The 72,089-nt window shown below is 39.7% G+C and overlaps 1 protein-coding gene across 1 annotated transcript; it reads left to right on the top strand.

Annotated features, from left to right (window-relative positions):
* The first annotated feature begins 15,638 nt into the window (after nucleotides 1-15,638).
* On the top strand, nucleotides 15,639-56,610 carry LRRN1 (leucine rich repeat neuronal 1). Its single transcript, XM_070455635.1, is given in 3 exon segments — nucleotides 15,639-16,143; nucleotides 53,365-54,246; nucleotides 54,248-56,610. Coding segments are annotated over 2 exon segments (2,151 nt in total). The 5' UTR covers nucleotides 15,639-16,143; nucleotides 53,365-53,643; the 3' UTR covers nucleotides 55,796-56,610.
* Nucleotides 56,611-72,089: the final 15,479 nt, after the last annotated feature.

The raw sequence follows: 72,089 nt of genomic DNA, 5'->3' as shown, positions 1-72,089 counted from the left end.
TCTTCCTTTGGGGAAAGGCAGGGGTCTTTCAGGCAGACTACCTCAGTGATACTGACCAGGTAATTTCAGATTGACTGATTAAAGGTCACATTCCTGGGAGAGGTCAAAATTGCAATTAGGTTAAGTATGACGTATTGGTTTGCTGACATGTGGCTTAGCACAAGCAACTCCATTTTGGATCTGCTGTTTCTTTTCTTTCCTTTTTTTTTTTTTGACATTTTAACTGTGTTTTCTCAGGTTCATGGCACAGAAAGATTCCTGCCTAGTTTGCATGGCAAAATGTATATATCTATCCTGTTTTTGTCACCTTTCCTTTCCACTAAATTTGCGCATGGCATGGAAATGGGATTAATGTGCATGCAGATAATGGGATTAAGATGCAATAATTTAGGTAAGGGAGGAGGCTTCAAAAGCATATGATCCAAGTTACCTCCTATGATCTATATAAAAATAACATTCATCTATATTTTAAAAAGTAGATTATAAAAAATAAACAGAGTATTTGCTACATATTTTATCACTCAGTTCAGTTCAGTTCAGTCACTCAGTCGTGTCCGACTCTTTGCGACCCCATGAATCGCAGCACGCCAGGCCTCCCTGTCCATCACCAACTCCCGGAGTCTACACAAACCCATGCCTAGGGCATTACAAACTAACCTCAGTATTTTGCGTTCCCCAAATTTTACCATGTTAAGTTCTAGAAGCTTTCAGGAGATACCCAAGACATAAAAAGATCACACTTGCACTTGGGAAGGTTATAGTTCTGTTAGTAACTTGGAATTCAACTAGTGAAAACATTTAAAGAGAATTTCCAGAGCAATACACAAGCATGAAGGATTGAAGGCAAGTACATGTACATGAAACTTATTTTTAAGCCAGTATAGTATGTTTCCTTAATTGAATATAGAAAATTCCTAAAATATTTTATTTCCTTTCTGTGCAATACATGTGTACTATCTCATTTAACCTATTCAAACACATATAGGATAGATATCTAAATGACAATTGTTTCTATAGATAAGGGAGCTAAGGTTTGGAGAGAGAATTAATTTGTCAAGGGTCATCACAATACCAACAGCTAGGACCAGAATCTCAGCTATCCTTTTGAATCCTATTCCAGACCACTTTGGACCACATCACAGCTACATCCCAATGCAGTTTCTCATTTTAAATTCAGGGAGTTAAATTCCTCAAATGCAGAGAGGCTGTCTAATAGTGGATATAAAACCTGCTAGAATGACCAGCTTACTCTGATCTAGCCTGTCTTTACTAATTTTAGGCATCAAAATATTACATCCTGGGAAATCAGTCTCCCTTTAAAAAAGAAAAGTTTTCTGCACCAGTAAACCCCTTAGCTGCAGGCAAACTCAACAGTTGGCCACCTTACCCCTGGTTTTCCCACATATATAGGGGTAGAGTCAATCCTAACATCATTCTCCCAAGCCACCACCACAGCCTACATCCAATCCCCTAGGGCCTACCTAAAGCTCAGAGCCAAAAACAAGCCCTAAACATAGGAGAAAAGTGAAGTAGCTCAGTCGTGTCCGACTCTGCGACCCCATGGATTGTAGCCCACCAGGCCCCTCTGTTCATGGGATTTTCCAGGCAAGAATACTGGAGTGGGTTGCCATTTGCTTCTCCAGGAGATCTTCCCATCCCAGGGTTTGAACCCAGGTCTCCTGCATTGCAGGCAGACGCTTTACTGTCTGAGCCACCAGGGAAACCCTAACATAGGAGAAACTCAGCACATATTTGCTGAATTAGTGTCCACGTCTGTCAAGTTCCCCAGGTCATGGGCCGTAGTGTCTTGCCTCCAGTCATTGTTCATCAGTGTTTGCTGAATCATGTACAGATGAAATCAGCCTGAAAAAAAACATTAAGGGCAATCTTAAAGAGGTAAAGAAGGTTCTAAGGAAGGAAGAGATCTGTCTCTTCATCTTGATGATGGTGTAGGACTTGGGGCTTGATTGCACATTTATGAATATCACATCTCTCTCCTCGAGAAGATCAGTTGGTAGAGCTACATTTCCTCTCTTGACCAGCAACCTCCCCAAATTGCTGCTTGACTGCCAACACCAGCTGGGCTTCCAAAGGAGCAAAGGTCAAAGTAAGTGCCCCATTGACTGTCTAGACAACATTCCTCAAGACTCAGGCAATGTGCTCATAATTAGCCCATCTAATGCATGCAACAACATGACACCACTACTATTATTATTCCCATCTTATGGATAAATTGACTAAAGCTTCTTAAGGGGGCTGAATCAGAAACCAAGCCCTTAGACACAAAGACAAAGAACATTCCACGTTATCATACAGTTGATGGACATGTCATGCCTAATCATTTGGTACCTCACCAACATCTATTGTCTTTGAGTGTCTTGAAAATAATCAGAATAGTTATTTTCTGGTAATTGAAAGATATTAGGGAATAAAAGATTATGTAAACAGAACTCTGTATAATTTAAGGTGGCTTAACTTTGCTTGTTCTTTCTTCTGGTTTTCGGAACTTTGTACTTGGAAACTGTAGGTCTGAACCTGTGCCTAATACTATAAGCAGTTTTCCTATGACTGCATCTGCAAGTAATAGCAAAGTAAAAATTCTTCCCTTGAAAAGCCCAAAATATGTCCTTCTGAAAAACAAATAAACAAACTATACATCTTCATCAAATATTCACCTTTCTTTCCCTTGCACTCCTTTTCCTTTCCTTTTGTGTAAATTGGATGTTCTTGTACAGATATATCTAACTGAGGGAATCAACCAAATGTAAATGTAAATGAAACCATACTCCATGGCTTTAATATCCTTAACTACTGATAATTGTAGAGAATATATTGGAACTAGCTGAGTCCTCTAGGAAAATACTTTAAAATTTTCCACTTTAACCTTGGAAATGCATAGAATCAAGGAATTTTACAACTGGAGAGATCTTAGAAATAATCTAATTTGGTGGTTTTCTAGCTTTGGTTTACAGAGCCATGGGAGCCTGTTTGATGAGTGACTGTGCAACAGGGTCCCATCAACATCAAGGAACAGTGACAGGAAAAGGTTAAATAGGGGTCCTGCTCATCTTCAATGTGTACTGATGGCATGTATTATGAGTTGGCCCACCCAGCACCTACTCCAACCCCTTTCTAGCTGTCCTCCTGCCCTGTACAGGGCCTGGGTTCAGTCAACAACACACACACATAAAAGTGAGCTACATGAAAGGGCAGCACAGACGCTGGGGGCTCAGATCTTCTGGCAAGGACAGTGGCAATATCATTAGGCAGAGCTGTGTACAGTTTCTGGTTTCCAGTCTATAGTGTGGTAGGTATCAAATGACAGGCAAATGACAAAGTTGCTTCCACCAGAGGAGGGGCATTTTGGAATATTCTCTAGCTGCTTTGTTCCTTTGCTGACAAAGGTCCTTCTAGTCAAATTTATCATTTTTCCAGTAGCCATGTATGGATGTGAGAGTTGGATCATAAAAAAGGCTGACGCCAAAGAATTGATGCTTTCAAAATTTGGTGCTGGAGAAGACTCTTGACAGTCCCTTGGACAGCAAGGAGATCAAAGCAGTCAATTCTAAAGGAAATCAACCCTGAATATTCATTGGAAGGACTGATGCTGAAGCTCCAATACTTGGGCCACCTGATGCAAAGAGCCAACTCACCGAAAAAGAGTCTGATGCTGGGAAAGATTGAGAACATGAGGAAAAGGGGGCAACAGAGGATGAGATGGTTGGATGGCATCACTTACTCAATGGACACGAGTTTGAGCAAACTCCGGGAGATAGTGAAGGACAAGGAAACCTGGCACACTGCAGTTCATGGGGTCGCAAAGGGTTGGACGCAACTTAGCAGAGCAATGAACAAAACCTCATGCCTGTGCCTGAGGTCATGGTCTATGGGAACCTCATGCTAGAAGCCCATGTCTCAGAGAATCTTCCAATCTCCTAGCACCAAGAAAAAAATGGCTGACATATTCCACAGATTGCAAAGTGCTTCATTGAACAGTTTGACTTGATTCAAAAAAACAGCACTCAGGCTGGACTTTTCAGGGGGCACATTTAAACTAGTGGTTGGCCCACTGAAAGGGACGTGACTGGTCAATGGCACAGTCAGATCTTCCGACTGTAGTCCAGGATTCTAGAGATCTCTGTACAAGTAACATTTGACTAATATATTTGAATTAGTTCAGTTCAGTTCAGTCACTCAGTCATGTCTGACTCTTTGCAACCCCATGGACTGCAGCACACCAGGCCTCCCTGTCCCTCACCAACTCACAGAGTTTACCCAAACTCATGTCCATCGAGTCGGTGATGCTATCCAACCATCTCATCCTCTGTCATCCCCTTCTCCTCCGACCTTCAATCTTGCCCAGCATGACGGTCTTTTCAAATGAGTCAGCTCTTCACTTCAGGTGGCCAAAGTATTGAAATTTCAGCTTCAACATCAGTTCTTCCAATGAACACCCAGGACTGATCTCCTTTAGGACAGACTGGTTGAATCTTCTTGCAGTTCAAGGGACTCTCAAGAGTTCACAGTTCAAAAGCACCAATTCTTCAGTGCTCAGGTTTCTTTATAGTCCAACTCTCACATCCATACATGACTACTGGAAAAACTATAGCCTTGACTAGACGGACTTTGGTTGACAAAGTAATGTACCTGTTCATATATTTGAATAGCCAGTTCTAAACCAATTTATAAATCATAGATTTTACATTAATAGCAAGGACATGGAAGCAACCTAGATGCCCATCAGCAGACGAATGGATAAGGAAGCTGTGGTACATATACACCATGGAATATTACCCAGCCATTAAAAAGAATTCATTTGAATTAGTTCTAATGAGATGGATGAAACTGGAGCCCATTATACAGAGCGAAGTAAGCCAGAAAGATAAAGACCAATACAGTATACTAACACATATATATGGAATTTGGAAAGATGGTAATGATAACCCTATGTGCAAAACAGAAAAAGAGACACAGATGTACAGAACAGAATTTTGGACTCTATGGGAGAAGACGAGGGTGGGATGTTTCGAGAGAACAGCATCGAAACATGTATATTATCTAGGGTGAAACAGATCACCAGCCCAGGTTGAATGCATGAGACAAGTGCTTGGGCCTGGTGCACTGGGAAGACCCAGAGGAATCGGGTGGAGAGGGAGGTGGGAGCGGGGATCGGGATGGGGAATACATGTGGATCCATGGCTGATTCATGTCAATGTATGACAAAAACCACTACAATATTGTAAAGTAATTAGCCTCCAACTAATAAAAATAAATGGGGAAAAAAAAACCAAAAACAAATAGGTCTAAGTATGTGACTCAAGGCTGGTATAAGGTAATAGGCAGGGTGCTCCTTCTGAGATCATCTAAAAGTCCCTATTCCTTGAAAACAATCACCTTCAATATTTATTAACGTGTAGGCTTACTGCCACTCTTAGACACTGTTCTGGGAATAAAAAATGGTACCACCACTTTAGAAAACAGTTTAGCACTTTCTTAAAAAGTAAAAAAAAAAAAAAAAAAAAGCCCATGTACCATATAATGTAGTCATTTCATGCTTGGGTATTTACTCCGAGAAATAAAAGCATATATCCAGATAAAGACTTGAACACAAATACTCAGAGTAGTGTTATATGTAAGAGGCAAAAACTGAGAACAATTTAAATGTCCATCAACAGGTGAGTGAATAAACATATTGTGATATAAACACAATGGAGTTCTACTCAGCAATAAATAACAGACTATTAAAACACAAAACAACATGGATGAATCTCAAAATAATTATGCTGAGTGAAAGAAATTCTGGAAAGTATAAATGAACTTAGAGAAAGAAGGTGAGTTTACTGAATCTAGATTTGGGCAGCAAGAAGGGGCACAGAGGGTGGGAAGGAATAAAATATAGGAAGACACAAAGAACCCTTTGTGGGTGATGAATCTCTTCATTATCTCCATTGTGATGATGGTTTCATAGGTGTAAACAGAGGTCAAAATTCAACAAAATAAATAAGTGAATTTATCATATGGCAATTGTTTCAGTTTGCTAGGGTTGTTATAACTAAGTACCATAAACTGGTTTAAACAACAGAAATTTATTTTCTGATAGTTCTGAAAGCTAAAAGTTCATGATCATAGTGTCAGTAGGGCTAGTTTCTTCTGAGGTCTGTGAGGGAGAACCTGTTTTGTGACTCTCTACTACCTTCTGTGGCTCGCTGGCAAACACTGGTGTCTCTTGGCTTGCAGAAGCCTCACCCTAATCTCTGCCATTGTTTTCATTCAGTGCTCTCCTCATGGGCATGGATGTCCAAATTTCTCCATTTTATAGGATTATAAATTTTGGATTTTGGATTAGAGGTCTACCCTACTCCAGCATAATTAATCTTAGCTAATTACATCTGCAGTGATCTTATTTCCAAAGAAAGTCACTTTCTGACGTCCTGGATTAGAACTTCAACATACGAGGAGAGACACAATTCAACTCATACAAGCAATTACAACTGAATAAAGCTGTTTAGAAAAAAAAAAACAAAAAAAAACTTACCAAACCAGTTAAAATGGTTAAACTGGTCAAACCCAACCATCAATTTTATGTGAGAGTTGGACTTTTCCCATTTTTTTCCTAAAATTAAGTCACCTCTTAATGTGTGAATATGGTACTCATTCTGTCTCTCTCTCTCTCTCTAGTTTAGACTACTCCATGTTGTGGGGTGATTCAGTTCTCTTATCCCATTTTTTCCTCTCCCTTCACTTTTAACTCATGAAATTTCTCAGGAATCTTCTTTCTTGGAATGTTCTGAGACATCATGTGGCCTTTACCTAGTCAAAAGACATCATTTATACACCAAAACCACCCATTTTCTCTCATCAGTTCCAATAGAAAGTGGTACTGTAATCAACATGGTCATAAACACAAAAACAGATACTGGCACTTGATGGCATTTTTCTTCATTCAGTTATAAGGATGACATTCAATGATTCAGAATATGCTTATATTGACAGTAATTTTTCAGATTATTACTAGAATGCAAACAAATAAAAATTTCTTACAGCAACCTAGCGGACTACTGAGAGTATAACCACAAAATGCTGGGAAGCCTGAGGATCCCAGTTAAAGTTATATTACTATTAATACTAGAGAAAGATTCCTGATCTAAAATTCAAAGAGACAGATTTTAGGCTTAAGCATGCCTGTTAACCAGCAGTGTGACCTTGGACAAGGATTTAAATCTACCAAAACTTTCCAGATGCGCTGAAGTACATGGAAATGTTAGCATTCTTAAGACATGAGCTTGCTCATCTGTGAAATGAAAGGGTTAAGCCAGATTATCTCTAAGGTTCTTTTCAGCCTTCAATCCTATGGTACTTGCTGAACAGAACTTCAATAAGACTCAATTCAAGTGACCAGCCTAAGTCACCACTTATATATCACATGTCTCTCTGTGGCTTTTTCTTCTCCCAAACTCACAAAGCTTAAAAACTAAGCCCCTTTTCCAAAAGACAGTGTATGGTGCAAGGTTTGGGCTAGATACAGACTCAAGGGTACAATGTGAATCAAATTTCAGAGGATAATGATTTCAACAGATGATTAGTCTGGTAGGCAAGTACTCAGTTATCCATGAAAATGGAATATGGGCAATCCTTTACTCAGAAGAAACTGTTAACATGCTCAGAGATGTAAAATGTGAGCATCTTTATTATAAAATGAAGTGCAGTCATAAATGCAGACAAACTTGACAGAGGAAGGTACTGAATGAAGTGGAGGGAAATTCCAAGAGCTTCTGTATTTCTGCAGGATATGTATAAAACTTTTGGTCTCCTTTGCCTGATGATCTTTCTTCTATCGCCTGGTAGACCCCTAGGACTAAAAGTAAATGTAGATACTAAATTTATGGTAATGGGGCACTGAATTCCCATGCAGTTTTCCTATGAGGAAATATTCTGAACTTCTTTAAAGTCTTATGGTTACTGAGAGAAAAAGGGTATTAATGAAAGCAGGAGCGCAAGCTGCTGTGGGGGCAACTGACAGTCACCCCTCCCTGCTTTAAGTCTCTGGGAGCTTTCGGAAGGCAACAGAGTGACGGTAATCAGGTTAACCATCCCCCAAGAACCGTTTTAAGAGGAAGTGAGAGCAGCATACAGACAATGTTTTATAATAGCAGTCGTGTCCGACTCTTTGGGACCTTATGGACCGTAGCCTGCAAGGTTCCTCTGTCCACGGGATTTTCCGGGCAAGAGTAATGGACTGGGTTATCATTTCGTCCTCCAGGGGATCTTCCCAACTCAGGGATCAAACCTGCACCTCTTATGTCTCCTGTATTCTTTACCACTGAGTCACCTAGCAGGAAGCATAAGAAGAGAGGAGACTATGGACAATATTTTATACTAACCATAAATGGAATATAACCCTGAAAAATTGTGAATCACTATATTGTGTATCTGTAACATAGACTATTACACATCAACTATACTTCAATTAAAATAATTTATAATAGAAAAAGAGGAAGTGAGAATTGGAAAGCCCTGACAGCTGTATTATAGTGTATTTTGTTTTCTATAATGATGGCCTTGTCCTTGCTGCATGACCGAGTCAGTCATGTCCTGACTGACTGTCCATAGGAAGAAAGTCTATGACAAACCTAGACAATGTATTAAAAAGCAGAGACAGCACTTTGTTGACAAAGGTCTGTATTGCCAAAGCTATGTTTTTACCAGTAGTCATGTATGAATGTGAGAGTTGGACCATAAAGAAGGCTGAGCACTGAAGAATTGATGCTTTTGAACTGTGGTGCTGGAGAAGACTCTTGAGAGTCCCTTGGACAGCAAGGAGATCAAAGCAGTCAGTCCTAAATGAAATCAACCCTGAACATTCATTGGAAGTGTTGTTGCTGAAGCTCTAATATGCTGGCCACCTGATGCAAAGGATCAACTTGTTGGAAAAGACCCTGATGCTGGGAAAGAATGAAAGCAAGAGGAGAAGGAGCAACAGAGGATGAGATGGTTAGATGGCATCACTGACTCAATGGACATGAGTTTGAGCAAACTCAGGGAGATAGTGAAGGAGAGGGAAGCCTGGCATGCTGCAGTTCATGGTGTCGCAGAGTCGGACATGACATAGAGACTGAACAAGAGTAACAACGTATGTTAGGAACATAAACATTTTTTAATCTTCACAAACCCTACCATACAGATGCAAGGACAAACAAAGAGAACTTAAATAACTTGTTCAAATCCACACAGCTATGCTGTGCTGGAATATAAACCTTAGTAACATAAATAAAAGGCCCTAACTTGTAACTATTATAGTATATTGCCTCTTTAGTAGGTGTATTACCGGGCACAGAGTAAGTACTTAATTTACGTTACTTTATGTTATCTATTATCATACAGACAAAAGAGAAATCAGAATGGAGAGCAAATAATTAAAAACAAACATATAAACTAAAATCTTTATAATATAAGAGCCAAAAACCTAAATAAACCTTTATTTATTAGTAAGGTCTGGCTGTCTAAAAATAAATAGCTATGGAAATAGAAAAAAATTGAATATATTAAATTGATGCTTCAAACTATAGCTTATGCATCCATAGTTCAATAACCAAAATGGGCATTTCTAAAGAGTAAGTTTACTACAACATCTGCTGTAGCAAATAACTGATAAGGCCTTATTTCTCACCAGTAGAAGACTGGTAGAATTACACAGCCATAAAGCATTACAGTTTCAAAGACATTTTAATAATACAAAGAAAAAGTTCATGATCTAATGTGCTCTAATTATATAAAGACATTAATTTATTAATTGAGTCAATTCATCCATTCAAAAAATGTTTACTGAGTACCTATTACATGCTGAGTGCTGGGCTAGGAGATGGCCATCTGGTCTCTGCCTTCAAACAGTATATAGTCAAACTTTATAGTGTCAATAGCCTGGCACAATCCCTTTATAAGACTTAGTTTTCTTATGTGTAAAATAAGGAGATTGGGCTAGATGACTGACAAGGGCCATGCAGCAATTAAATTAAGTGGAAATGGGATTCTTGATCCATTTAGGCATAAAGACATTATTCGGTGTATGTGCAAGTTTATAGCAGGACTAAAATTGCAAAAGTACCATAAACTAAGGAATGTGAGCTGTTTAGAACTATGCACCATCTTGATTTGTTCCAGACTGAGGAATTTCTCAGATGTGAAACTTTAGGAATAAAACCTCCAATGACCTAGGCAAACCAAAATAGTTGAACACCTTAGTTTCATGTCAAATTATTAACATAACTGCAGAAATAATTTACATTAATAATTAGTAAAATTATTTTGCTAAAATAATTAATAAAAACTATTACAGAAACCTTAATGAATACCTTTTCTGTGTTGAAATGATTTTATATTCAGTACAAAACTGGAAGAACAGAGACCATGGACATGCAGTAAACTCATTCAATTGTCAAAAATTTTCAGAGAAATAATACGTTTGATGTGCAAGTTAACAATGATCACAACAATCACGTGAGTTTTACAGTCATCATCCTCGAAAAGCTTGGTAATGATTGTTTTAAAACTATAATCTTAATTCAGAAGCTGTAAAAAACACTGACCATCAGAGAGAGACCACACTGTCTCTAATTGAAATATACATTTACTCTTAAGATACATTAATATATATTAGTACATATTATATTAATATTGACTATACTAAATAAATAATAATATTTTATTCAGAGAGACATTTCTTTATTATTATTATTTTTTACTGAAGTTTTTGTTCAGTCACTATGGCATGTCCGATTCTTTATGACCTCATGGACTATAGCACTCCAGGCTCCTCTATCTTCCACTATTTCCCAGAGTTTGCTCAAATTCAGGACCACTTAGTCAGTGATGCTATCTAACCATATAGTTGACTTACAATGCTGTGTTAATTTTTGCTGTGCAGCAAACTGATTCAATTTTATGAAAATGAAAGTGAAAGTCGCTCAGTGGTGTCCGACTCCTTGCGACCCCATGGACTGTATAGTCCATGGAATTCTCCAGTCCAAAATACTGGAGTGGGTAGTCTTTCCCTTCTCCAGGGGATCTTCCCAACCCAGGAATCAAAATAGGATCTCCTGCATTGCAGGTGAATTCTTTACCAACTGAGCTATCAGGGAAGCCCTCAGTTTTACCTATTATGTAATATACTTTTCAGTATTCTTTTCCACTATGGCTTATCACAAGGTTTTGAACATAACTCCCTGTATTATACAGTAGGACACTGTTTTTTATCTATCTATCTATCTATCTATATACCACATCTTTTCATCAGTTGACAGATGTTTAGGTTGTTTGCATGTTTTGGCTATTGTAAATAGTGCTGCTATGAACATAGGAATGCATGTAACTTTTTGAGTTACTGTTTTGTCTAAATATACATCCAGGCATAGGACTGTTGGATCATATGGCAAGTCTATTATTAGTTTTTTTAGGAACTGCCATATTGTTTTTCATAGTGGCTTTTCCAGCTTATATTCCCACCAACAGTGTAGGAAGCTTCCCTTTTCTTCACAACCTCTCCAGCATTTGTTATTTGTAAACATTTTAATGAAGATAAGAATGTATCACTGGTATGAGGTGGTATCTCATTATAGTTTTGACTTGCATTTTTCTAATAACTAGAGACATTGAGCAATTTTTCATGTGCCTATTGGCCATCTGTATGTCTTCTTTGGGAATATGTCTGTTCAGGTCTTCTTCCCACTTTTCAATTGGGCTATTTGTCTTGTTGTTGAGTTGTATGAGATGTTTGTATATTTTGGAAATTAAGCCCTTGGAGAGAGACATATTTTCAGCTTGTAAAAGTTGTGGCTTAAAATGGAATAATATAATTTCATTCTTAAAGTACAGACATCCTTTAAAAGATTATTCTAATATGATTACCTTCTAAAGATTCCGTCTTTCTTTTTTCTGTTCTTTTACCACATATATCAGTACAATTAAGCTAATACCAATTATAATGTTTCTTCAAACTGAAGCTAAAGAACCTCAAGGGGATGGTGAAGGATCCCAGAGGAATTTGTAGTGTCTCAACAAGGCCAACTCCAGGAGCACAAATGTCTCCCTACATCAACAGTAAGACCTGGCTCTCTTGGGAACTCTGGGGCCCTTCTATCAATTTCCATTCTCCTCCAAGGCCTCCAAGGTTTTCCAAAATGTAAGAAATAAATGTTTACTAATAAATTTAGGGCCCCAGTAATGGGTGGGCTCAGGAGGAGAAATTCAGATAGATTTGAGGATTCTACAAAAGAAACAAATGAGTTCGGTTTAGTTATCCTTGTCTGTTGACTATTTCCTCTTTATTCATTCCAGTGACAAGGGGTTTTTAAAAGTCAGTTGACAAAATAATCCTGACATGCCTTTTCAGAGTTTCAAAATGGCAGTTCCTAAAATTTGGACCCATTAACCATTTAGGCAGTTCATAACACTTCCAATGACTGCATCAAACTTGTGATTCCTTTATAAATACTCTGTCTACATCTGTCTTCCTCTGTCCCACAGCCATCTTTCCAACAAACAGCAAACCTGTTCCCCACCAACCAGGCTCCCTTCCCACCTCTGGCACATATCTGTCTTCCTAATGGTAATGCTCCTTCTGTCAGAAGCCAAATACATGCAGTGGTCAAGTGGAAATAGGCAGAGCTTCCTTTCTCATTCTTGCTTTGGCGAAGAAGGAAAGTAGTTTAAATAAATGATATGGGGGTTTATAAAGAAACGAATAGTGGAGAAACAGTCTGTTTCTCTCATTGGAGCTGCTAGTGCTTTTAAAATATCTGTCATCTGTATCAGCTCTGTGAAATTATCATCCCACTTGTCTGACCTAATAACCTAATGAGAACCTAATTAATCCTCACTACTGGGCTAATAATACCTAATTCTTCCTTGTGCTGAAAGCTTACTTCAGTTCAGTTCAGTTCAGTTGCTCAGTCGTGTCAGATTCTTTGTGACCCCATGGACTGCAGCACGCCAGGCCTCCCTGTCCATCACCAATTCACAGAGTTTACTCACACTCATGTCCATTGAGTCAGTGATGCCATCCAACCATCTCATCCTCTGTCATCCCCTTCTCCTCCCGCCTTCAATTTTTCCCAGCATCAGGGTCTTTTCAAACGAGTCAGTTCTTCACATCAGGTGGCCAAATTATTGGAGTTTCAGCTTCAGCGTCAGTCCTTCCAATGAATATTCAGGACTGATTTCCTTCAGGATGGACTGGTTGGATCTCCTTGCAGTCCAAGGGACTCTCAAGAGTCTCCTCCAACACCACAGTTAAAAAGCATCAATTCTTCGGCGCTCAACTTTCTTTCTAGTCCAACTCTCACATTCATACGTGACTACTGGAAAAACCATAGACTTGACTAGACAGACCTTTGTTGGCAAAGTAATGTCTCTGCTTTTTAATAAGCTGTCTAGGTTGGTCATAACTTTTCTTCCAAGGAGCAAGTGTCTTAATTTCATGGCTGCAGTCACCATCCGCAATTATTTTGGAGCCCCCGAAAATAAACTCTGTCACTGTTTCCACTGTTTCCTCATCTATTTGCCATGAAGTGATGGGACCAGATGCCATGATCTTAGTTTTCTGAATGTTGAGTTTTAAGCCAACTTTTTCACTTTCCTCTTCCATGTTCATCAAGAGGCTCTTTAGTTCTTTGCTTTCTGCCATAAGGGTGGTGTCATCTGCATATCTGAGATTATTGATATTTCTCCCAGCAATCTTGATTCCAGCTTGTGCTTCCTGACTAGACACCAAGAACTGCACCAAGCATTTTACAAGCTTATTCTTACTTAAACAGCACAACCCCCTGGGATAGTTAACTGCTATTAATCCCACTTTATAGGCAAGGAAACTAAGGTTTAAAGAGGTAAAGTGACTTATCCCAGAGGGACACAGTTCATAACTTGCAGTGCTGGGGTTTAAAGCAGTGTCAGCCTTTTCAAAGTTCATACACTGGTGTCTAACTTGGTTTCTTCTTAGCTGGGCTTCACACCATTCTCATGAAGCCTCTTCCAAAACCTGGAGGCTGTTAGCTATCCTGCCTCCTAGTAACAGTAATTCCTAACCACCATTAATTGCTTCAACTGCTCCCCAGGACTTACCTCTGTCAAACACTGCTGTGCAAAGTACAACATTGTTTCCCTTCCTCTCCCAGAAAGACAATCAGAAAAACCTAAAGGAGACTTCCTAAGAAACCTGTGTTCTGTCTTTCCCTTATCATTCAAGTTCTGTGTTTCTGCTAGAAGCCCACCTCCTTTCAGACAAGCTACTTCCAAGCTACATGTAATCAGCATGAGAAAATTTGACTCTTGGGAAAGGTTCTAGATTCACCTTATTTTGAAAGTTTTAAAATCTTTTATAGGCAGCACTCTCCCATTCTATTTGCAACGGGCCTTTTTGTATGGCTGTCCTTCTACACTTCATTTTACCTGTTTCCCTAAGTCAAAATATCTTCTTTCCCTCGAGGCTTTTAAGGCACACTAAGACCCACTGATATCTATGTGACAGTTTCAGGATAAAAGAAAGTAAATGAACATTTGAGAGCATCAGATATTTATCAGGCAACTATGAAAGACATCAAGGAATGCTACAGGAATCAAGGTAAAACATTACTATGATTAAATGCATACCATATTTTCAAGGAATTTAAAAGATGATACTGTAATAATGAATTTATTCTTCCAAATTCCCCAGAAGTTCTAAACTTGGACATCACAAAGAAATGTTGTCATATTCTCTTGCCAGAGCCACTCTGCACTGAGGGGTTAATAACGCTCCAGCTTAAATCAGTAACAAGCACTAAGGGCTTCTCTGAAGTCTGGTTGCAAGGTGCTTGGAGGATGAAACTCAGGTTCGTGTGCGGTTCCCAAAAACCCGTTTCCACCTTGCTCTCTGACACCCCCCACTTCAAACAGACTGCATTCTCAATCCTCCGCTTATTTGAACACACCTTTCACACCTAACAAATCAGAGAGCTGTAATCACAAAGTTTCAGAAACGTTTCCTGAAAGCGTCCCTAAATAAGAAGCTGTTTCGCCATCCATTTAAGTGTCATAATAGTCTCTTTCTGCGGCAAGGACACAGACCAGTTCCATGTGCATATAAGTCCAGGTGTGTACACACAACCCAATGAATCTCCATTCATTTTAAGAGGAAGGGTCAGGTTTCACACCGAGACTTAGCTGTCTTCTGGGTTGAATTTGTCTGCTTCTCAGTCCCAGAAGCCCAAGTTCTATGTTGCACAGAAATCTGGCTCCATTGTGCCTAGGTGGCCTGGTAGAAAGGGTTTTTTTCCTTTTTTTTTTTTTTTTTTTGGTACCTTTTCTGCTAAGAAACGGCAATGTGCTCTGCCTGCCTAACCCAGCCGCAGCCTGTCGTTCCCTAGACAAAAAGCGGTGGCCCGCTGCTCCCTGCAGCGGCCGCGGCCGCGACTCGGGGAGGCCGACCACCCGGGACCCACGGCGTTACGTTTTTGTTGGGCCGGCTACAGATGGTGCCCCAGCACCGGGCTGAGTCGGGGGTGGTGTGAGGGGGCAGGAGGACCGGAGGGGGAGGCCAGGAAGGGGGTCGGGCGGGAGGGGAGGAGACCGTGGAGCAGCCAATGGGAGTGCAGCCCATCAGCTGACCGCTTTTGCTTACACCAGGTGCACGCCGGCTGCGGGGAGCACAAAGCGGGGCGCACCGAGGGCGCCGGCAGCTAGCCGGCGAGCTAAGCGAGGCCCGTGCGCCCGCGCCTGCAGCGCCCTCCGGGCGGGGAGAGGGGCCGCCGGCGTCAGCGCGGGCAGCAGCATCCGCGCGGTGGCATCCCTAGGCGCTCCGGTCGCCCTCCTTTGGACCTGGACACTCGCTGCCCCGCTGTCAGCATCCCGCTTCTACCCTTTACCCCAATCTGCCTGCCTCTGCCCGGCCCCCGAGAGCCGGATTGAGCTCAGGCCCGCGCAGCAGCTGTTCCTCGTGTTACTGCCTCGCTTCGCGTCTCGGTGCTCTGCCGCGAGCCCCCTAAGGAGCCAGTGCCTGTGGGTGTGGAGGGAGGTGCCGCTCAGCCGGTCCTCCTCCTTCTCCTCTTCCTCCTGCTGCCGCCTCCGGTGCCTGGTCCGTGCGCACCCCGACACCCCTGCCAGCCGGGCCTCGGGGTAAGTGCGCTCGCTCAGCCGGGCAGCGGCGGGAGATGTGGGCGGCAGCGAGGGGAAGTCAAGGCAAACTTGGTGGCTTGGAGGGCCAGAGAACGGTCTGGGGAACCGTGGGACAAGATCGCGGGCCTAAGAGGTACGAGGGGGCGCGGCTCATGAAGCTGGGAAAAATGACGGATCTGGAGGAGCGGGAATCTAGTAACCTCTTTACGGGGTTTTGAAAAAGCAAAAACAAAACAAAAAAAAAAATCACTGGGGTCGGGGAGAACGGTAATTCGGAAGGAAGGCCGAACAGAAATGAGCAAAAGGCAGTGACAGGAGACGAACCCACTAGATTCCCGGGACCGACGGCGGGGAGGGTGATGCCCAGGGATCCAGAAGAAGGAGGGCTGCTGGAATCTGAACTGAGAAATGCTGCCAGAGTCGGAAGGGGCCAGGGGAGTTAGAAAGAGGGCTAAGAAAAGGGGAAAGAAGGTGGCAAGCTGTGGAAAGAGAAAAGAGAGAAGATGTCTTGGCGGTGGCCTTTTTGGCAAAAGGGTAAGGGGCGTAATTCACGAAGCACTTGAGTGTACTGAAGTGAAAGCATTCGAAAGAATCAACTCAGCTGTCGCGCGGTTTAAGTGGGGAAAGACCTCACCCTGCGTCGCGTTCTGAGTCCAGAAAGGGTGGCAGCCTCAGGGAAACCTCGGTCCGCCCCAGGCATGGAGCCGGTGCCGGTTCCAGGCTAGGCTGGGGCGAATGGCGGAAAGTTTGCCAGCGGGTGTCTTTTGTGCTGCGTGCAGAGGGGTGTGGGCAGCCGCCGACCCGGCACTTCCCAGGGCCCGGCAGTGACTGCCTGCACCGAGGGGAGCCTCTGCCTGGTAGGCCCAGGTAGGGTGGAAAGATCGAGTAGCTGCAGGGGCTCGGCTGACCCGGGACTGGTGGGAAAACCCGTCCCAGGACGGTTGTGAGGAAGCCGGCCTGGATACTGGCGCTGGGAGGTTGGGCAGTAGTACCGCCTTCGGGAGAGAGAGGGGGACCTTGCCCGCTGAGTTCACCCCTGCAGCCATAGCGCCTGGGACTGAATGAATGAATGATCGGGGTGTGGAGGTTTTGAGACATTCACTCAATTCTCGAACCCCACAGGCCAAGAGTTGAGGAAAATAGACCCTTCTCTAAATAGCACACCACTATTAGCATCTTCATTCCCAGACCCAGATAATAAAGAAAATTGAATTCATTGAGGGGACAGGTATTGCTGACTTGAGAGCTTTTTGCTTGTAGGATATTTGGGAAATACAGTATGTTGTTTTATTTTGCAATTTGCTCTGCCACCATGGCCTAAAAAGCATTAACACTACTCGAATATGCCAATTATTTTTGAAAGCCAGCACTAGAGGACTGGAAAGTCCAGGAAGGTACTTTGATCAGTGTAAGTCTACAGTTAAAAAGTGGTGTTGTTGGCTCTGGGGCCATGTGTGTCCCTAAGTCTCTGATTTGCATGCAAATGTGAGCAAATCCTGGCAGATGTCTGGCCTCATCCATTCACATGAAGGAATTTGAAAAGACAAGGAGTCTTTAGTTAACAATAGACCTTAAGAAAATGGAATAAAGGCTCAGTGAGTTTTTCTCTTTGGGAATTCCAAGGCTTGCTGACACCTTTATTCAAGAGCCAAAATCTCTGAGTGTGATTGTACTGAAAGCTCCAAGCACTGCTTGCTCTTTACCTGGCTGTGTGTTTTTGTGTAATATTCAAGCTGGATGTTCTGAGCTAGTGAGGAAAAGTGTTAAATGAAGCAGAAGGTAACTTAATTCCACTTCTGGTGGTTTGAAGTAATTTCTGAATTGACCCCTTAACTTTTATTTAGAGTTTCTTCTCTTTTCCTTTTAATAACCCCACCTCCTGCTCACATAGGCTGTCCATCCTCAGGGATATACAATATAGTTGAAGATAGTTGTAGATGACTGACAGGAAGATCTCACTAGAAGATCTTCGTCGTCCAGTGAAAATCATTTCAGTAACAGGCACCAAACTTTTAGAATTGTAGGTGATGAAACCATCACACTCCTAGTCACCTGAGGGGCTTCAGGGCCACAGGACAGAACAGTGAACAGCGAGGCACTTCTATAATGGACCCTCCAACAGAGAAATGTCTGCCTTGTCTAAGAGTAGCCAACAGACCACTGCACTGCTCTCACCTCCTGGCGTTGGTCAACCGCTGAACAAAAGGCAGGCAGTGTGGTCTGCATGTGAGTCCCAGGGATCATACCTATGGCAAGCCAACCAGTGGCCTCGTCTTTTGTCAGCCTCAATCACTGTTGGAGGGAAGAAGAACCTATTCACTGAACAACATTTGCCCCTGTATTCTATAAAGTCACTGAAAAGGACATTAAAATACAAGTTAAAAGAAAAAGAGAGAGAGAGAGAGAGACAATATTGTTTTGAAGCTCAGTGGGGTGGGATGGGTTTAGGGGATGGGTAACAGATGTTAGTTTGCTATTTTACCTGTTTTCTTAAGTTATTTTTGCTGGTTCAGTGACTTCTTTTAAACACTTAACACAATACTTTCTCAGAAGGGGAAAATTGAACTGAGTCAAATTTAAGTAAGAAAAGACAACAGCCAAGATTACATTTTTCTGTCTTAGGGCTATCTAGAAGTCAGAAAGTTACAAATCATTATAATAAACTCTTATGTGACTTAAGCCTGGGATTCTGTGTTTATTATGGACTTGAAGGGTACCTATAAAATGCAGTTGGCATTTCTAAACTAGGCAATAAGTCATTTTATTGTAAAGTTATCATCTAGATATTTTTTGAAACAAATGTGGTACCTTTAAAATAACCAAAGCTTCACCTTCTGTGAGAATTTCTTTGGTTGTTATCCTGGCTATGTGAGATTTTTGTTCCACAATTCTAATGAAAGGGAAAATTAGGGCTTATTCCTTGGTAAATAAAAGCAATAAAGTACCTATTATTAGAAAAGTATCACTCTGCTAAATAAAATCTTAGACCAGATCCAACTACATACTCTGGTTCTGAACAGTAACACAGATAGTTCTGCACAGTGTCTGTAGTTCCCAAAAAACCGGGGGAAATACAACCACTGATTTCTCTTTGGTTCAAACCTGTTAAAGCTAGCTTTTTGACCTGAACTGTTAGAACAATTATCACATATTCTAAAGCAGTTATACTCATGGGAATGAACCCAGTCGGTACTAAAGAAAATCTGCCTTTACAGAATTATACTGCTACTTCCCAAGCCAGTTGGGCATGATTTTAAATAATCAGAATGGTAGACCTTTTTATGCCACCATAAACAAACCACAAACCATGAGTAAAATGTGGTAAATTACAGGACCTGAATGTCATTTTTTACTAGACTTTCGTAATACTTTCTTATAATTTATTTTTAAGCTACAAAATAATAGTTTTTGAATGATTCACTTGCATACTAATGTAAGGTTGCTCAAATATTGTATTTAACTTTTCAAAATTATTATGCTGAACATCTATTTTGAGTTAAGGCAATCTGGAGATAAAGCAAATTCTATTTCAGAATCATAACCATATTTTTGTTTCTGGGAACAATGGAAGTATTCTTTAACTCATGAATAGAGTTTTGATTAATATTTTATTCAGGATGAAATTATAATTATATAGATAAAGTCAGAAAAACATGTATTCTCTCTTGTTTTGGCTCAAAGTGCAGAATAGAGACAAAAGTTAAACCCTATAAGTAAAATTCAGTACTTTAGTGACCAAGGGAACCATTCATTCTATAAGTCTTAAATAAAATTTGCTTTTTAAATTTTCTTGTTTTATCATAGTACTATTTGCCTACTTGCTTCTCTTATAGCTCAGCTGGTAAAGAATCCACCTGCAATGCAGGAGACCCTGGTTCAATTCCTGGGTCAGGCAGATCTGCTGGAGAAGGGATAAGCTACCCACTCCAGTATTATAGGGCTTTCCTGGTGGCTCAGCTGGTAAAGAATCCATCCACAGTGCGAGAGACCTGGGTTTGATCCCTGGGCTGGGAATGCCCTGGAAAAGGAAACAACTACCCACTCCAGTATTCTGGCCTAGAGAATTCCACGGAATCTATAGTCCATGGGGTCGCAAAGAGTCAGACACGACTGAGTTTCTTTCACTCACATTTGCCTACTTTATGGATCCATCACTGGATGTAGTATCCAAGTCTCAAAACAGACAAATGCATAATAAATTGTTTACTGACATTATAATTATAACATATGATATAATCATATAGCATATATTTTCAGACTTTATGGACACTCTTGGGCTTCCCTGGTGGCTTAGTGGTAAAGAACCGCCTGCTAATGCAGGAGATGTGGGTTTGATCCCTGAGTCTAGAAGATCCCCTGGAGTAGGAAATGGCAAGCCATGCTAGTATTCTTGCCTGGGAAATCCCATGGACAGAGGAACCTGGCAGGCTGTAGTCCAGGCTACAGTTCATGGGGTTGCAAAAGAGTCAGACATGACTTAGTGACTAAACAATGTCATGCCAACAGAAGTGTTAAGCATTTTATTCAATAATTAAAATTTATGCCATTTTATGTTCAGAGTTATTTTTTAAGAAACAATATGCAGGCTTATATATATATATATATTTTACTTTTTGAATATTTTCAAAAGGTCTAACAAAAGTAGAATATTATTAGCAGTTTTATCAGTTATCTGGTTGGTAACTCAGTTATCTAATCTTAGCCAGGTGATCTTAGATCAGTTTCTTAACCCCACAAACTCTTAGTTCCCTCATTTGTATCTGACAAGGTTAGGTGAACAGGGCTGGAAGGACTGACTGCCCTAGTAAGTAAGATTGCTAAAAGCTTTGTGGAAGTTGTGCCCTCATTACCACAACTAACATAAACGTTTAACTTGGATGGAACCTTTACACTTGATACACTGAAAATCATCCTGAGATGCAAAGAAACTAGGCTTAAACTTGCACTGATACATTACTGGAGGTCTGTCAACTTTGACTTGAGGGTGCCCTCCAAAGATATTGCTGCCTTTATTTATGACATTTAGTTTCAAAAACTGAGGAGTGAAAACTGCTTTTACAGTGGCTTATTGCCTTCCATTTACACTCTTCATAGCTCAGGGGTTGAAATGTTATTTGAAAGCTCTGATTAATATAAATGACTGGTAATTTTCCGACCCAGGCCATCCTCACTCACATCTATTATACCACTGGCAGACATGTGGACTCCACAGCTGCCCCCTCATTTGTGTATGAAACAGACACACTGGTGGCATTTTTTGGTCACCATAGTTACACTAACAATATACATGTGACATGACATTCTTCTACATGAAAGGTTTTTGTGGCAAATATTATATAGACCTGGGGGTAAAGGACAACTGCATAAAGTTTGAGGAATACACAGATTAATCTGTTGTCCATTTCTGGAGCCATCGTTTCGTTCACGGCAGGGCAGCCATTCTACAGTGAGATCCAGCAAGAGGCAACTGCCAGCCTTTGACTAACAAAGATCTCTAAGGGAGGCATTTCCAACAGTGCTTAACCTCCACTGAAGGATGTCTGTTAAGTATTCGTTTCAAAATATTTGCTACTCCTATTTATGACTGCCCTTTGAGATAATGTATTAGCATAGTCATTTTTGATTCATATAGGGAAAATGGACAGCATGAGTATTAGCATCCATCTCAGGAAGGCCAGGAGACAAAAAAAAAACAAAAACAGTCAGCGGGCAGTATTAAGTAGGAAGCACAACGAGAGAATCTTCATTTAGGAAAACTAAGAAAGCTTTACAAAGAAAGAAAGCTTGCTTAATTGGTTTCATGCCTATAATTTTCCCCTCTAGAAAAAAATGTTAGCATGGCAATAAAGAATATCATTAACCTGCATTGTTATTTCACAATAGTAATAAGTCTTAATTTGCATCTGTAATAATCACTGTAATCAAGTACTGGACAGGGAGTCAGGAAGGCGCAGGCTCATTCCCCAGCTCTGACACTAATGACTGAATGTGTGACCTTCTGGGTGTCCTGCATCCCTCCTGGTGCTTTGCGTCCCTAGCCAAGTTGTGTTTTAAAGGGTCCAAGCACACTAGTAGATGTTTCTAGTATTTTCCACTGCAAAGAATGTGATTTCTGTCCTGTATGTTACGATGAAACAGAGAGCTTAAGGTCTGGGGGACACAGGAAGGCTATCTTCTTCCTCGTTCCTAATACCACAGTTTGAGAGATTGTTTTGTTCTTTAAAAATCCCCCCACCCCTCCCACCACAGGACAATTTCCAAGCACCTCACTTGGATTCTTTTGAGAATCCAATTCTTTTGAGAAAGAATTTTACTTGGGATACAGGGAGCTGCTTAGGATTATAGAACACTTGTTCACCCAGTCAACATATACTGAGCACCAGACGTGTGCCAGGCACTAAAACCAAAAGAAATCAGCTTGATTTTTCTGCGGCTTGTACACTAAATCATCATAAGCATTTTGTTGCCATCAGTCACTTAATCTTCAGGGATTTATTGAATGCCCAGTATGAAAAGACACTTGGCTAGATCTAGCATGGAAGTTTTCAACCAGGGGTGACTTTGCCCCTTCACCCCCAAGGGACATTTGAAAACACTTTTGTCAGGTATTGTCACAACTGAGGATGGGGCCGCTACTGGCCAGAAGTCAGGGATGATGTTAAATATCCTAAAATGAACAGATGGGCCCTCCATAGCAGAACAGTATCTGTTCCATGTGTCAGTCAGGCTGAGGGTGAGGAATCCTGCTCTGGTGAGTTTACGTCTAGTACAGGTGACAGAAAAGAGACTGGCAAGTGCAATAAAGCATTCTGTGATGGTAAAAGTATGAGCTACAGAATCTGTACAGAAGTAGATGCCTTCATTCAAATTTTGACTGCCAGCAAATGCTTTAAGAAGCATTCTGATTCATTCCGTGAACAGGCTATCACCTGGAACACCAATACTCAGCAGGAGACAATTTTAGACCTAAACTTACTGAACATAAATGAGTTGGACGGTTGGTTGAAAGAGGGTACAAGTCTTAAATTTTCAAGAAGTCTACACTGTGGACAGAACTGTAAATTCCTTGTAGAATTCAGAATTCAGAGTGTCTTGAGTCATCAGGAAAGGAGGCTGGAAACAGAATGAGTGTCAATGACAAGAAACATAGGGCTGTACAAGCTGCTTAAAGAGCTTAAAGAGGAGATGTGGCTGACAAAGCGAATAATGCCTCATGTTTCAGAACCTCAAATTCAGCAGAGTCCTTAAATATGCATCTCATTTGACCTGCAACATTCTGAGACACCAAATACTATCATTCCTTCTCCTTTTTTTTAAAAAATAACTAATGAACCAGAACCATGGAAAGATGCAGTGTAACCTTGGACGAGTCACTTAATATTTCTCTAAGGTTTGTCTATAAAAGAAGTAGGGTTGCAAGGCTCTTCTTTGTAGTGCAAGTGCAGTTTGTCTAAGGTCACACACCTAAGGAAACAACAGAGCTGGGGTAAGACCTGCCTCCCCGCCTCTTTCAGACCCAGTGCCTTTCTGGTTCACACTGAAGCTACTTCCTGGACTATGAAGTCAGAACAGGTAATAATATGACAGTGACTCAGCATCTAGCTCTTGGGTTACCAAAGAGAGCAAAGATCTGGGATGCTTTAATTATAGTGTATCATGCAGAGAAATTTAAGCTGGGTTTCCCAGACACCTAAGGACTAATATTTCTTTTTCTAATATTTTATTTCAAGCTGACCTTAAAAGCTTAAAAAATGACTGTGACAGGCTTGGAAGAAAGGTTCATAGAAGAGTGATGCCAGGGTAAGAAAATGACATAACCCAGAATATGTGGACAGAATTGAGGATGTTCTCCCTAGGAAAAGAGATGCAGTAGTAGTGTGGCTCTCTGCCTTTGCATTTGCTTTTTTTCTTTGGCAGGATTATTTTAACTTTTCTCTCTGAGAATAATGACCAGTGTATACATAGACACACTTGCACACCCACATACAACAGGGATGACATGTTAGATTTCATACTGAAAAGTTTCTGTATTTGCTTTTAATAAAAGCAAAAAGAACGCAAAAGTGTTAGTCGCTCAGTTGTGTCTACTCTTTGTGACCCCACGGACTGCAGCCCACCAGGAGAGCTACATGGAGAATTCCATGGAATTCTCCAAGCAAGAATACTGGAGTGGGTAGCCATTCCCTTCTTCAGGGGATCTTCCCAACCCAGGGATCAAACCCAGGTGCCCTGCATTGCAGGCAGATTCTTTACAGTCTGAGCCACCAAAAGACTGGCACATTAAAAATGAGTTTTGGGGAGAGCCTTCTCTCAAGGTTTTAAATATATAACTACTTCTCACTTCTCTGGAATGGTGTAATGTTTTCTTGTGAGAAGGAAGACTGAGGAACTGCCTGGCTGTTCAGGGTTTTCTCATCTTTGTAATTCTGTGATTTCCAACATCATGAGTGAGAGTTATGTAGGGCTTCAGCCATGACCTGAGAGTTTCCAAGACACTAATGGAATTTATATTAACTTATCCAACCACAATGGAACCACTGGAGACGCTGGAGTGGCAATTAACTGGATTTCTCTGCTTGTTCTTCCAGCTGATTATGGTTCTTTGCAGAGAGAACTTCACGTCAGGTTTAAATTCCCAAAGGACCAGTTAGCTTTGCTGTGTCCTACAGGGATAGACTATCTCTGGAATCCCAGGCAACTTCTGTACATGCTCAAAAACCCATCATTTCTCACCTGGGAAACCAGGTGGAAAACTTGGGTCCCTTCAAAGCCATCTAAAGGAAAAACAGAAAGTACGTGGGCAAATGCTGGTGGGACAGTGTTCTTTTCATGCACTGAAGGATAACACTGTCCAAATAAACCCTACTGAAGAAGTTTCCAAATGATTTCACCCTCAAGATAGAGCAATGGAATGAGAGATTCACTCCATGCAAGTGGGATACTTTAGTTTTTAGGAAGAAGATATTATATAGGGCTCCCAAGTTATATCCCCAGGGCCTACCATGTTACCTAATATAAAATGTAGAAGCAGTAGGAGAAACATGTCCAACATTCTTGTGCCTTTCTGGTGTGCCCAGAACTATCCCACATACCTCACCTGCATTCATTCATTCAATCCTTGCAATTAATTACTCTATAATGTAGATACCTGCTTTACAACTCAGGAAACTAAGGGACAAAGCAATTAAGTAACTTGCCCAAGGCCACAAACTAGTGTGTACTCAATAGATATGTCGAATGAATGAATAGAATATATATGTTTTAGAGGAGAGAGTCCTTTAGGTGAACTCTCAGTTTTATAGCAGTCCGGCTTTCTAAGCAGGGCACTTTCAAGAACTGGCTCTGGATGACAATTGAAGTCTTAGAGCTGGTAAGTGGCAGGGCAGGGATATGAACTTGGGTCTGACTTTAAACTGCACTGTAAAAGTCCCTGGCTGTGTTTCTTTCTCTTTAATTGTAGCTGAAAAACTAAAGGATTGGACTAAACTCGCTTTCATAGCCCATCTGGCTCTAAAAATTCTATAATTCCATTATTAAGGGTTTATGTAAAATAAAATGATGTGTTTATTTATTACTTTAAATTTTAAAATATGATGTTTTTATTTAGCCAATTGTCATTGAATTATCCTTTAAAATTATTGCAGTTATTAACAGCATGTTTCTAAATTGTATTTAAGATAAGTAATTTTAAGTGAATGAAAATGCATACTTAAAGACTGCATTCTCCTAACCATTACCATCACATGGCATATTGAGTTATTTCATCTGTTTAAATTTAGAAGGTTTCTAAAAGTTGAAAAACATCTTTATGGTACACATAAAAAAGAAGTAAAATGATTAGTTGTGAAAAAAGTTATTTGATATTTGCAGAGATAAGTAGATTGCTGAATGTTATGAAAAGTATTGAGTTTGCTATCCATATTAGAAACTACTTGAGATTTGCTTCTTTTTTTATTTTCATGGAAGGCTAGGTGTTTATTTTTGCTGCTTCTCAGACAAGCTCCTCAAGGTAAAAACAAAATACACAGTTTCAATAGCATAGATTTGCTTCTAAAGAGTGCTTTGCTTTAAGAGATCCTTCTGGTGTGCAAGTGATGCATCAAAAACAATATGAGTCCCTGTCATATTGTTACAGGATGTACAACCCAAGACAGAGCTAAGACAGTGGATAACCAGGCAGGTCTTAGAGTTGGGAAGAATTGGTTTCAAAACTGCATCCTAGCTCTGTGACCTGGAGTGAAGTCAGTGAGCCTCAGTATCCTCTTCAGTAAAATGGGGATAATAATGGGCCTGCCTTACAGAATCACTGGACTCATTCAATGAGATCGTACATCTAAAGCCTTTTGCACAGTTCTTGGACCAATGCAAGTACATAGTAAATAGCAGTAGTAGGTCATACTAGTATTATTATATAGAAACCCGGCATTCTGACTGCTATAGTGTCTGGATGCTCTTTTTTAGTCAAGTGGAGGTATTTTAAGAGACAAGAAGATTCGAACTAGATGTTTGAGAAGCTGATTGTACACACAATTGTCACCTTTTGTGGTGGACCCCAAGAGAGCTTATATTTGTCCAAACATGCAAGAAATCTTGAGTCAGTAGATGTACAATATTTTGAAAGAACTGGCAAAAAGATGAATACATTAGAGCCTTTTTTTGTTTCTAGATTGTGCTTTGTATCCATTCTGCCTTTTCTCTCTTTGAAAATATTATAATACTCCTAAGCTGTGATTCCTAGAATCAGATTTTCTAACTAGAGAGAAAAGGTACAGTTCAGAGCTATCATTCCCCCAAAGAGGAGATGAATTCAAAACTTTCTTACAATTAACAGACCCAAAAGCTTCAACTCTAACACTGTAGGATCCACTGTTAAGATAATAAATCATGCTACTACCATTACTATTGTTGATTCTTTGAATCACCATCTTTGTAATATTTACCTTCTTGCTTCTTGACAAAACTGCAAAACTCCTGGTTGGGACCAGATTAAAATCCAGTGTAATGTAACCAAAAGTCCTCCTGGGAGCAGGTCAGTCACAAAGCAAGAGGAAGCACCAGTCTAGCCAAATCAGGTGACTCTTAAGGAGACCCTTGGTCTGGCTGACATAGGAAAAAGCTGCTATGATTTAAGCTGTTCTGCCTTGTTTCAGCTAGCAGATTCTACTTGACACATGAAGGGGAGGGTTGGAATACTATTAAGTGCCTCATTTTCTCTGAATTCTATGAGGGCTGGAAGTAATAACTATACGCAGAGAACTTTTACTGTCTGTCTCATCCTTCTAATCAGAGCTTCCCAACTGGTAGGTGGGTGTATTTACAGGTAAATGGAGATGCTACTTTTAGCCACTGGGGACAGACAGCCAGTGCCACCCAGTTAGTCACCTCTCGTTACTCTTACCAACAAATAGCTTTTCTAAGTGTGCTGAGAGGAGGGCATAGCAACTCTGGGACATAGGTATTATCCTCAGTTTAAAGACAAGGAAAAAACCTGACACACAGAATTTGTCCAGTATCTCACAGCCAGTTAGTGTTTAGGACCAGGTGCTTTTAACTCTGGTTTTCCTCCAGGCTGAGCTAGTCACATTGTCTTTGCTTTCCCCACATTTCCTTGTCCTCTCTTCAAGCATAGATTATCTTAATTTAAGATTATTTATTTACATCACTGTGATACCACCCCCTCCATCCAAAAGCTCCTTGAGGGAAAGACTGTGACTTCTTCAGCTTTACGTCCCTGGCACCTGGAAGAGTACACATGGAAACACACAAATATTCAGCGAATGAAAGAGGAAAGGGATTTCCATATCATATGTCCATTTCATTTTGCCATGCTGTTTCTTTCAAATAATTTTTACAAAATTATTTCCTAAAGTTTGGTAGAAATTAGTAGCTCTTAAACCTGTATTATACTCACACATGTTAGTACATTACTATTTTAGACAGGTTGTTATAGAAAGCTGAACTCATTTGGGGATGCTTTCATGTTATTAATGCCAAGAAAGTACTATTAATCAAAAAGTATTCATTAAATGCAAGTAGAATATCAAATGCTATTAGCAGGGTGATGTGGGGGGATGAAAATAATGTACAAGGTGCTATTTCCATCCCAAATAAGCTTTGAGACTCATTGGGGAGATAGAATGAATAGAAATGAGACAAAATAATGAAGTGATCATCTGGAAATTCCATAACAACAGAAAAAGGGGCTTGGATGAGATGGGTCTAGGTTTGAATTTCAACTCTATCCCATACTAGCTGAGTGATCTTGTTAAAAGACTGAATTTATTTGCTCCCCACCACCATCCCACCCCCGCCCCAAGTTCTCTCATCTGTGGAATAGAGGAATGATGTGATCTCACAAGGTTGCTATGAGGATACGTGGGCAAGCTCTTGCTGTGATGCTTAGAACATGACAGTCATTGACTTCAGTCACTTGACAGACACTAACAGCACCACCTCTGTCTGGGTGCAGATCTCTGTGTGTGGACTCAGGAGCCTTGCGGGCTATAACCCATAGGGTCACAAAAGAGTTGGACGCAACTGAGCAAGTAAACGACAATGCGATGGCCCACTCTTATATGCATTGTATCTGGGGATATAGTGGTGAACAGAACAAATGAAATGTGGTCCCTTTCCATGTTGGGCTCACCTTCTGATAGAGGGGATAAAAGCATTAATCCAGTTATCACACAAGGAAATGTAAAAGTATGGCTCTGTCAAGCCCAGTGAAAGAGAAGTTCAAGAGGCCAGAATAGAACATGCCATGGAGGCTTCTAAGAGAGGACCTCCCTAAAGAAGTGACATTTCAACCAAAAATTCAAGGGTAAGTGAAAATCACCTAGGCAAAAGGGTGCAGGGGAGATCTTTGTAAGCTAGGACCTGGAGGTTGGAAGAAGCTTTTTGGGTTTGAGAAACAAGAGAGAAGACCAGTGAGGCTTAGAATAGAACAAAATATTGAGGGAAATTAGTCCTTCCTCTAAAGTACGCTGGCGTTCAGACAAGGCAGGCTATTATGAAGTTCTGCAAAGGAAGAGTTAGCATTATGTACAGAAGGAATGGGATGTGCTGAGTTTAGTCATGAAAAGAAGACGACAGCAGAAGGCTTGAATTCCTGGAGAGATGAACTGCAGGAACGACAGTTGAGTGGCATGCCAATGCCTGACATATTTGGACTGACATGCCCAGTTCAGTTCAGTTCAGTCACTCAGTCATGTCCGACTCTTTGTGACCCCATGATAGACAGGCCTCCCTGTCTATCACCAACTCCCAGAGATTACTCAAACTCATGTCCATCGAGTCAGTGATGCCATCCAGCCATCTCATCCTCTGTCATCCCCTTCTCCTCCTGCCCCCAATCCCTCCCAGCATCAGGATCTTTTCCAATCTAGTCCCATTACTTCATGGGAAATAGATGGGGAAACAGTGTAAACAGTGGCTGACTTTAATTTTTGGGCTCCAAAATCACTGCAGATGGTGATTACAGCCATGAAATTAAAAGACGCTTACTCCTTGGAAGGAAAGTTATGACCAACCTAGACAGCATATTAAAAAGCAGAGACATTACTTTGCCAACAAAAGTCCATCTAGTCAAGGCTATGGTTTTTCTAGTGGTCATGTATGGATGTGAGAGTTGGACTGTGAAGAAAGCTGAGCACTGAAGAACTGATGCTTTTGAACTGTGGTGTTGGAGAAGACTCTTGAGAGTCCCTTGGACTGCAAGGAGATCCAACCAGTCCATCCTAAAGGAGACCAGTCCCGGGTGTTCATTGGAAGGACTGATGCTAAAGCTGAAACTTCAATACTTTGGCCACCTGATGCAAAGAGTTGACTCATTGGAAAAGACATGCCCAGACTAAGAGCTAAAAAGGCACAAGGCAAGAAAGCCTCTCCTTCCTTTCTGAGTGGTCTTGGGCATGTTACTTAACTTCTCCACCTTTTGGTTAAAGATATAATGCATGTGAGAGTGGGCCATAGTGTTGCCTTTTAGTTGCTTGGTCACATCTAACTCTTTCTCAATGCTATGGACTGTAGCCTGCCAGGCTCCTCTGTCCATGGGATTTCCCAGGCAAGAATACTGGAGTGGCTTGCCATTTCCTTCTCTAGTGGACCTTCCCAGTTCAGAGATTGAACCTGCATATCCTCCTTGGCAGGTGGATTCTTTACCACTAAGCCACTTGGGAAGCCCAGTAGACTAATATACCCTCTTTTATTTTCTGCTTTCCATTGCCTGTTTTCCCCCTTTACTCTAGATGTAATACATGTCCCTTTATTGTAAATGAACCTCTGATTAAGACACTGGCTAACTAACAACATATCAACTGTGTTGCCCACAGTTATAAAATTTTAAGTCCTGGTTTAGGAGTATCATTTACATAACTCCTCTTGCTTGGTTTGCAAATGTTTTAGGTATAGAATATCATTCTTATTCATGGTCTCCATTATAAAAGTTGCACTTAGCTACATTTGGCCGGTGTTAACATGAAAGAGGTGACTGATGTTGAATGTGCAAGATCCTCTGAGATATTTAGATGGTGAGTAATTTCATTAGGGTGCTAATGACCATAAAACCTAGTTGTTATTGATTTGTCCTCCGTGGAGAGATATACTTTTCTGCCTGATCTCAATTATTATGGTTCATGATACAGAGATCACTTCAATACTGAGTTAGAGTGCTGCCTGGTAATAATTTGTTTTAGCTCCATCTTTGTATTGACATATAACTTAATTCCAACACTATCACTAAACAGTTATCAAAGGAGACGATGGAGATAGAGTCACTTGTTTTTCAGCAAGATGCCATTATCCTTTGTATTCGTACTGTGCTTTATGGCAGAACATCTCTGGCTTCCCTGAACCCTTTTATTATTATTCTACTTTTCTCTCCATGCCTCTTGAGATCTGAAGTCTTCTAGACCTTTATGAAAAAAGTTTCTCTCTGACCATAACCTCACTTGCAAACTCCTGTCCTATATTTTTATATTTTCAAATATCTGCTGGATATTTTCACCCCTAAAGAATCACAGCATCATCAAAGGGTCAAGAGGAGGCAATGGTTTGGATCCAAAATGAGCTGTGGCCGTATGAGAGGATACCATAGTGTTCTGCAGAAGAACATAGTCACTGCACACTGGCCCAGCAGCGAGGGGACCAGAGGGAGAAGTACTCCGACTTTTCTCTCTTCCCACCTTCTAGTCACACAAATGGAAACTTAGCCCACTTTCAAAATAAGCTCCTGCATACCCTGTCTTGTTTGCAGCCAGGATCTCAAAGTCTTCCAGGCTCAATACTTTGGTATTACTTGTAACTCTTCTCTCCCCTTTCTCCATATCTGGTCAATGTAATAATATCTGATAGATACCTCTCTACTTATAGCTCTCTGATGCCTCCTACATATGGTCTTTCTTCTCTGTTCCTATCACCACAACCCCAATGCCAGTTCTCATTACCTCTCATTTAGCTTATTCAAAGTGCTTCTTGGTGGGTTTCCCATATCCCTCCTGTTACCTCTCCTGTCATACACAGCTGGTGCGTCAGTCTTTCTGAATTTATAGAAATAATCCCATACTTCCCTGCGATGACACTTTGTTGTTCTCACTGATACTGAGATTGTGCTGGATATTCTCTGTACGCCTCTGGATCCACCCTACCCTTTCTGCTTTGCTTGTAACCTGGGAATCGGATTGTATGGACTGTCCCAGTAGGTCCCTTGCTGTTTGGTTTCTTGTTGGCGTCTGCTTCTTGCTGTAGCTAGCCCAGGGCTGTTTGGTCATCTTTTGTGAGTTTATCTGAACCTTCTCCATGCCTTGTAAATGGTCCCCTTTTAGGATTTTTTTTAAAAATTCACTCCATTTTTAATGTACCTTCTGTTTTTTGCTAGGTCTCTGACAAGGATAGTAAATTGAGAGAATACTTCTTAATGAAGCATTAAAAGCCCTCCATAGATAGGCACCATCCTTCTTTTCTGTCTTGATTTTTCCACTCTTACCTTGTTGTTGTTCAGTCGCTAAGTCATGTCTGACTCTTTGTGACCCCATGGACTGCAGCACGCCAGGCTTCCCTGTCTTTCACTATCTCCTGGAGCCTGCTCAAACTCATGTCCATTGAGTCAGTGATGCCATCCAATCATCTCATCCTCTGTCATCCCCTTCTCCTCCTGCTCTCAATCTTTCCTAGTATCAGGGTCTTTTCCAATGAGTCAACTTTTTGTATCAGGTGGCTAAAGTATTGAAGCTTCAGCTGCAGCATCACTCCTTCTAGTGAATACTGAAGGTCAATTTCTCTTAGGATTGACTGGTTTGATTTCCATGCTGTCCAAGGGACTCTCAAGAGGCTTCTCCAGCACTGCAGTTTGAAAGCATCAATTCTTCAGCACTCAGCTTTCTTTATGGTCCAACTCTCATATCCGTACATGACTATTGGAAAAACCATAGCTTTGTATGGACTTTTGTTGGCAAAGTGATGTCTCTGCTTTTTGATATGCCATCTAGGTCTGTCAGCTTTTTTTCCAAGGAGCAAGCGTCTTTTAATTTCATGGCTGCAATCACCATCCTATCTTAGCAGACGTTGAATCTCATTCATAATGAAGTAGTTCTGATTCCATGTACCAATTCCAACTCTGCTACTTTGGTGCCTTAACACCAGTAGTGTGCTGGTAAATGTTTAACATCTCTCCAATAAGATAATCCTGATTCTTAGGGTTTGCCAATTTCTGTGGTGTACACTTAGCATGACCAGTTTCAAGCTAGCAACACACTGTCTCTAAATTTGGATTTGAAAAGAAGTGCTCACAACTGACTCAAGACACTACGCTTTGCTTACAGTTTCACCTCAACCTAGGATGCCCAGCACCCCCACTGCCTGCCCCCTAACAGTGCCTTACACAGGAGAGCTTCCCAATCAATTATTTTCATTCATTCTGTTGTTCCTTTGATGTGTACAGTAACCTAATTGCTAGTCGCATATTTATGGTGATACTTCTGAACCCACAGTTTTTTCATGAATGCTGTAACATGGGTGCTTGTTAGATTTTTGAGACTTAAAAGTCCTGAAGCAAGATTAAGCTACCTGTCCATGTTTTATCCCAAGTTGCCGAAGCTTACTATTTAAAATTGCCTAATTCTCCAGGAAAGTAATTCTCATTTTCTGGTCTTGTGTTCAAATTATGTCTTCATTATCCTCATTTGAATGTAATGTGAGGTAATAATAAGCCAACATTAATCATTTCATCTCTGTTATAACCAGTTGAACAAATAGTGTACTCTTAAACTTAAAACCCTATAGAAAGCTTGTACAATGTATGTTAGTCCTAGATAGATGAGCTTGTACTGCATTTTATTCTAAAATGTATTTTATTTAAAAAGAACCTTCTTATTTAGTCAACCTTTCTAAGAGATAACTTTCATTTTGAGTCATTAAAAATATCATCCCTATATCTAAAGTTCAAAAAGTAACTACTAAAGTAATAAAGATGATCTTATAATAGCATTGAATTATTTTATATTTTAATGGTTATGATGGCAATATATAACTAAAACTATTCTTTTTACTTTTAATTTAGTAAGACACATGAATTGAGGAGATTATGGAATGCATTATGATTTACAGTGCCTGCTGGCATTTTAATGTTCTCAGCTGCTCCTTTGCACCATTGATTACGTAAAGCCTAAACTGTGTAATTAAGGGACCATCCCACTAATGTGTTCTGGTGGATTTATGGTGCTCAGGTCATCGACGATGTGAGCACTTTGTGTATTGGACCGTTAATTTCAAATGCATACTAACATAGGCAAACACATTGGCATTAAGGAGACTCTATAATAAGAAGCTATTTCAAATTCAGGGAGGTAGCTTTCACCTGATTTTAATTTACCAAAACAATTTAAGAACCTGATTACCAGAAATCCTAATTAACTAGAAATTTTTTCCTCCAGAGTCCACTTTTAGGAGAAAATGGGAAATTGGAAGAAAAGAAGTTAATAACCAGGGGTCTAGATTTTTTAAAACAGTTTTCTAATATGAGTTCATTATCAGGGCCTTGAAGGAAAAAAAAGTCTTTAAAACAAAAAATTAACTACCCTTATCTAAGGCAAGAAAGTGGGTATTAAAGATCAAAACTAAAAGCTTTCTAATAAAGGTTTAAATCTGCCAATTCCCTGAGCTTAATCTTCTGGTTAACCAAGGTTTTACTTTATAAGTTACTTTTCTTCTGTGTACCTGCAATTTGCTGCAGTGCATTCACAATTCTTAATGGAGGTCCAATAAGATCACTGAGGCAAGTGGGTTCATGGAATGGGTTCTGACTTCAGAATGTAACAAACTTGGGGGACTTCCCCAGTGGTCCAGTGGGTAAGACTGCTTGCTCCCAATGCAGGGGGGCCTGGGTTCGATCCCTGGTTGGGGAACTAGAGCCCACACACAAGCTACAACTTACGTCTGCAGCTACAAACTAAGAGTCTGCATGCTACAACTGCTAAGCCCGCATGCCACAATGAAGATCTCGTGAGTCACAGCTAGGAACCAGTTCAGCCAAAATAAATAATAAATACACATTTAAAAATAAATCACAATAAATGTACTTTTAAAAATGACATCTTTTCTTAAAAAAAAAAAGAATGTTAACAAACTTGGGTATAATACCAGCTCCTTCACCAGTTAGCTGTGGGAATTCTAGCAAGTCACTTAGTCTCTGGGCCCTGAAAGTTCATTTATAAAATGAGAATAATCACATCTGCCTCCATGTCATGCTGTGAGAAAGTAGATAAAGCATTCTCCCCGGTGCTGCCCTCTCGCTGTATGCCCTGCTGCCATCCCTGGCCTTTGGCCATCTTGACACTTCCGCAGAGAGCCACTGCCGCGCCCACCCTTCAGAGGGAACATTGGAACGGACAGGCACCCTTTTTACTGTGTCTGTCCTCTCCAAGTGATGAAGAAAATCAAGTTCTTTGCGTCCTTAATAGTCACATAAAAATAGTTTAAGAGAAAGAACTTGAAACCACATTTATTTTAAGAGTTCAGGGACAGATGGCTTTATTTTGCTTCTTTTAAAAATATTGCAGTCTGTAGAAATACAGTGTGCTTAAGGTCTATCAAATGGAAGGGCAAATACTGTCACTCACCCAAACACTGCAATCTTTAACCTTGAGTAGCAGGAACTCTACTCTGTATATGTATACCTCTGTATATCGGTCTTCAAATTTTACAGGAAGACATGTATACCTCTGTATATCGGTCTTCAAATTTTACAGGACATGTATACCTCTGTATATCGGTCTTCAAATTTTACAGGAGCATTTCAATGTGAAAGTGATATGTTGTTGACATTTCTCAATATAAAGTTTAATAGCACTTACTCCTCTAGTTGGCAAATTCTAAGCAGTCAGATTCCTTAGAGAAATACCTCAAGATGAGATCTAAAAGTATAGACTCCCCTTAGAACAACGCTGGGTATTTTCATTTTTTAAATAAGAATTTTGTGAAGATGTCTGTTAGCTAATAAAGATTACTACTGGATATAAAAATATAACAAAAGGTGGTACAGAATTCTCTTTGAGCAAAGAAGAATGCAAAAAATATTCTGACGTGGATGTGAAAATGTTTGCCATTTTTTTGATGAAAAGTTATTACAGACTAAACTCTCCTTCAGGCTGGAAGCAAAAGAAAATCTGATACAGTCTAATGGAGTTGCTTGACTTGGTTGGCATCCAGTAGTCTACAGTGTTGGTATTAGCAGCCGACATATTGCCACATTCAAAACCAACCAACTCATCAACTGTGATGAGTCTATTTTTTTCATTGGTCTGTCTATAGTTTTGAAAGTATAATCAAGAGCCGTTATAGCAGGTGGCTCCTTATGCAACATTTATTAACATGGCATGGTAAAATCTATGGGTGCAGTGAAAATATTAAGCAATATACTGTGAAGTTCTTAAAAAGAAGTAATGAAATAGCCTTCTGGGCATATAAAGGCTGCCAAACTAAGAATTTTGCATTTATTTAACATTTAATCATGTCGGTAATTACAAAGCAATTATTTTATATAGACATATTATGGGAGGAGAATTAAAATAACTTGTAAAAAGACTAAAATTAATTGATTTCATGGTAGTTTTTATGTCACTGCACTTGCTGATACTAAAAAGGAGCAATAAAAATAGCCCAGTTGTTGGTTCATGTTTTGTTCTGTTTAGCCTTCTGTCGGTTTCTCAATTCAATAATGTTAAATTGCTACTTTATGATTCCAGTTATGCAAATAGCTCATTTCTTACAAAGAAAGGAAAAAAAGAAAAAAACTTTCTTGATCCTGCAAGTGATGTAAACAGGAAAAAAAAATCCTGGTCCAGCTTCGTTTGCCTGTCTTAGAACCTCAGGTTTAAAAGGGATTAGAAAGATGATAGGTTCAAGAATTCTTCAAACTGTATCTGCTTTATGACTTTCAAAACACTGGAGGAAAAATTATTTTGGCATAGAGCTGAGAGTTCATGAATAACCATTAGTCTTGCTTGCTAAGTCCTAGAGAAGAAACTGTAAAGATCATCAAGTTTACCAGAGCATTTAAAAATGAGTACTTCCCTACCCGTAAGATGTACAGGCAATGGCAGAAAACCACCTTTTTTCATAATTAGTTTCTGTGTCCTAGGTATGTAGTGGGGAGAAGGAGGGTAAAGAGCATCAGCACCTTAAATAAAATAAGGATTCATGGAAAAATAATTAGGAAAGTAGCTAATACACATATTTATTGTTTAGTCATTAAGTCGTATCCAACCTTTTTGTGACCCCATGGACTGTAGCCCACCAGGCTCCTCTGTTCACGGCATTTCCCAGGCAAGAACACTGTATTATTTTCAAGACTGTCATAATAAAGGATCAAGGCCTGGGTGGCTGAAACACCAGAAGCCTACTGTCTCACAGTTCGGGAGGTCGGTAGTCTGAAACCAAGGTACCCAGGAGGCAGCGGCGTCATGCTCCCTCTGAAACCTGCAAAGGATCCCTTGCTTGGCCCCTCCCTAGCATCCAGGGGTTTGCTGGCAAACAGTGTTCCTTGCCTTGCAGCTGTGTACTCAAATCTCTGCCTTCATTGACAAAAGGCATTCTCCCTGCACTGTCACTTTGCTTATTCAACTTATATGCAGAGTACATCATGAGAAATGGTGGGCTGGCTGAAGCACAAGTTGGAATCAAGATTGCTAGGAGAAATACCAACAACCTCAGATATGCAGATGATACCACCCTTATGGCAGAAAGAGAAGAGGAACCAAAGAGCCTCTTGATGAAGGTGAAAGGAGAGTGAAAAATCTGGCTTAAAACTCAACATTAAAAAGACTGAAATCATGCTCATGACAAATAAAAGGGGGAAAAGTGGAAGCAGTGATAGATTTTATTTTCTTGGGCTACAAAATCACTGCAGACTGTGACTGCATCCATGAAATTCAAAGACACTAGCTCCTTGGAAGTTAAGCTATGACAAACCCAGATAGTGTATTAAAAAGCAGAGACATCACTTTGCTGACAAAGGTCTCTATAGTTAAAGCTGTGGTTTTTTCTAGTAGTTGTGTATGGATTTGAGTTGAACCATAAAGAAAACTGAGTGCTGAAGAATTGATGCTTTCAAATTGTGGTGCTGGAGAAGCCTCTGGAGAGTCCCTTGGACTATAAGGAGATCACGTCAGTCAATCCTAAAGGAAATCAACCCTGAATACTCACTGGAAGGACTGATGCTTACGCTGTAATGCTTTGGCCACCTAATGTGAAGAGCTGACTCATTGGGAAAATCATGATGCTAGGAAAGATTGAAGGCAAAAGGAGAAGGGGGCAGCAAAGGATGAGATGTTTAGAAAGCATCATCGAGCCCAGGTTGGATGCATGAGACAAGTGCTCGGGCCTGGTGCACTGGGAAGACCCAGAGGGATGGGGTGGAGAGGGAGGTGGGGGGGGGGACCGGGATGGGGAATACATGTAAATCCATGGCTGATTCATTTCAATGTATGACAAAAACCACTGCAATGTTGTAAAGTAATTAGCCTCCAACTAATAAAAATAAATGGAAAAAAAAAAATAAAATAAATAAAAAAAGTATCAATGACTCAATAGTCATGAATTTAAGCAAACTCTGGGAGACGGTGAAGGACGGGGAGCCTGGTATACTGCAGTCCATGGGGTCGCAAAGAGTCAGACACAACTGAGCGACTGAACAACAACCGTACTCTTCATGTGTGTCCCTGTGTTCACGTCATCTTCTCTCTTATAAAGACACAAGTTCCACTGGATTAGGGGCCCACCCTGCACCAATATGACCCCCTCTTAACTAATTAACATCTCCAAAAACCTGACTTCCAAAAAAGGTCACTTTCTGAGGTCCTGGGAGTTAGAACTTACACATACCTTTTTGAGGGAGGACTGTTTATTTGAGCCTTTTAACAACCCCATGAAGAAAGGAGGCTCACATGACTCCTGTATGTAGAACTAGATTTTCATTCAATCTGTTGGCTCCAAAGTCTGAGTTTACTCTTACCTTCTAAAGAGGTGCCTTATCAGTTGACATGTTTTCCCTCCCCTTTCTTCTAGGTGGGAAACATAATTTCCTGAGTTCTTAAAAACAATTTCCACCTTTCCCACCATAATATGAATTTGCTTTGCTGGTTTTTAAACTTGAAGTTATTTTATATCTTCTAGTATTATCTGACCCAAGGGTGTGATCCAGAAATGACAAATGTTTTTGATGAGAGCCAACTGCCTAAAACACAAAATAGTTAAAGCACAATAGCACTTAAAAGCTTATTCATTCAACAACCAATGTTGAGTGCCCCCTCAATGCTGAGCACTCTACTAGGCACTGTGTAGCAAACGCCATAAAAAATTCTTAATTTCTGAAAGTTTCCTACACTCAGCCTTATCTGTAAGAAATAGACAAAGAATTATGGCATTCGTTACAGGGTTAGACATTTTTTGTTTAGGTTATTTTCTATTATTTTCTATACAGAATGGTCTCGGATAACTGCTATTTTCAAAGATGGTAAGGAGAACAATGGTGCACTCTGATACTTAATTTGAAGGCAGGAGTCTTACTTGCCTTATCCTGAGATTTTGGACAAAAGAATTCTTTTTTCATAACTTTCCTTCTGTAGTCAAATTATGAATCTTTTAAAGAGTGCATTGGCTTTCTTGTGTTTGCTTTTTGCAGTCCATCATCCATACATACACCTCTTTCAAGTGGACTTTGTTCTCTGGAGTGGCAGTCTCCTTAAGTGGAAGATTGTTGAAAATGTATTTTGTGATATATCTTGGTTGTTTCAGTCAACATTTATAGAAGACTCATAAGCCAGGCACTGTGTTAGGTACAGCAACTACCTAGAGGAATAAAACACAACTTTGGACTTCAGTTAAATATTAGCTTGGAGCTTGGGTCACCTCCAAAAACACCTGGATGAGTAGATAAAGGAAGGAAACAGAGTGACTTGGAGCAAAGCCAAGCCAAGCGACATCTTTACAGCTACCATGTAAAGATATCATCTGGCTGACACGCCTGCCAGACACTCTGAGCTTGTGCTTGCCTTCAGGGCAGAGCCCAGGATAGCCTGAGGCTGGAATTTTTTAACTTGGTGTGCTTTAGAGCACCCTGTGGAGCTTTATATACCCAAACCCTGTCCCAGACCAACTTCATCAAAATTTCCTGAAGGCATGAGAATCTGCATTCTTAAAGAGAACCCTGGGCAATAAACAACTAAGTCTATAAATCTAGGGCTCTGCTGCCCAATATAGTAGCTGCTGGCCACATCTGGCTATTTAAGTGCAATTGAGATAAGTTTAAATAAAAGTCTAAATTCCATTCCCCAGTCGTACCAACTACATTTCAAGTACTCAATAGCTACTCAGCCACTACCCTGTTGGGAAGAGCCAACGCAGAACACTTCTGTCATCAGAGGGCTGGACTGGATGTTGCTGATGGAGCTGTCGCAGGCTGGCAACTCTCATCTGTCCTTCCCAAGGATCTACATATCTCTTCATTCCTGCCTTCCTTCTGACATATATCTTATTTTACAGAGTCATTTGTATATTTTGTCTTCTTCTCCCCTAGAGGATTATAAATTATTTAAGCCCAGGGTCTGGTCTTTCTGGCTCTGTGACACAGTCAACACCCAATGAGTATTTGTGTAATTAAATTAGGCATCAGTTTATTGGACCTCTTTTGCATTTAGACTAAATCCTGATTTCATCAGAGTCTGGAAAAAAGATCGATCAGAGAGCAGGATTTTCCTAAATCACAGGCATTAGGATGGATGGGGAGAAGTTTATGTGCTAAATTGAAAACTTTTTCTTCTTCTTTCTTAATTTAAATAAAAGTATGACTTTTAAAAGCACAAGGTTGGGCTGCCCTGGTGGTCCCATGGTAAAGAATCCTCCTGACAGTGCAGGGAACATGGGTTCTATCCCTGGTCCAGGAAGATCCCACATGGCCATTCATCACAACTACGGAGCCCAGGCACCAAGAGCCCGTGCTCCTTCCACAACAAGAGAAGCCACCACAACGAGAAGCTGCAATGAGCACTGCAATGGAGAGGAGCCCCCACTCGCCACAGCTAGAGAAAGGCTGCACACAGCAGCAAAGACCCAGCACAGCCAAGAAAATAAAAGAAAATAAAAGCATAGGATTTGTATCAGCCCAAGTTAGAAGAGACCCAGGAGGACTGTGAAAATTGCTGGCTTAATGTCATTGTCGTATTTGGGCACTTGGAACATGCTTTATGTTTTGATTGATTCAGATATTTTCTTTATTTAGTGAGTGCCCACTGTGTAGATGCCAGGCCAGTGTCATTGTGAGCAAGACAGAAACAGGGTCTCTGCTGTGGAGCTCACGTCAGCCCCGGCAGATAAGTCATTGCCAAGGACTTGCTATGCCCAGACAGGCCGGGACCGTAGAAGAGCGTGATCTGGGCCCTGGCCTCAGGTGCCTGATTCCCACAGATCCTCTGTCACTCTGCTGGCTCCAAGATCTTTGCCAGCTTCTTTCATTTTTCTGAGTCTCCATGTCATCATCCATAAAAATAGATACACTAATGTTTCCTACCTCATAGGGTTGTGAACTCTAAATGAAATAGCTTGTGTAAAGTGCTTAATGCAGTGCCTGTGGCATTGTAACAGCTAGCTGCTATTAGTGAGTATGGACTGACATTATTATTATGACTAGTACTTGGTCAACATGAACCCAAAACAACCCTTAGGTGTAAAAATGAGAAGTGTCTACAAGGTTAGAGAATAATTTATTTTTTTAGAAAAGATGCTTCTTATCTTCCTTGGGCTAACAATTTAATTCTCTTTGCTTCTTATTTACATCTCTGCACCCAGAGTAACCAAGATCAATAAGTAAGTATGTTGGTAAATGCCCATCCTTTGCTTCATTTTTTGTTTCTTTGTTTGGCGAAGGATTTAATTCAGTTGGAACATTTCTAAGACAATTAGAAATGGAAATATTCTGGTTGTCATTCAACCTCTCAGTAGAGAGAGGTATATGCACTTTTAAACCTAGTTCTTCCAAAGGAGAATTCTTTCAAGAGGTTTATCATTAAACTGCAAAATTGACATCCAACTTCACTAGCATGCAAAGATTGAATTAGCATTGTCTCATTAAAATAAATATAATATTTTCTTAATTCTAAAAATGATATTGCCTTTGAAGGTATGTTCTGGAAATGAGCATTAAATTTTGAAGGCAGTAATGAGATAATTGGAGAGTTTGTAGGTTGAGCTTTTTCTGAGTCCTGCCCATTGTTTTGTCTGAAGGAGAAAGACAGCTGCTTGCATAAATCTATACAAGTGTACACAAGTGTACAAGTGTATACTTGTATTTCATATTAAAGTAAAATAGAATAAAAATCGTGGTACCTACCAAAGTCTCCTATAAAGATTCAATCCAAACTAAACTGCAAAACTATTCTTGTGCCTTTGTTCTAACATCTTTCTAGAATTCTAGAAAACTGTTTTATCCTTAACTGAGGAATAGAGGATATCTCAGTGGTACACGAGCATTTTGGCAAAGAGATGATCCATGCCTAGATCTATTAAGCTCCAATCATTTGGGAAGAATCTGTATTGCCTTTAAGAGCAATAAATACTCCCAGCCAGCTAGTATAGAATACTATACTTTTGATACTTCATTGACAGTCATACTCCTCTGATTCAAAATCTGGGCTTCTTTGGGATGATCATGTGGGAGCTCACGTGTTGCATGTGGGTGTTTAGGCCATGGGCTATGGAGCCAGGCTGCCTCTGTTCAAATACTGTTGCATCACTTTCTAGCTGTATATATTGAGCATACTACTGAATATCTCTGCATTGGTTTCTTCTGTGTGAAAAGGGACAATCATAGTTCCTATCTCCCAAAGATGATGTGAGGCAAAAGTAAAGCACTACATAAAGATTGGGCTTGAGAGAGAGAGGAGAAAGGAAAGAAAAGAAAAGGAAAGAAGAGAAAGCTGTTCCAGATAATTTTCAGAAAATGTGTTCATTTCCTTGTTGGAAGAGTAGATATCAACTCAGTTTTCAACACCTGACTGTATTTTCTAAGTTGAGAACTCCAGAGTAAATGTGTGATTATTGTGATTATTGAGATTCTCAGGCATTGCTCAAGACATGCTCTTTCATTAAATCTTCACAGCACCCATGTGAGGCAGATAGATGAAGATCCCCTTCCAACAGATGAGGAAACCATGGCTCAGAGAGTTGAACTAATTTGTCCAAGGTGATATAGATAGTGGCAGGATATGGACCTAGCTCTGTCTGCCTCTTTAGACCATTTCTTAAAAGAAAAAAAAAATTGCTAAACATGATTTCTCTTAAAAAGCCAGGATTAAGTAGTGTTTTGCTGTCAGTCATAGGAAGGGCTGCTTACATGGGTGCTACTATGAGTAGAAACTCAGAAAAGAAGTGTCAAGTACCTAAAATCCTGGAGCTACCAGAGTCCTAAGACATCATCTATATTTGGCCCCAACTCATCCCTTACAGGCAGGAAAGATGGCCAGCATGATCTGAGTTGGTGGCAAAACCAGAGCAAAGGACTCAGGTCACCTAACTGTTGGTCTAATGCACCAATCCTGGTACCACTCTGATTTTCAAACTGCCTCCAAACCAGAAAAGATTCACAACTAGATAGCATTTTGGCCTGAGCTTTATGTCCTTGACTCAGTCTTATTTGAGATCTTAGACAAGTTACTTGACCTCTCTATAACACATAGCGATGATCATACATTATAGCATATACATGTAAGGCACTCACTATAGTGGTTAGTCCATAGTAAGTCTTCTCTTAAAGTAAGTCTATTAATAAAGTTAGCTATATTCATATTATTATATTATTCATGAGGCTTCTCCTACCTTGAATGCTCAGTTCCAACTCCTACTAATTTTTCAAATCCACTTTACACTTATTATATTTGAATATCTGTGCCCTTTCTTACAAAGTTTGCAATATGCACAGTCCATCATCAAATTTTAAAAAGTTTAATTTATGCATTTTACAAATTAAACTTGTGATTTGGTTGTGCTTATGTAGAACAGATCAACCATTATAATCAATTCAATAGCATGTTTTTAAAAAATCAATAGACATTGTCTAGCTGACCTGACTTAATTTTTTGGAATAAACTGGCCATCAGCATGATTGATTGAGCTATCCCATCTGTGATCCACCTAAGCGAAGGTTAAGATGGAGGTTACTAAACAAGCCACTGCACTCTTCCTAAATTGAATGACATTTTCCTATGCTTCAAATAAATGGTAACTGATTAATGGAGTGCTGGAGGCCAACATTCTTCAGACAGTTTTGGACCCTGACCATTTAGACCCTGCCAGAATATGAATTTCAACTGACCCAAGACTAAGCGAAGCAGTGTGGGGTTCCATAAACAGCCTTGTATTTCGAGGGTAGGAATGCAGTCAAGCTTGGCTTCCAAATATGTGATCTCACCTCTCTGAGGTGTCCTCTATGAAATGAGAGCTTGTTTTAGATGTGCCAGGTAATTAATCTCCAAGGCCTTATCCAACTTTCATAGTTTGTATTTCTCATATTTCAAAGGGAGATGAGCCTGTTTGCCTTTGATCAGTTGAAACCAAATCAGATTCTGAAGTAGATGTTTTTCCCCAGGACTCTTCCACAAGTCCCTTCCCAGCCATACAAAGTCACCTACTTAGATTTGGGTTCATCCCAACTGGCTCTGGGTTTCTGACTTTTGTTTTCTTTTGGCCTTTAAAATTTTTCCTTTTGTAACTCTTCAGTCCATGCATCCTAGCCTGTTCTGTTTACCATGCCTGGCCAACCCTCCCACAAGGGCTAATGTGCTGTAGCCATACAAAGTCACCTACTTAGATTTGGGTTCATCCCAACTGGCTCTGGGTTTCTGACTTTTGTTTTCTTTTGGCCTTTAAAATTTTTCCTTTTGTAACTCTTCAGTCCATGCATCCTAGCCTGTTCTGTTTACCATGCCTGGCCAACCCTCCCACAAGGGCTAATGTGCTGTCCATGCCCAGTTCTTTTCAGGAGCCTAATGAATTGTGGCTCCAGCTTATACCCTCAACTTGGAGACCAGTTGCACCTCTGAGCTTTTCCCAGAGGTGCTGGCTGATGCTTTATCTGCTGTGTAATGGACTTGCCTCAGCCCAAAACAGGAAGGAAAATTCGGGGTAATCAAAAGATCATGTGTGATCATCCTCTGCTTTACACCCTCCTGCATTTGTACTACCTAAGCATGCCAGAGGATTTTTGAGTCCTTATTAGTTAGGAATAACAAATATAGGAGGAAAATAAAATTAGGGAAGGGATGATCACAATTTTCTCTAGGAGCCAGAAAAACCAACACTGAATTTTAAAGTGGTCAAATCAGAAACTGCTGAATTGAGGAGCAAGGCACTTGTGTTTTATTTTGTTCCTCTGCCAATTAACTGGGTCATGCTGGATCACCTAGGGTATCTCTAAGGTCCTGCCTTTTAAAGTAGGTGTTCCAAAAGAAAGGGGTGTAAAATGAATTTCTGTAAATGTAATGCACTTTTAAAAAGCACTAAAGTGTCAAATAAGAATCTTGAGAGTCTCTTGGACTGCAAGGAGATCAAACAAGTCAATCCTAAAGGAAATCAACCTTGAATATTCACTGGAAGGACTGATGCCGATGTTGAAGCTCCAATACTCTGGCCACCTGATGTCAAGAGCTGACTCATTAGAAAAGACCCTGATGCTGGGAAAGCCTGAGGGCAGAGGAGAAGAGGGCGGCAGAGGATGAGACTGCTGGACGGCATTACCAATGCAACGAACATGAACTCGGGTAAACTCCGGGAGATGGTGAGGGATAGGGAAGCCCGGCATACTGTAGTCCATGGGGTTGCAAAGAGTGGACATAACTGAGCGACTGAACAACAACAAAAAGTTTTCTTCAGAGCAAAGAGTCACATCCACACCTTAATATGCTGAGCCTCTAATTATAGATTTTCATGTAGGAAGTATTTGCCGATGATATTTGAAAACTGACATCTAATTATCAGATACTCCCATTAGCTCAGCATTACTGATGATATTGTTATCTATGGTGATATTTAAATAGTTCAGAGATTTCAAACTGGCCACATGCCACTAAAGGCCTCATAAAGCAGATAGTTTTGTTTTGTTTTAGCTTGTACGGATATAAATATCTGCGGATGCCTTTGGGAGTGCATGCACTCTCCAGCTTTTTACATGACCATTATTTCCTTCTGTGTTCTACTCAGCTGACTTTACCCACTTGACCCCTGAAGGCACTGCAGTTTGAGATCCTTGGCATAATCATCAAACGCCATGCCTCTGTAACAACTTAATAACCAAAAAAGAGAAACAGTAAAGAAGGAAGGGCAGGAAGAAGGATTACCTCTCTGGGATGGCGGGAAGTATAGTTTTCATGACACTGGAGAATGGGCTGATGAGATGACTTCCTGAGGATTATGTTGGTCTTGGAAGCTGTGACTGTGTTTCCTCTTGACCCACTTACTGTGAGATAAATAAAATAGGACACAGAATACTGGACTTGCTCAAGGTCACCTGAAAAGTTTGTGGTGAAGCCAAAATGAAGAAGCATTTCCCTGGTGTCCTCGTTCTGTTGCTCAGCCCATTCACACACACTGCTGCACTCTTTGCTGATGAATAATGTGGGCTCTCAGGAACAGTTCCTTATGCAAAAGAGTCTCTGTGAGCTCCATTACATCCTTGCAAGGGGATACACTTTATTGTTGCCTTAATGCATTATGGAGACGATTATAGCTCTTCCTCCCATACGCACCCTCCATCTGCGATCACTAACACACGCTACAGGGTGCTTCACTTTGGATAATGTGCGAACAAGGAGTGTAATTTTGGAAAATGGTTGGAGAAAGAAATTCAAAAGTCAGAAAGGGTCAAGGGCCAGAAGAAAGTGCAAGAAACCAATGCCTTTAAAAACAGTTGTTGCAGATTCAGAGTTCAGAATGCATTAGCAAGACCTTCTTTCTTTCTTAAGGGAAATAAAATACACCCTTCATAAAGAAACCCCTGCAATCTCTCTCTCTCTTTCTCTGGTTCTACCTGCTGTAGCCATCTGCCTTGTTAGAAGGCCTCTGGCCAAGTCCTTTTCAGAACTTGCAGTTGCTGATACCAAAATGGCACCCTACTGATTTCTACCACCCTTTCATCCTCAATGCCCATTAAGAGACTCAGATTCAATATGAGACATCAAACCTGTAAATAATGATAGCTAACATCTATTGAGCGCTTGCCATGTGCCAGGTCCTCTCCCAAAAGCTCCATATTTAACATCTCATTCTAATTCTCTTACCAAAGAAGGTTTCATGATAGCCATTTTCTTAAAAAAAGGAACCAGACTTAGAAAACTTCAATAACTTGCTCAAGGTTACAGAGCTGAATTTGACACCAGGTCTGCTTCTCCAGAAACTGCACTCTTAACCCTATGCTAAATTCCTGTTTCAAAAAGATTAAAGACTTTGTGAATCTAATCATCAGCCACTTGTACCTGGAGCAGCAGTCAAGGTGGCCTTCAGACATAGGGACGTTCCCTATGGGAGGTCAATCCATAGAGTGAGGTTGGCTCTACTGTACCACCCCCACTTCAGCCCCCATACCAGGAGAGTGGATAGAGAGACAATGTGTATGGAGACAATTTTTGTTTCTCACCAGAAGGAAAGCTTGCTTGATTAAAAATCCCTTCTCTCCATTACTCAAGCCATTCCCAAAAGAAGACAATCAAACCTGAATTCTGTGTTAGCCCTGGATCTATGTGGGCTAAAAGACTGGTTTTTCTGAACATTATGTACATGGTGTGAATTTGGCCACCAAAGAAACTTTGCATAAAAGTATATGTCTGCTGAAGGCATTTTCTTCAGCTTTTAGGAGGTCAGAGTTTTAGTTCTTCTGATGTGACTAATAGTGTCTATGAGATGATGTTAATTTCCAGGTGAGAGGTTTGTGTTTCACCATTTGCTTGCCTGCAACAAGTTTTAATTTAGCCCCAGTGCAATATTTGCTCTCTGGGTTTCTAACATTATTAATTCCAACAACACTGGGTAAAAATATAATGGAAATGGTAAGCAATAATAATTTTTGAAATAATTAGAAAAAATAACTCTTTTCTAAATAGCTGTCATACCCAAGAGTCTTAAAGAGATTTGCTTATTCATTACCTCCCAATCGCACTGCAGGATGAGAATGAAATTTAATGGGTAAATTTGATGAGGTTCCAGAGATTCAAATAAGGATTTGCAGTCTCAGTCTGTGCTGGACTCTTTCCCAGATTCTGGGCTGAATACTTTCACATAGATTATTTTATTTAGTCTCCACATATGAAGTATGTATAATTAGTCTTACTTTAAGCCATGGAAACTGAGACACAAAAAATGTATGTAATTTGTATAAGGTAACACTTCTAGTAAGTAAGTGAAGAAGTCTGATTCTGAATCCAGATCACTTGATTCCCCCAGGACAGAGTCCTTTCTGTAATTTGAGAGCTATCTGGGTTTAGCATAACTAGAATTTGCACAACCATCATGTTACTGTGACTTGCTTATTTCTTTTGCCCAACTCCCTAAGAATTTAATGCATGAAGATTCTAGCCCAAATTCCTATCAGCTATTGTGATTTTGTTTAACTAACATCCCGTCTGCTTGATTCAATGGAGGAAATGGGAATCAGTGCCAATTTCACTGATGGTGATGACCATGCAGTCCATTTCCTTTGAAATTTTATATGCAGAGCAGAGTGTTCCAAACATATATAAAAGAAGCATCAAATTTAATTATATAATTGTTCATGGACTCTTTGAAAGGCATCACTGGCCAATTCCAGGCTTTTAGAGCCATGCTGTGTTATTATTTAAGGGACTGTTCCTTTAAACTGCCACAGTTGTTTATGGAAGACACTGTCTTCTCACATTTGACCAACTTTGGTCCAATCAGCCCTAGAACAAATCAATTTTACTTTTTCAAATAATCTGTGCTAGCCATTTGTTATTTGTTGCAGAATTTAAGATCTCAACTTGTGTGTGGGTGATAAAATTTGGCCTGTATTATGATTAACTTACTTTATTATAGTAAAAAGCCCTAACATTAAATGTTGTTGTTGTTCAGTCGCTAAGTCATGTACAACTCTTCGCAACCCCACTGGCTGCAGTGTGCAGTCTTCCCTGTCCTTCACTTAAGTTACCATCTTCCATTTTCTAAGTGGATAGTCATATTGTTACAGAGCTCTCAAAGCTTCTTCATCTTGGAAAACTGATACTTCCAAGATGAAGTTTTAAAATTTTTTAAATCTAATTATCTCTTTCCCCTCCCTATAGTCCTTAGCAACCACCTCTCTACTTTCTGATTCTGTGATTTTGATTATTTAAGTAATTCATATGAGTGGAATCTTACAGTATTTGTGTTTTGTGACTGATGTTTCATCTAGTGTAAATGTCCCCAGGGGCCATCCATATTGTAGATGTGACAGGATTTCCTTCTTTTTTAAGGCTTTTTTAAAGCTGTATAAGATCCCACTTTATGTATATGCCATATTTTCTTTTTCCATTCATCCATCAGTGGACATCTGGGTTGCTTCCACTTCTTGCCATTATAAATGACACTGCAGTTTACATTGGTGTGCACATACCTGTTTGAGATCATGTTTTGAATTCTTTGGGATAAATACCCAGAATTGGGGTTGCTGGATCATATTGTTATTCTATTTCTAATTTTTTGAGGCACCCTCCATACTGTTTTCCATAATGGCTACACCATTTTACATTCCAACCCGTAGTGCACAAGAGTTTTAATTTCTTCACATCCTCATTGAAAGTTTGTTCTTTTCTGTTATTTTGACAGTGGCTATCCTCTTGGAGCCCAACTTCATTCTTTTGCATCTGGATACCCACACCATTTGTTGAACAGACCATCTTTTCCACATTGTATAGTCTTGGCACTCTTGTCAAAGATCTTCTGATAGTATATGGAAGAGCTTATTTCTGGGCTGTCTGTTCCATTGGTTTGTATGTCTGTCTTTGGTCATTATTACTTTGTAGTATGTTTTAAAATCAGGAAATGTGATGCCTCCATCTTTGTTCTTTGTTTTCAAGATTGTTTTGGCTAGTCAGGGTTCCTTGAGATTCCATGTACATTTTAAGATTTTTTTTCTTTAATTATCTTCAAATATTGTCATTGAGATTTTGATAGGGATTGCATTGAATCTATAGATCATTTGGGGTAGATAGATATCTTAACAGTAGTAAGTCTTCCAGTCTGTGAACATGGAATTTCTTTCCATTTATTTTCATCTTCTTTTATTTCTCTTAGCAGTATTTTGTAATTTTCAGTGTACAAGTTTTTCACCTCCTTGGTTGAGTTAGTTTATCCCTAAGTGTTTTATTATTTTTGATGCTATTATAGGTGGGATTCTTTCCTTAATTTCCTTTTTGGATGGGTCATCAACATGTATAGCAACACAACTGATTTGTGTCCTGCAGTATTGTTTAAATTGTTCATTAGTGTTAACAGTTTGGAGGTTTTTTGCATGACATCTTTAGGGCTTTCTACATAGAAGATCATATAATTGGCAAACAGGGACAGTTTTACATCTTCCTTTCCTATTTGGATTGCTCTTATTTCTTTCTCTTGTCTAATTGCTCTGCCCAGGAGTTCTAGTACTAAGGTAAATAGGAGTGGCTTAGTTCTAGTACCAAGGTAAATAGGAGTGACAATCCTTGCATTGTTTCTGATTTTAGATGAAAAAGTTACACTCTTTCACCATTGAGGCTGATTTTAGGTGTGGGCTTCTCATATAGAGGTTTTATTATGTTGAGGGAGTTTTCTTTTACTCTTAGTTTGTTGAGTGTTTTTATCATGAAAGGGTGCTGGATTTTGTCAGGTGCTTTTTCTGAATCAACTGAGATAATCATGTGGGTTTCATCATCCATTCTGTTAATATGGTTTTGATTTTCATATATTGAATCATCTTTGCATTTTATGTATGAATCCAACTTAATCATAGTGTATAATCCTTTCAAAGTGCCACTGAATTCACTTTGCTAGTATTTTGTTCAGGATTTTTGGATCAATATTTATCAGATATTGGTCTGTAGTTTTCTTCTCTTGTTACAATAATGGCTTCACTTTTAAACACTGTTAATGAATGGTTCCTGAGACATAACCTATGTTTTAAAATGGTATAGGGACTCTATGAAGCTTTGTTCTATGTATAATGTTCAAAAATAAGTCTGGGAGAATACAATAAAGAGAATTTACAATGGTATACAAATAGAAACATCTGAAACACCTCCTTTTGTGTTAAGGAAGTTTTATTCTCAGTTCCCAAAGGAGCTGAATGCTAATTTGAGAGAATATATCTTCCCTCTATGTTTGATATGATAGCTGACATTCTGAGCTTGTGTGGTGTGTTTGTTTAAAGAGGTTTGTAAAAAAAAAAAAATAAAGAGGTTTTTGTATGTGTCAAGGAGAATTTTGAGTATTTCAGTATAATAACTTCATCATATAAACTAAAATGGAGGGATTCCACATGACAATATTCAAAGGATAGCCCCATTAAAGATACTCTTCAGTGACAACAGACTGTTTTGGGAGTCTCACACAACTTAAATATATGTTTTACTTTCTGCCATGTTTTCTTCAGTTCAGTCAGAATTTAAAAATTAGTTGAGATTCCATCTCAGAGTTATTAAAGGTATATTTATTCTCCTGGTTTCTCTATTATGAATTAAAATTAAGAAAAAGCCTGTGGCAAAAGTGTTCTTAACTGAACACCTATTGTGACCACTGTCCCTATTTTAAGATTACTGTAAATGGAAACAAGAGTAGAATAAACTTGTGGAGTTAATGATATTTGGAAAATGCATCTCTGAGGTATGTTTTTATTTTATGGGATTTCTTGATAAAAGTCACAATCAGGTAGTGTTAAACATTGAAAAGTTTTGCATATCCATGATATGTGGTCAAGTATCCACATCCAGGGGAGGAGGATGTCAGTATGTTTCACCCCACTGAGGATAGTGAGCATCTAGCATCACACAGCACATGGCCTCCCTTCTCCCACTTCTGATTTGCCAGATCTGTACTGAGTGGTTTTTTAAAATTCCATCTTGTTAGACCAGTAACTTGGTTTGTGTATTTTATAAAACAACCTGAAAAATATACAATTTTTCATTCTTTCTACATATATATATCTAACACAAATAGAGAACTGCAGGACTGACTATTTGTAGCATTATGCTTCTTGGTCCCTCACAAGGATAACTGTGTTTTGTAAAGAATGAGGGTAGTAATAGTAGCCAATATGAATTGAGAGCTTGCTGTGTATTGAACACTAGGCTTCAAACGTGTTATATGCTCTGCTTTATTGAATCCTTACAGTAATCTTCTGAAGATAAAGAAAACACTCTTCACGGAAGTACCTTCAGTACTCACAGCTGAATTGCATTATAGCAAGTGTAAGGAAATATATCTCTAGTTTTAATATCTTAGCAAATGACTGGACTGGTCTTGGAGAGCAGGACAGACACTGACTCCATGATGACTTTTACACATGCTGTAGTCTAAAAAATCAGTGGCATTAGCTACTGTATGATCTTTACAGGCAGGTGAGCAGTGCATATTTGACTCCAGAAGACCTTATCAAAATCAATAGATGATACATGGCTAAATAAAATCAAGTATCTCCAGCTTTCCTTCTTTTATTTATCCTCCAATAACCACTGCATAGCTAAAATTAAATAGATGAGAGCTATAATAAGATAACAAATATAATTAACTTTTATAAGCATTTAATATCTGCCAGGCACTACACTAAGAGCTTTACATAGATTCTTTTAGTTCTCTCAATAATCCTATGAGAGAGATACTTTTATGACCAATCCTACTTTATGGTTGAAGAAGCTGAGGCTTTAAGAGGTTAAATAACACGCCCTTGTTATTTAACATGTTAAGTAAGGTTGAATAACATACCCTTATATAGCTATTAAGTGACTGTGTCATTTCCTATGAGATGGATGAAATCATGCATGTGAAATTATATATATACATGTATAAGTGTATTTGTATTTTTAATGAAGACCAGTAGTGTGATGGACTAGAGTCCTTATATAATTTCATTCAGTCAAAATCAGGTGTGTCTATGAGAATACAAGAAAAACTGATATTTTTCTTTTGTAGTTCTGTTAAATTAATTTTTTGTATAAGAATAATTGAGCTAGATCAGCTGTGGCTGAATATGTCTACCATTTGGAAAAGAAAGAATTCATGAAAACAAATGAAGAATCAATTAAAATACAAATAACTAAAAATGAACTTTGACTTTCATGCTTTGCTTTTATGAGGAGTGATCTTTTAGTTTTTTTTGAGCCATAAATATGTGTAGTTTCTAAAGTCACCTTCATCTTGAAAGAAATGACATCTGTGGGCTTTTCGAAGTGTTTTTATTAAGTGTGTGTGTGTGTGTACCTGTGTGTTTAATGATTTCACTCAATAATACAAGAAGCCCCAACTTAATTGTAAAAGTGAAGAAACACTAAAACTAGTTTAGTAAGTGTAATAATATATTAAAAGTATCCTATAAATTAAAAGCTTATTTCGTTACTTTGAACACTATTAGATTTATAAGTGATTGTCTTTTTAGTAGACAAAGAAAAGCTCTAATGTGGAATGTATGTGGAGTAAACATAACATTTGTCCTAATCTGATTTTCAGGCACATCTCCAGACTCTGATTGGGCTGAAATAACTTATGCCATAGAGCTGTGCACATACCTGGAATTGAGAGACACAGGTAAAGAGACTCCAGATTGCGTCCTGCCTTTTGAAACTCCAGGAAATCATCCCTTCAGACTCTGGAATCCTACAGCTTTCAACAGAGACTTTGCTTAAATGTTTACATTTTTTGCTTGCTGTCTTTCATACCACTATATAGTGCTCGTGTTTTGCTAAAACTTAACAATTGTCAGGAGTTCAAGTTGCTTGGCAAGCCAGCATGGCTAGGATGAGCTTTGTTTTAGCAGCTTACCAGATGGTGCTGAGCTTGCTCCTGACTTCATTAACTGGGTCTTCCCTCCAAAGTAGCGAGTGTCCACAACTTTGTGTGTGTGAAGTGAGGCCCTGGTTCACCCCTCAGTCAACGTACAGAGAAGCCGCCACTGTCGACTGCAATGACCTCCGCTTAACCAGGATCCCCAGCAACCTTTCCAGCGATACCCAAGTGCTTCTCTTACAGAGCAACAACATCGCCAAGACTGCGGACGAGCTGCAGCAGCTTTTCAACCTGACGGAGCTAGACTTCTCCCAGAACAACTTCACAAACGTTAAGGAGGTTGGGCTGGCAAACCTGACCCAGCTCACCACTCTACATCTGGAGGAAAATCAGATTACGGAAATGAATGATTATTGTCTACAAGACCTCAGCAACCTTCAAGAACTCTACATCAACCATAACCAGATTAGCACTATTTCTGCTAATGCTTTTTCAGGCTTAAAAAACCTTTTAAGGCTCCACCTGAACTCCAACAAATTGAAAGTGATCGATAGCCGCTGGTTTGATTCCACACCCAACCTGGAAATTCTCATGATTGGGGAAAACCCCGGTGATTGGAATTCTGGATATGAACTTCAAACCTCTCTCAAATTTGAGAAGCTTAGTTTTGGCTGGAATGTATCTCACTGATATTCCTGGAAATGCCTTGGTGGGCTTGGATAGCCTCGAGAGTCTGTCATTTTATGATAACAAACTGGTCAAAGTCCCTCAACTTGCCCTGCAAAAAGTTCCTAACTTGAAATTCTTAGACCTCAACAAAAACCCCATCCACAAAATCCAGGAAGGGGACTTCAAAAATATGCTTCGGTTAAAAGAACTGGGGATCAACAATATGGGGGAGCTCGTTTCTGTGGATCGCTATGCCCTGGATAACTTGCCTGAACTCACAAAGTTAGAAGCTACCAATAACCCCAAATTATCTTACATCCACCGCTTGGCTTTTCGAAGTGTTCCTGCCCTAGAGAGCTTGATGTTGAACAACAATGCTCTGAATGCCGTTTATCAAAAGACAGTTGAGTCGCTTCCTAATCTGCGTGAGATCAGTATTCACAGCAATCCCCTGAGGTGTGACTGTGTCATCCACTGGATTAACTCCAACAAGACAAACATCCGCTTCATGGAGCCCTTGTCTATGTTCTGCGCCATGCCGCCTGAATACAGAGGGCAACAGGTAAAGGAAGTGTTAATCCAGGATTCCAGTGAGCAGTGCCTCCCAATGATATCTCATGACACATTCCCAAATCATTTAAACATGGACATCGGCACAACGGTTTTCCTAGACTGTCGGGCCATGGCTGAGCCGGAACCTGAAATATACTGGGTCACTCCCCTCGGGGATAAGATAACTGTGGAAACCCTTTCAGATAAATATAAGCTAAGTAGTGAAGGTACATTGGAAATATCTAAAATACAGATTGAAGACTCAGGAAGATACACTTGTGTTGCCCAGAATGTGGAAGGGGCAGACACTCGAGTGGTGATGATTAAGGTTAATGGAACCCTTCTGGATGGTACCCAGGTGCTGAAAATATATGTCAAGCAGACAGAATCTCATTCCATTTTAGTGTCCTGGAAAGTCAATTCCAATGTCATGACGTCAAACTTAAAATGGTCATCTGCCACCATGAAGATTGACAACCCCCACATAACATATACTGCCAGGGTCCCGGTAGATGTTCACGAATACAACCTAACACATCTGCAGCCTTCCACAGATTATGAAGTGTGTCTCACAGTGTCCAATATTCATCAGCAGACTCAAAAGTCATGTGTTAACGTCACAACCAAAAATGCTGCCTTCGCGCTGGACATTTCTGATCAAGAAACCAGTACAGCTCTTGCTGCAGTAATGGGGTCCATGTTTGCCGTCATTAGCCTTGCGTCCATTGCTGTGTATATTGCCAAAAGATTTAAGAGGAAAAACTACCATCATTCATTAAAAAAGTATATGCAAAAAACCTCTTCCATCCCACTAAATGAGCTGTACCCACCGCTCATTAACCTCTGGGAAGGTGACAGCGAGAAAGACAAAGATGTTATTGCAGATTCCAAGCCAACCCAAGTTGACACATCCAGAAGCTATTACATGTGGTAACTCAGTGGATATTTTGCTTCTGGTAGTAAGGAGCACAAAGACGTTTTTGCTTTATTCTGCAAAAGTAACAAGTTGAAGACTTTTGTATTTTTGACTTTGCTAGTTTGTGGCAGAGTGGAGAGGACGGGTGGATATTTCAAATTTTTTTAGTATAGCGTATCGCAAGGGTTTGACACAGCTGGCAGCGTCTCTAGGCTTCCGGTTTGTGTTTGGTTTTTATTCTTATCATTATTATGATTATTATTATTATATTATTATTATTATTTTGTTTTAGTTGTTGTGCTAAACTCAATAATGCTGTTCTAACTACAATGCTCAATAAAATGATTAATGACAGGTTGGGGTTCCCCTGTGCTTTTACCAGTAGCATGACCCCTTCTTCTGAAGCCATCAGCAGACAGTACCATGTCCTCCAAAAAGCTAACACAGGTTGTGAAGCAGCATTGAAACTTTTGTAGCAATCTGGTCTATAGACTTTTAACTCAAGAAGCTAAGGCTAGACTTGTTACCTTTGTTGAATGATGTTAGTTGACTGTACTGTAATGTTGTATCAACTGAATTGAATGTTTGCTTTTGAACAACAACTTTTCTTTTTGTAATAGTTAAAAGGCTTAGAACAAGCTAACAGGCAATAGAAATATGTATATCAGATTTTTTATGTAACAAACTACATGTTAATTGATACCTTATTCTTTTTATCTTTAGTAGACACTTTTAAAAAAAAGACAATAATTTTGTTGTGTTTAACTCACCAACATGTGGTGTATAATGAAGACAGAACTATAATAAATTAGTTTTGTTCTGATTTTTTAGAACACTTGCAATAATGTATCATTTATAGTTCTTGCTAGTTGCAGTGGTGATATTTTTCACATCCCTAAAAACAACCACCAAAATAAATTACCTAGAGCATGTTGCTTTTTAAAACTAGGCCTAAAATTTTTTGATTTCTTTTTCTAAGGGAAGAAATAAATATTTTAATGAAAAGGATTTGTATATTTTATATATTACTGTTAAGATCTAATGGGAGGAAAAGTTCATATGAAGAAAAAAGGTATATTACTGTATCCCATGTAGAGCTAAATGTAGCAAAAGACATAGATACATTGGATATGTCACATTCCTTCTCTGTAAGGGTCTTGTTAAAATCTGATTTTTTTAAAGTAGTATCCATATTCCCCATCAGTCTAAAACATAAGTTCCGAAATGTATTACATGTTATTCCTCTAACAGCTGTCATTATGCCTAGATACATAATAATCCACATATCAGTGGGGATATATCTACTAAGAAAAGTAAATGATTAATAGAAGAGAGAACAACTTCTCTACAACTGGCATTTTACATCCAAATACTATATAGAAACAGTTTTGCAGAATACTGTGTTTCCCGAATAATGTGTGTGAAATTTAGAACAGAAGAACCCAGATTTAGGTGGGAGGCCAGATCCACAAAGGGGTGGGAGAAGATTTAAAGGTATAGCTAGAAGAAAGAGGACCCACTTGAAGATGAAGACTGATACAGCAGAGAAATGTTTTTAAAAGACTGTTCCAGCTGGCACCTGCTCCCAGAGACATGCTGTCACATCAGGAACGATGAGATTGTAAAAAGAAATTGAGAGCAAGCGGGTGCCAGCTGAGCAAAAGCAAGGGAAAGGGAGAACGAAGTGCAAGTGAGGAAGGATGAAGGATTTCTTTGTAAAATTCCTTTTCTGTGTGTGTGAATCTCTTAGGAAAAAATCATCACCTTCCTTCCCATAGTGTCTACTGTGTAGAAGAGAAGTTCGAATGCTGAAGCAAGTGAGCTGCATAGAAAAACAAAGAGCATCCGAATAAGAAGCATCTCTTTCCACAGCCTTCATTTCTTGGCAGAAAAACTGGGGCCCAGGGAAGGACTGTAACTTGCCCTGGTCAGACTTTTATCCATGGAGAAGGCTGCCTCCATCTGTTGCTCTGGGACCAGCAGCCTTCTAGACTGCGGTGCAGAGCTTCTCTTTTACAGTTCTCACAACCTCTGGTGCCCTTGCTTCACAATTGCCTTGTATCTTCAAGTTCTCATTTATTCAGGACATATTTTAGCACAAGGGCAAACCAAAGGGTCTGGAAAGCTTCTGCCTCATGGTTATTTGCTAGTTACTTGTGGGATACACCAGGGACTAGAGATGCTTTGGATGCAGCCTTGGTGGGGGAGGGTTTCCTGCCAGGGACTCTTGTCTTCAAATATCTACAGAGAGTAATGGACTATCCAACAAACTCTTCCGTTAATTCTACAAACTGAAAGGAGAATGATGCCAAAGCATTAGGCCCAGAGCAGGGAGGAGGCATTGTTTATCCCATACAGCAATGACCTGAACCTGGCACATAATCAGCACTCAAATGTTAGTGGCATAAATGAAAACAATAACAACAACAAAACCACTTCCCTATTCTGGATATGTAATAAGGGATCGCAAGAGTCAGACACGACTTAGCGACTAAACCACCACCACCACCACCAAGCAGCAGGAAATCCAGTGTTTTTTTTGCCAACTATCTTCTGCCAGGTCAGTTTGGGGGTAAAACCTTTTAACTCCTTCTCCAATAAAATATTCGAGCTTTTTCCTTGTCCATGCTACTTGGTTTGGTTTTCAGTCGAGAGAAAGCAAAATGGAATAGTACTTTTTTATCCTAACCAAGTATTTTCTCATTTGTACTTAATTTGATACATTAGACAGCCAGTGAAATTAGACATCAAACTAGGTCCTGATTGGTAATGGAAGTTATATCACCTTTACCAATGAAGGGACTATTATAGGTCATTTTCTAATTCATATTTTTCCCTTTCACTTCCTGCTGCCCTCAGGGCATATAATGTATCTCTAACTATATTTCACAAGGTTATTTTTGGATCAGTTTCTTAAAACAGGCATTCCCAAATTTGCCTAATTGAACTGATGCCATGAATATAAAAACAAATGCAATGCTTGATTATCAAATTTTCTAATTTGCCTGTGTGATTGGCCAAAAGGAATTATATCCATTCTTTCACAAACAAACAATACTGAAGTCTATTATCTTCTCTCATGTGGTTTTCTATTCATTCATTCATTTATTTGCTAAGGACACCATGATCAGTCCTTTACTTGGTGTTTGCTTTCTGTCTCTATAGTCATTTTCCAGGGCATTTTCTTTTCTTCATTACTAGGGAAAAAATTTTCACATGCCTAACATTTTGCCAGGAAAACCAAATTTTCTGCCTTTCTCTTCACTGAAAAGAGGAGTTTAACTACCTCTAATGCATTCTAAATACAACTGAAAGATGCTTTCTTCACCTAAGTTCTGTCACTCTCACCCTGCTGGCAAATAGACTTTTTAAAATTGTTATTCATAAGGGATTACCTGCAGGGAAAACGTTTCTTAAAAGACTTTGACAGTCACCATCCATCCAGAGCTCTAGAATGATTTTGACCTAGAATCCCTGCAGGACTTGATCTAATCTGGTGTGGGCAAGATCTCTCCGTCCTGCCTCCCTTGCAGTGATACCAGCTCCTTCACTCTGTACTCCAAGTCAGGAACTTAGGTTCCATGGTAAGAATAAGGAGATAGCAAGGGAGTGCTTTATTTTTGTACCTGCTTATTCAGCATTGCCCAGCACAGGTTAAGAGAACTAAATGGATGTCTAGTATTGTAGAGTTCCTCAGACACTTGATGGTACTAATATGAAGTACATAGCATTTCCCTGTCATTTCACCATTAGGATATTTCAGGCTACTATTATTCTGCATTACAGATCCTGAGAATTTGAGGATTTAATTTAATCTCCAAAATAGTCCTGATAAACTGGGTATTTATTCTTCACAATTTTATAGAAAAGATAGTCAAGGCCCATTTGTTGTTGTTGTTGTTCAGTCACTAACTTGTGTCCAAGTCTTTGCAGCCCCATGGACTGCAGGATGCCAGGCTCCTCTGTCCATCACTATCTCCTGGAGTTTGTGCAAATTCATATCCATTGATCTGGTGATGCTGTCTAACCAGTTCCTCCTCTGCTGTTGCCTTCCCCTTTTGCCTGACGCCATCCAGTTCTGTAAGTGGGGGGTGACCAGGATGGGGCCCTTCACTTCCAGTCTCCTCCACATCCACCTGGCACCCTTCTAAGGTGGAGGGGGGAGCATCTACCAAAGGTGAGAGGCTGGAGGTCACAAGCATGTGGAGAAAGCACATGCTGGGGAATTCACAGGAGATGACTCTGCAAACTTTGTATCTTAAAGTTCTTCTCTCTTCCCCTCTAAAGCTTTGTGCTAGGAATTTCTGAGATACCCATCAAAACTATGTTCACATGAGGCTTAACTTTAATTCTAACCTTCAATTCTCCTATAATCTCTCTGTTACATGCTCAGAAAATTTTAAAGATTTTATGGAGGAAACTCCAAGCTCCTCCTTTCCTTAGCAGAAGATCATGGAAGGTGTATGTAAAGTTAGTAACAAACTCAATCTTTAGCTCTGAAGCTTAAAGAGGGAAATGTGGAATTCCTATAACTAGAAGGGTGTGTCTGACATACGTGGAAAAAAATGGGTTTTGTATAACCACCAAGTTTATGGAGTTGGTGAGATCTTTTTATTCAGGGATCTCTCTGTTCCCCAGGGAAAAAAAGTATCCAGAGGCTGAAAGACATGAAAAGGATGTCTTGATTTCTTATTTTTAATAAATGTGATAGCACTCTTGACATGCTCGAGTTTTGTCAGTTGTATACTACTTAGTATGAAGCAAAGCCAGTTTCACTCCCTTCAGGAAAGTAGTTCTGGGTACAGAGTGGGCCAGACCATGCAGTCCTCCTCTTTCCACCTTGGCCTTCCTTTCTTTCTCCCATAAGATTAAACTGATAAGGTAAATAAATTTCAGCCTGAGCCCTGATAAAATGGTAATGAATTCCTAATTAGCAGACTGCCCTGAATTAAGCAGCATTTCAATGTGTCAGTCTGCACCTTAGCATGTCTCACTAATACAAACAAGACAGGATGGTCCTGGAGGGAAGAAAACCAAACTTACAGTGGTGACTTACAAAGAAAGAAGGAAGGAAAACATTTTTTTCTGTTTGTAGCCCTCTGCTAGGAGCTTCATGTGGATTATTTACATTTAATCCTTTTAATTGACCTTCCTCCCCCAGGGAGTGGGTACAGGGCAGGTAGCATTGTCCCTCCACTAGAGAGGAGAAAAATGAATACTCAACCTCAAAGATGCAAGCAATTTACCTGAAATCATACAGCTTCTAAGAAGGAGATGTAAACTCAAGATGTATATAAATAATACTTGCAGTGTTTCCATTATAAAATGGTCTGCAAGCTAAATCTGGACCAGGAGTGTAGAACACTGAGCCCAAAAGCCAATTTGGCACTTGAGACAGAAGGGAAATGGAGCAAAAGGAGGCAATGCCCAGCAGTGAGGCCTCAGAGTGCAGGGATCTAATTTAAGACCCAAACTTGAGATCAGTGTACAGAAATAACAGTAAGCCAGAGAGAGGAAAAAGGAAAGGACTATTTGTGATAGTAAATCCATACAATCAGATGGAAGACACTGAAGCTGAAGAAGAAAAAAACAGTTAAAACAAAAAAGGCAGGGGGCGATGGGTAGGGGTAGAATTTGGAGTAGATGCCATATTTTGCCATATACTGAGCACTTATGCTCCAGATGTTGTATTAATCACTTGACCCATATTATCTCATGTAATCTTTAACAGTTTGATGAAATGGTTATTTTTTTGAAATGTATATATCCTTATTTTTCACATGGAGAAACTGAGCCTCAGTTCATCAGTCTTAATTTGAAATCAGATGTGAAGCGAAGATTTCAGCCCTGGCTGATTTCAGCCAAGACTGACCACTGAACTGTTTTTGTAGCTAAAGAAGACTGGGCTGGCCAGCTTCTTTGCTTGATTTGGTTCTTCTCTGAGAGTGAGGAACAAGAAAAGGGGTAGGTTTCATGACACTGTGAGGATCTTGAAAGGACCTTCCCACAAAAGGTGTATAAACATGGATTAACACCACAGACTTCCGGTAAGAAGAAAAAACGCTGCCTCATTCTTTTTCTTTTGTAACCGTTAAGGTTAGTCTCACAGTTTAATCATTTCTCTGATCTGCCTTTTAAAGCTACACCACATCATTCAGAGCACAGAGATGCTTGCATAATCTAATCTTAACTTTCTTGTAAATCATTCAGGGCATGGGGGAAGGGAGGCCATAGTGGGAGGAAAGGGAAGATAAACTCCCAGGGAACCTGCTAGGTGAAGCGTTCTACACTAAATCCCATATCTTGGTGATCTCAATAGCCTTTAATTTGAAAATACATTACTTTCTATCTTATAAAAAGCAAATTGGTTTAAATACCTCCTGTTCTATTGATGAAACTATAAAAAAGGGCCACTATGAACAGTAACTAAAAATGTATGCCCCTGTATTATTTTTCCTCTGATTAGAATATGACACATAACAATGTTCTGTTTCACCAGATTTTATTCTAACTGGCTTAGATGTGCCCACATCTTAAGATAGTCCTACTTGCCATTCATTTTTAAATGGTAATTTTTTTCCTTCAATTATAACAGTAACATACATTCATTATAGAGTAACTGGAGAAAAATAGTAATAAAAAATAGTGTTTATCAAAATAACCAAGTGAGATTTTGGTATACTTTCTTCTAGTCTTTTTTTCCCCCTCTGTGTGTATATTTATATATGTATATATACAATTATAAAAATATACATCTTTATGAATATAGAATTTAGAGTCCTGGTATATATGGTCTTGTATATTTTTTTTCCCTTCATGCAAAAACAATGAGCATCTTCTCGTATTATTTATTAAATTCTCATGGAAGGCCTCTTGTTAAAGTCTGTATAATCCAGTGATTACGGATATCCGGTGATTGAAGAATTCCTTCTCTTGGGAGCATTTTACCTCTCTCAAGCACTAGGGGCATAAAAATAAGCATCCTGTGCCCATGCTGTCCAGGGCGCAGTCACAAAGGAAGGTGAACATCCACATACGCGATTACCCAGTATGAGCTCGGCCACCAAAAGGATCAAATGGTGGTGCGAAAGCTCAGGGGAAAAGAACGCAGGTCAGCTGAGGAACTCAGACTTCAAATCTCACTACCTAAGCTCAGATTTAGAAGATGAGGTGAGCATTCAACAAGCCAACAATCAGAGAGAGGCAGCCTGGGTGAAGGGAGCGAGCCCCATGATCACAGTGTCCCAGGGCCTGGAAGAAGGCTTCTCAGAGAAGCTGGGGGTTCTGGAGGCACTTTGGTGATGAGGAAAGGGCTACTGAAAGTACAGAGTAACTCAACAGGAAGCTGAGGTAGGAGAATAGTTTTTGTGCAAAGATGAGAAGATGAGGCTGAGTAATACAAGGAGGGTATGGGCTCCAGGAGTTTTGTCCCCAGTTTAATTCCTTTTAGCCTTTCCACACAATCCCTGGAGGCGGGCCTTCCTGGGGAGATAAGAGACGCTTGCAGGAGCAACCTGATCAACCCCCCAATCCCTGGGGCTTCAACGTGGAGTCTCAACTGTGGAGATAGGTAAAACCCAAGCATTACACAGATGAGAGATTGCCCTAATTGCCACCATCAGAGGCCTGCAATTAGTTCATGTTTCCTTCAGTGATCCTGGTGTCAAGGAACTAGGAAGTGCATGTTTGGAAAATGGAAACTGATTATGTGGGATTATAAAGCACAAAAATTCTCTGTTCAACTAGCTCTTTACCCACTAAATACAAACATTTCTGATTCCAAAAAAATCTGATTTTTTTAATGTAATAAACTAGGCCTTGGGCTGGCAATAGCAATAAAGAACAAGCTGTACCTTGACACATCTACCTCCAAACTCACACACTGCACCACTCTTTGATCCCCAAAGTAAAACAGATCAGAGGCACTGCAGTGTAACCCAGTATAAAATACTTCTGAACTAGAATCTATTCTTACAAAGTCTCCTCTGGACTCTTAATTTGATTAATTCCTGAGAATAGAAATTCATGACAGCAAGAAGAGACTGGGAGAGAAGTTTCTTTTTCCTCATTCTGCTCTTAAAAAGTATATTAGTGGATATAATATTTAGTAGTTTGTTTCTTTGTTTTTTCCCCCTATTGGGAGATCTGTCCAAGACTGTTTATACCTTCCCATCAACTCAGTCTCTGAAGTATTGGTCTCTCTCTGGAGAAAGATTCAAATAACCATTCTACAGATATCTTCATTCCAATCATTGGGAATCATCTTCATTCCCCAGACAGACAGTGTAAGTTATAGTTAGCCTCCTATTAGGTATATAACTTGAGACAAGCAGTTTTGTAGACAAGGAAAAACAATGGGCAATCCAGAAGTCAATAGTGGTTTGTTGAATGAATGAATTCATTCACAATTTTGACTTTGGAGTGAATAATAAGTTTTTGCTAGAAACAGATTCATCTTCCTCGTTAGATTTTCTTTTGTCTGGTAATAGATTTTTGGACTGCTGGAGGGAGCAAGCTGTGCATTTGGTTGATTTGGGGAACAGACTGCTCTTCCTGGTTTTTTTTTTTCTTCCCTGTATTGAGGACTGGGAAATTTTGTCTTAACTTCAGCTCAAGTCTGTGGGTATCATGCAACCTAAAACACCTGCTTGGACTGAGCCACTTGTGGTGACCCAGGATTGTTGGGATTTCCTGAACACACCACACAGCAGCTTACACTATCTGGGCATATAGTAACTCTCCGTGGCTTTGAGAGCCTCAGACACTCCCCATGCAGATGAATGCATATTCTGTTTAGTTCGTTGGAGTAACCTTCCTAAACCCACAGTTATGGAAGCTTCGTTCAAAATAGCACAGCCACCCTTTTGGTTTTGTTTTTCTCATTAAACCTTGTGCTTTGAAGGCAAACAAATTCATATTCAATGTATCTCATGTTTCATAACTACCAATAGCAAGGCTGGAGAAGGGTTTTGGGGAGAGTAATGCCACTAGAGGAGAAATGGGGGAAACAAACCTTGCAGTGAAGCCTCTAGAAATGCCAAAAAATAGGGACAATGTAGACAGCTATCTAAGGGCAGAGAGCAGAGAGATATCCACCTCCCTAAAAGCTCTGTGCCATGCAACCATGGTAGGAGCAGACAAAGGACAAAGTTAGCTGGGGAAAAAAAAGAGCTTTTTAAATGGATCTTTTGTGAGTCAGTCTCCTTTCCCCTCCCATTTTCCTCATTTGCTCTAGGCAAAGTGGTCTGACATTTCTACAATCACTCCTAACCCCCTCTTTCACTTGGGTTTTCCCGTGGGGAGTGAAGAGAACTACTTGAACCTAGAAGAGTAGGTCCAGCTTTGATTAGACAGGCCTTTGTTGGTGAAGTAATGTCTCTGCTTTTTACTGCACTGTCTAGGTTGGTCACAACTTTTCTTCAGGAGCAAGTGTCTTTTAATTTCTTGGCTGCAGTCACCTTCTACAGCGATTTTGTAGCCCCCCCCCAAAATAAAGTCTCTCACTGTTTCCCCATCTATTTTGCCATGAAGTGTTGGGACCAGATGCCATGATCTTATTTTTCTGAATGTTGAGTTTTAAGCCAACATTTTCACTCTCCTCTTTCACTTTCAAGAGGCTCTTTAGTTCTTCCTCACTTTCTGCCATAAGGGTGGTGTCATCTGCATATCTGAAGTTATTGATATTTCTCCCAGCAATCTTGATATCAGCTTGTGCTACATCCAACCCAGTGTTTCTAATGATGTACTCTGCATATAAGTTAAATAAGCAGGGTGACAATATACAGCCTTGACATACTCCTTTTCCTATTTGGAACTAGTCTGTTGTTCCATGTCCAGTTCTAACTGTTGCTTCTTGACCTACTTACAGATTTCTCAGGAGGAAGGTCAGGAGGTCTGGTATTCCCATCTCTTTAAGAATTTTCCACAGTTTGTTGTGATACACAGTCAAAGGCTTTGGCATAGTCAATAGGGCAGAAGTAGATGTTTTTCTGAAACTCTCTTGCTTTTTTGATTATCCAACGGGTGTTGGCAATTTGATTTCTGGTTCCTCTGCCTTTTCTAAAACCAGCTTGAACATCTGGAAGTTCATGGTTCACGTATTGCTGAAGCCTGGCTTGGAGAATTTTGAGCATTACTCTACTAGTGTGTGAGATGAGTGCACTTGTGTGGTAGTTTGAGCGTTCTTTGGGATTTCCTTTCTTTGGGATTGGAATGACAACTGACCTTTTCCAGTCCTACAGCCACTGCTGAGTTTTCCAAATTTGCTGGCATGTTGAGTGCAGCACTTTCACAGCATCATCTTTTAGGAATTGAAATTTGAAATAGCTCGACTGGAATTCCATCACCTCCACTACCTTTGCTCGTAGTGATGCTTCCTAAGGTCCACTTGACTTTGCATTCCAGGATGTCTGACTCTAGGTGAGTGATCACACCATCATGATTATCTGGGTCATGAAGATCTTTTTTATATAGTTCTTCTATGTATTCTTGTCACCTCTTCTTAATATCTTCTGCTTCTGTTAGGTCCATACCATTTCTGTCCTTTTTGGGCCCATCTTTGCATGAAAAGATCCCTTGATATCTCTAATTTTCTTGATGAGATCTCTAGTCTTTCCCATCTGATTGTTTTCTTCTATTTCTTTCATTGATCACTGAGGAAGGCTTTCTTGTCTCTCCTTCCTATTTTTTGGAACTCTGCATTCAAATAGACATATCTTTCCTTTTCTCCTTTGCTTTTCACTTCTCTTCTTTTCACAGCTACTTGTAAGGCCTCCTCAGACAGGCATTTTACCTTTTTGCATTTCTTTTTCTTGGGGATGGTCTTGTTCACTGTCTCCTGTACAATGTCAGGAACCTCTGTCCATAGTTCTGCAGGCACTCTGTCTATCAGATCTAATCCCCTGAATCTTTTTGTCACTTCCACTGTATAATTGTAAGGGATTTGATTTAGGTCATACATGAATGGGCTAGTGGTTTTCCCTACTGTCTTCAACTTAAGTCTGAATTTGGTAATAAGGAGTTCATGATCTGAGCCACAGTCAACTCCCAGTCTTGTTTTTACTGACTGTATAGAGCTTCTCCATCTTCTTCTACAAAGAATATAATCAATCTGATTTTGGTATTGATCATTTGGTGATGTCCATGTGTAGAGTCTTCTCTTGTGTTGTTGGAAGAGGGTTTCTGCTATGACCAGTGCGTTCTCTTGGCAAAACTCTATTAGCCTTTGCCCTGTTTCATTTTGTATGCCACGGCCAAACTTGCCTGTTATTCCAAGTGTTTCTTGACTTCTTGCTTTTGTATTCTAGTCCCCTATAATGAAACAGACCTCTTTTTTGGTTGTTAGTTCTAGAAGATCTTATAGGTCTTTATAGAACCATTCAACTTCAGCTTCTTCAGCATTACTGGTTGGGGCTTAGAGTTGGATTACTGTGATATTGATGGTTTGCCTTGGAAATGAACAGAGATCATTCTGTCGTTTTGGAGATTGCACCCAAAGTCTTCCTTTTAGTGCCTATATGTCAGAAATTCCTTTCTGTTTTTGCTTCAAAACCTTCTGCATACCAATAGTGCTGAGTAAAACTACAGGCAGCACTTTTACCCCAAGGCCAATTCTATTCCTGAAAAGAAACGTTATTTTCAAAATTTAGGGGACTTCTTTTTTCTACCATCTTGTGAAGGAAGATGATAACAAGAGAGAAATATTCCATCATAGTCTGTTCAAATAACAAAGCATTCTGTTTTCCATGCAATCATTTTTAACCTGAACCATGAGAGAAAATGACAGCTGTCATAGAGAGCTTCACATATAGAATCCCCAAGCCCGAGTTATATTCCTGAGCCAAAAAATATATCTGACATGTCACCAAATCCTCCCCAGGCTCAAAGCTCAAAGGCTCTTCAAATCTCACTATACATACTTTCTAGGGAATTTCAATGTAGGATGAAATGAGGTCTTCAGATGGAGTGATACACGTGGTATCCTCAGAGAGTCCCTTTCACTCCACACAGATCCTTTCCTTCATTGAGCATCTGCTGAGAGCTGGACTTGATCACAGAGTAGTTGTGTCTACCAGCTAAGGCTGAGCGGCCTGTTGGGGAGCACTGACATTAAGACATGGGTGAAGGAAAAAACATGCTCCAGATCTCAACCAGTGGGAGTCTTGGAGGGCATCCTTGATTCAAGTGGCTGCCACTTTCACCTTAGAAAAAAAAATGTCAAGGGGATATAAAGAAAAGAGAGGTCATTTAGAAATGTGGGGAGCAGGAAACGAGGAGTTATTTTTGTGGAAGTGGTGTTGCCTATCTAGGAAGCAACACTGTGAGAGGATACCGGAGAATGAATTACACTTGAACTCAGGAAAGAAGGGAAGGAGTGAGCAAAAGCATGAGGCAGAAGAAGTCTCAGAGAAAATATAAATTATGGGGTACTCGCAATAGTACTTGCAGCAGTAATTAGTCCAGTTTGCTGGATCAGGGGAGAGGGAAATGGTAAAAATAACAACCTTCTGTTGAGCCTTTATGTTGTTGGCATAAGAGTGAGCCCTTTTATGCATAATTTTAATGAATCTTCAAAACAACCCCCATGAGACAGTTTCCACTGTTTGCTCCATGAGAAAACAGGAGGTTTAGAAAGATTAAGCAATTTGCCCAAGGTCATCCAAGAGGCAGAATCAGATATTTAATCCCGGAATCTATGCTCATAACCACAATGCTATTCTAGAATTTGACTGTAAGAACACTTAAGCGCAGAGTGAATGCTTAAGACTTTATTTTTCAAGTGTTAGGGAGCTGGTGAAGGGTTTGAACAAAAATGACATAATCAATGTCATTCTTTAGGAAGGTAAAGAGATTAATCACAGATCAAGGGTCCAAAATACACACACAAAAAAGACCCCCAGAACTTATGCAGCGTGGGAAAAAAAAAGTACAGCATTCAAGAACAAAGGCTCTTTCCCAAGCTTGACTACCATTAGGGAACTGAAGCAGTCTGTGAGAGTCTCCATCCCTCCCCACCCTCATTTCATGTATGTCTCTAGGTCATCAAACTTTGGGCATCACTACAAAGGAGGCTAGAGAGACAGGTGACTCAAGTCCTCACAGGTGGCTGATGGAAGGTTTAACACACATATTGCCTCAACTTTTAAAGCTGTATAGAAATAAAAGTAAATCATTGGAGAAGTAGTACACAGGTTGGAGATTATCTAGGGCAAATGATTCATCTCAGTGCATATCCCTACTATCTCCTGACCTCCTTTCTGCCTCAGTATTGTGAGCTGTTTAGATTTTAAAAACTGACCAAAAAAAGATGCACTTTTTAAGCAATTTAAACAAAACAAAATGTGAGAGGTCTTCACCAGAAAAGTAAAGAGATAAGCAAATTACTTTTCAAATTTAAAAAGAATCTATTTGGTGAATTGCCTATTTCAGTGCTACCAGATATGTATAATAAAGCTCCTTAGGAAGTTCCCACTGACATTGGACAGACCCACATGTTCATTATCACATGTCAGCTTATTTATTTCTTGTCCATAATTGGTATCTTTAAAATCACATTCGTGGGAAATTGTCTATTTGGTTATTGGAATTTGAAAGCTCATGAGCAGTTATTAAGCAGCTTGGCAAATATGGTCAAATACTGTCATAAAGGAACAGGAAGATTAGATCACAGTTTATATAGTTCATTCATTTCATCACTAATAGGTCTTTATTGAGCCCCTACTATTTGTCAGGCACTGTGCTGGGTGCTGGGGACACAAGAGAACAAAGGAGATGTGGCTCCCGCATGCCTTGAACTTTTATGTTTCTGACGGGCAGCTGGAGAGAAGTTAAATAATTAGTGAATTAATTGCAGCTTATGACAAGTCTTATGAAGAAAATGAAAGTAGTGAATAAAAATAACTGGCATGGGACAAAAAGATTGGTCTGTTCCTTTCCCCCAGCATGGCTATGTACAGTACACTGTAGATCATGCTAATATGAGAAGATGCAATACCCTGGGTGCTGGCACTGCAGCAAGAGCTGACTGTACACTGATGAGGATGCTTTGTTAGTTAAATATCTCCCTAGAAAAGGATGCACAGCAGTTTGCAAATGGCATTTCCATTCATCACTGCAGCACTTCTGAGAGGCAAGAGAGAGAGGTTCAAGCCTCATTACCTTTTCTTTTAAAAAAAAAAAGAGGAAGGGCAATAACTAGAGAACTGCTGCCAGCCAAATACCAAGGAGCAAAGCAGCTGTAGGGCTGATGCAGGAGCTGAGCTCAACTCCCCTGTTCCTAGCTGTTTCCACTAGACTGTTCATCCTACCCTTCAGTGTAACTTAGGAACTCACACGTGGCTGGAGGCTCTGGAAATAAACCAGCTCAAACTAACTCAGCAAAAAGGGCTAATTTGTTACACCAGGAAAATTGTTCCCAGTAGTCATTCATATGAAGTTTGATTACCTAAACTTATAAAATTTCCTATGTGAGAAATCTAAAAGCAGGAGTCACAATACTTATATCAGATAAAATAGACTTTCAAATAAAGGCTGTGAAAAGAGACAAAGATGGACACTACATAATGATCAAAGGATCAATCCAAGAAGGAGATATAACAATTATAAATATATATGCACCCAACATAGGAGCACCACAATATGTAAGGCAAATGCTAACGAGTATGAAAGAGGAAGTTAATAGTAACACAATAATAGTAGGAGACTTGAATACCCCACTCACAACTATGGATAGATCAACTAAACAGAAAATGAACAAGGAAACACAAACTTTAAAGGACACAATGGACCAGCTAGACCTTATTGACATCTATAGGACGTTTCACCCCAAAACAATCAACTTCACTTTTTTCTCAAGTGCACACGGAACCTTCTCCAGAATAGATCACATCCTGAGCCATAAATCTAGTCTTGACAAATTCAAGAAAATTGAAATCATTCCAGTCATCTTTTCTGACCACAGTGCAGTAAGATTAGATCTCAATTACAGGAAAAAAATTATTAAAAATTCAAACATGTGGAGGCTAAACAACATGCTTCTGAATAACCAACAAATCATAGAAGAAATCAAAAAAGAAATCAAAATAGGCATAGAAATGAATGAAAATGAAAACACAACAACCCAAAACCTATGGGACACTGTAAAAGCAGTGCTAAGGGGAAGATTCATAGCATTACAGGCCTACCTCAAGAAACAAGAAAAAAGTCAAATAAATAACCTAACTCTACACCTAAAGCAACTAGAGAAGGAAGAAATGAAGAACCCCAGGGTTGGTAGAAGGAAAGAAATCTTAAAAATTAGGGCAGAAATAAATGCAAAAGAAACTGAAGAGACCATAGCAAAAATCAACAAAGCTAAAAGCTGGCTTTTTGAAAAAATAAACAAAATTGACAAACCATTAGCAAGACTCATTAAGAAACAAAGGGAGAAGAACCAAATTAACAAAATTAGAAACAAAAATGGAGAGATCACAACAGACAACACTGAAATACAAAGGATCATAAGAGACTACTACCAGCAGCTCTATGCCAATAAAATGGACAACTTGGAAGAAATGGACAAGTTCTTAGAGAAGTATAACTTTCCAAAACTGAACCAGGAAGAAATAGAAGATCTTAACAAACCCATCACAAGCAAGGAAATCGAAACTGTAATCAGAAATCTTCCAGCAAACAAAAGCCCAGGACCAGATGGCTTCACAGCTGAATTCTACCAAAAATTTAGAGAAGAGCTAACACCTATCTTACTCAAACTCTTCCAGAAAATTGCAGAAGGTAAACTTCCAAACTCAATCTATGAGGCCACCATCACCCTAATTCCAAAACCAGACAAAGATGCCACAAAAAAAGAAAACTACAGGCCAATATCACTGATGAACATAGATGCAAAAATCCTTAACAAAATTCTAGCAAACAGAATCCAACAACATATTAAAAAAATCATACACCATGACCAAGTGGGCTTTATCCCAGGAATGCAAGGATTCTTTAATATTCGCAAATCAATCAATGTAATACACCACATTTAACAAATTGAAAGATAAAAACCATATGATTATCTCAATAGATGCAGAAAAAGCCTTTGACAAAATTCAACCTCCATTTATGATTAAAACTCTCCAGAAAGCAGGAATAGAAGGAACATACCTCAACATAATAAAAGCTATATATGACAAACCCACAGCAAGCATCACCCTCAATGGTGAAAAATTGAAAGCATTTCCCCTGAAATCAGGAACAAGACAAGGGTGCCCACTCTCACCACTACTATTCCACATAGTTTTGGAAGTGTGGAAAACTTGTTGGCCACAGCAAT

Source organism: Odocoileus virginianus, chromosome 26 (assembly GCF_023699985.2).
Source record: "Odocoileus virginianus isolate 20LAN1187 ecotype Illinois chromosome 26, Ovbor_1.2, whole genome shotgun sequence".
NCBI lineage: Eukaryota > Metazoa > Chordata > Mammalia > Artiodactyla > Cervidae > Odocoileus > Odocoileus virginianus.
The sequence above is the reverse complement of the archived record's forward strand: the minus strand, read 5'-3'. Positions and strand labels throughout refer to the sequence as shown.